General features: G+C 42.9%; 2 protein-coding genes across 2 annotated transcripts; both read left to right on the plus strand.

Annotated features, from left to right (window-relative positions):
• Positions 1–15,039: 15,039 nt before the first annotated feature.
• LOC137345818 (probable G-protein coupled receptor 139) lies at positions 15,040–22,909 on the plus strand. Its single transcript, XM_068009066.1, has 2 exons — positions 15,040–15,109; positions 22,005–22,909. Exons 1-2 carry the CDS (start codon positions 15,040–15,042, stop codon positions 22,907–22,909), a joined length of 975 nt encoding a protein of 324 aa, XP_067865167.1.
• Positions 22,910–23,287: 378 nt separating this feature from the next.
• On the plus strand, positions 23,288–48,397 carry LOC137345819 (probable G-protein coupled receptor 139). Its single transcript, XM_068009068.1, has 2 exons — positions 23,288–23,348; positions 47,514–48,397. Exons 1-2 carry the CDS (start codon positions 23,288–23,290, stop codon positions 48,395–48,397), a joined length of 945 nt encoding a protein of 314 aa, XP_067865169.1.
• The last annotated feature ends 23,692 nt before the right edge of the window (positions 48,398–72,089 follow it).

Genomic DNA, 72,089 nt, shown 5'->3' on the forward strand with positions numbered 1-72,089 from the left:
AGTTTCAATCAAATCTCCCCTCAGTCTTCTCTGTTCCAAGGAGAACAACCCCAGCCTGTCCAATCTTTCCTCATGCTTGGATTTCTCCAGGCCCGTAATATCTTCATGCAGCTCCTCTGCAACCTCTCTCGAGCAATTCCATCCTTTCTGTAACCAGCTGACCACAATTGCGCCCAGTACTCAGGTTATGCCCTAACCAGTGATTAATACAGTTCCAGCATAACCTTCCTGCTCTATATTCTATACCTTGACCAATAAAGGAAAATATACTACATGCCTTCTCTCAGGACTGGGAAGCCAATCATCCTTCCTTCAACTGCCTTAGTTACTGCCAAATGTGGCAACAATTAGTCAGGACAGGCTGACCTTGATTCGATATCTCAATCTCACATCTATCAGGCAAAGGACATATCAGTTTCAGCAAGCCATCACTTACCTGGCAAGATTGAGACCATGATCTTGATCCTTTTGATCCTGTTCCAGGTAGGTTTTGAGTAAAATGGCTTTCATCAATTCTGGAGCTTCAGGCCAGGGAGTGCGCAATACCATCTGGGTGGTGGTGATGGACAATGAAGAAAGTGCACCTGTGGATAGCACTTCATTCATTAATAAGATCCTTATTGATTGCTCTGGATTCCAAGCTACAGATATCTTCTGCCAGCAGGACTTTCCCAGCAGAGGATATTTCGATGTGACGTTCAAGAATGTAGCAGGATACATCAAGTTCCTGAAGGCGTTCAAGGAGAGAGGAAACCAGGCGCCACTGCCGATCCTCACAGGAGAGCCGCTCTTCACGCTGCCACCGCCACGTGACCGGGTGGTGACAATCGACTTATACAGCCCCCATGATCATGTTGTGGATGTATTTACTTTCTTTGCCAGGTACGTCTAGGTGGCCAACAGCAGCACTGCTGTCAAGGACCCATTTGGGATTTGGACCAGCAGGCGGCTGGTCAAGATGACCTTGAAGATCGATGCCAATAGAGCCATCATCCATTCCCACTCCAGCTTCACTATCAGGGGTAGTCAAGGCTTCTTGGTCTATGCGGGGCAGCCCAGAGTTTGTCATGCCTTTGGCAAATGTGGTCATGTAGTGGACAACTGCAGCACAGTCATCTGCAAGAACAGCAAGAAAGAAGGCCATCAGATCAAGGATGGCAAAGGGAGTAAGTGCTGCAACCTGCGGGTGGAGCAGACCACCTCTACAAAACCTGTCCCAAACGCTGCCTCAGTTATGCTCAGGTGGCAAGGTCCAAGGAAAGGCCGGGAGAAGGAATGATGAAAGCATCTGGTGCTGGGAAGGAGACAAGTAATCCTCTCCGTAGCGAGCAAAGTCTATCTCAGAATGAGAAGAAAGGGGAAGCAACTGCAACCAGTGACCAAGCACCTACTCTGTACAGGGAAACCCCTCCTCTACATACAGAATCAATGGAGGAGGAAGCAGCAGGTGGAAAAACTGGTCAGTGGCAAGTGGTAAAAAGGAAAACTACAATGAAGAAGCCTCCAAAAAAGGAACAGGTCACCACCAGTGGCAAGAGGCCTCTACTGTCTGAAACAGACCACTGTAGCTCCTCCTCATTGGACGAGGAAGGGCCTGAACGATGGCACCTGCAAAAGAAGCGGCAGAACGGAAAAGAAGCTGGAAGAGAAAACCCCCCAGCTCCGGGTCACTGGAGGCTGTGACAAGCCCAGCACGGCCCAACCCCAAAGCGCTGAACCCAGCGAGAAACCCAGTGCATTCCAGCTCCCGGAGCCCAAGAGCAACAAAGTGTCTGGTGCTCTCCAGCTCCAGGAAGTGATGTCTTCGAGGAGGAACATAGGGGAAAGGCACCACCAACAGAGGACAACCCAAGCCATTCTGCCTAGAAGACTGTCCTACGTGCCCCACCCCACCCCCAACCATGTCATTCCCGTGGAAGAAACCCCCTATGAGTAACCAGGAGGGGTTTTTGAGCCGAACAAATGCGGGCCAGTTTGTGGGGCAGCACAGTGGTAACGCAACCTCACAGCTCCAGTGACCTGGGTTCGATTCTGGGTACCGTCTGTGCAGATTTTACAAGTTCTCCCTGTGACCCTTTGGGTTTTTGCTGGGTGCTCTGGTTTCCTCCCACAGCCAAATACGTGCAGGCTGATAGCTAAATTGGCTATTGTAAATTGTGTCTAGGTACTACCTAGTGTAGGTAGGTGGTATGGGATTAGTGTAGGGTTAGTATAAATGCATGGTTGTTGGTCGTCACAGACTCGGTGGGCCGAAGGGCTTGTTTCAGCACTGTATCTCTAAATTAAAAAAAATAAACTATGGGTGTGCAGGGACTTATACTAGAAAGGGCACCTGGTGTGGGAAGCAACACTCAACTTCAAAGTGAATGTAAAGATAGCCTCGATTAATGTGCAGAATGATAAGTCCACTTTGCAATATGTTTCAACTTTGCACTATGTCGCCAATGTTAGTGCCAACTTGCTGTTTCTGCAAGAGTGCAGAATTCTGCAACTCAGCACCTTTTAGTGGTGGTCCCACGGGCCTTCACTCTGTTGAGGGGGAAACGATTCCCATTTCTCGGGCCGGGGTATTCTGCTGCCTTGAGGCAACTTCACCATCTCTGAAGTTATGGTGGGCAGTCACCTCCTCATAGCAGGTTTAATGTACATCAATGCTCTGCTCCGGTACATCAATATGCATGCCACAGTTCAATGCAGCGAGCAGCTGACTGCCTTCCAGTAGCTCCCACTGCTGCTGTCGATATCCAGGCCGGTCTTTCTAGGTGGTGACTTTAACTACATCATTACTGCAGCTGGGCGATCTGGCAGTGATGACAGGAAACTGGAAGAAGTAAAGCTGCGTGACGTCTTCAGCAAACCTGCAGACAGAGCTCAGCAAAGATACACCTAATCAAGAATGTACGGGTCTGCTTGTTCCAGGATTGACTTCCTGTTTGTGACCTGTGGTGTCACGCTCAGATCCACTGATGGAGAAGATCCATTGTTATTCTCTGACCACTGCCTATTACTGGCGGACTGTCACTTATAGGACGACCAGCGGGTTGGCAACGTGGCATGGAAGCTGCAAGTTACACTACTAACCCCAAAGAACGGTGAGGAGCGGAAAGGGGATTGCAAAGGTTGGAGAACTGTGAAACCCCTCTTTGCGTGTCTAGTGCACTGGTGGGAAGCGATCAAGGTGAATATCAAAAGGTTCTTATCTTCAAATGTGTTCAGAGGGCTAGAGAGAGACAGAGGGAAATGCCCCGAACTCCAGAAAAGAATGTAAAATCTGCTCTGGCTGTAGTTAATGGGGGTCGAAGTCAAGGAGGATCTCCAAGAGGTGAAGAGCCAGCAGGCCTCATTCTTTGCCACGGAGGCCTCCAGGATCATCTTCTGTTCCACAGCCTGCTCCGTTGAGCAGGATGATATGTGCTGTCGTTTCCTCTTCCAAAAAGGTACACATAGAGAGCTCTGTCAACAGCGCCTTCACAGTCTGACATACTAAAGATTAGCAAATCCTTTTATGCTCGGCTGTACGACATGAAGCCCATGGACAGCTCGGCTGCCCAGTCCTCCCTGTCATTTATCACGGAGTTCTTAGATGACAGCGTGCAGGAGAGTCTTGACAAACCGCTAACTGTGGATGAGCTGACAAAGGGCGTCAGGCCCTTCAAGACGAGTAAAGCTCCCAGAAGCGATGGATTACCGGTTGAGTTGTATTCGACTCTGCGGGACTGCAGTGGTCCAGACCAGCTGGAAGTGTACGGGAGTATGATTCTGGCCAGCAGCATTTAAGAATCCATGATGAAAGTCATCATCACCCTCAACTACAAGTGGAAGGGGGAGAGGGTGGAAATCAGAAATTGGTGGCTCATCTCACTGTTTAATGTGGTCTACAAAATTTTGTACAAAGTCATCACCAGTCAGGAAAAGTCTTCTCTGGAGTTGGTGATTAATCCTGAACAAACCTGTACTGTACCCGGCAGGAAGATCTCTGATAGTCTTGTGTTACTCAGGGATACGATCACCATATACATGATAGGAGGGAGAACACCTGCCTCATCAGCTAGGACCAGGTGAAGGCTTTTGACAGGATATTGCACACATACATGAAGGACGTGCTCTCCAAATTTGTGCTTGGGGAGGGAATCCGCAATTGGATCAAACTGCTCTGCATCAGTAGTGCAGTCTTAATCAACGGGTTGGAATCAGAAAGTTTCCCGATCAAACCTGGAACAGTTGGGCTGTCCTCTCTCCCCTGCCTTGTTTGTTTTCCGTGTTGAAACCTTTGCTCAGCCCATTAGGAAGGATGTGGACATAAGAGGAGTGACAATACCAGGCAGGGGAGGCACTCAGGTCAAAGCCTCCCTTTACATGGATGATGTCACTGTCTTCTGCTCGGAACCACTGTCTGTTCGCATACTGTTGAGCATCTGTGACCAGTTCCAACTGGCCTCGCGAGCCAAAGAAAACTGTGGCAATAGTGAGGTCATGTTCTTTGGGAACTATGCTGACCGATCCTTTTTCCCCTTCACCGCCAAGTCAGGCTACCTGAAGGTGCTAGAGATATGAATCGGAAGCACAGGGGCGTGCGGCAAAACATGGAAGGAGCGAGCAGCCCTAAAACATCATAAACTGAGCATGTGGGGGCAGCGTTGCCTCTCCACTGTGCATTAGAGCATGATCATCAGGTGTGAGGCACTCACATTTGGGAGGCACAGTGGCGCAGTGGTTCGCACCGCAGCCTCACAGCTCCAGTGACCCGGGTTCAATTCTGGGTACTGTCTGTGTGGAGTTTGCAAGTTCTCCCTGTGTTTGCGTGGGTTTCCTCCGGGTGCTCCGGTTTCCTCCCACATGCCAAAAACTTGCAAGTTGATAGGTAAATTGGCCATTAGCAATTGCCCCTAGTGTAGGTCGGTGGTAGGGAAATATAGGGACAAGTGGGGATGTGGTAGGAATATGGGATTAGTGTAGGATTAGTATAAATGGGTGGTTGATGGTCGGCACAGACTCGGTGGGCCGAAGGGCCTGTTTCAGTGCTGTATCTCTAAACTAAACATTGTTGCTGTATGGGGTGCAGAATGGGCCCATACCCCATTCCTGCACTGTGGCAGTCACCGAGCCATTTTCCACTTTATCTGAAGATGCAAAATTGACCATGTCCGGAGGGACACGATGTTCAAACCTTTGGATAAGGGCGGAAACTATGTACACAACGTTGCCCTCATCCTGATGACCCCATTCATGTGTGCCTGCATCAAGCTGTGCATAAAGCCCCAGTATGCAAACAACAAGTGCCACTAGGTGCAGAGGTTCCATCTGTCCCTGGTGTAGTGAAGCATGTGTCTGCTCACATTGCCGCAGAGCACTCCATCCAGTTGGACCGTGCCATACCACCTATCCTTTGAGGAAAATTTTGTGCAGGGAAACACATTTGACCTCCAGCCCATCAGGCAGTGGTCTGTACGGAATGTCCACAAGGTCCTATGGGAAAAGTAGATTGTAGATCCTGTTGTATGGTTCTCTAGTAGACTTGCAAAGTCATTTGGCAGAATGCCTCATCAACAGAACTTTCAAACAAGCACCACGACATAGCTTGGCTGGTAGTGAGAAGGGCCCTCCCTGTCAGATACCTCCAGCACGCCCGAGATCTCACGCCTCCACACAAAGCCCTCGATGTGGCTATGGTGGGAAGAGGCTGTTGCCCACCTTCTTCTGGAATGTGCCTTTGCAAAGCATTTGTGGGAAGAGATGCAGTGTTTTTTTGTCGAGGTTCATCTCAAGAAGCTCTGTAATACAGGAGTCTGTGCTCTACGGGTTGTTCCCAGGGAGGTACACTGAGATAATCATGAACTGCTGCTGGAGAATCATCAAATCGGTGGAAGACGCTCTTTGGTGAGCCGAAACTTGCCGGTCTTCTAGTGTAAAGAGTTGTCCATGACCGAGAGTTGCTGACTGGCACATTCCAAGGTCCAGGACTACGTGTTCAGGGACACACTGAAGCTCGGGGCAGCCGTTGCAAAGGCTCAATGGGGAAAGATAACCGTGTAAGGTCCTCGCGAGTGAACCAAGGGGCTGGAACCTAACTAAAACTCCTTGGGCTGCATACACCAAATATTGTTTTGCGGTGAAATATACATTGCATGTAAAATGGAATGGAATGGTTATGAGGCAACTCACCCCTGTATTGAAGAAAGCTGATTTCCTTTGCACTTTCTGGAGTGTCATCTGGGTGCTGTTTTGAACTATTTTGTAATTTTTTCTTACAGGTTTTTATGAATAAATTATATTTTGCAGGAGAAAAAAAATAGAAACCACCTCTGAACACACTTCCCTGACAGAAGGTTATAGCCAATAAGATGATAGTCATTAAGTGATGACCTGTGTAGTGTCAAAGCTGGGAAATGTGTAAGTAAGATAATCAAAAATGTTTAACCAATGTTGTATTGCCACTGAAATGATTTGTTCCGAATGAGTAGTCACATAATGAGCTGTTGTTGTCTCAGTGCATAAATAGTTTCACAGGCTTGTTGGCCAGGTTCCCAGTTGTATTGTGGCGCTCTCCCATCAGTCTACTGGTCCTGATTTTTGAGGCAATATTCATGAACTCTTCAGACTCCACGAGCATTCGGCAATGTATAGTAAATCTCTGGGCAGCAGGAGATCCTTGACAATTTGTACCGCGGGCTAACAGGAATCTGAAAATAGACTTATCTGTGAATCAGTGAGAATGCACTCTCCTCTAACTGGCACAAGTAAGCCTCGCATGGCCTGCATTGATCCGACTCCTTGGTTGGCCCCGGTCTGTTTCAATTCACTTCCCTTTTGCCAGGAACTTGTTCTTTGCAGTTCCCAGGTTGCACCCTCCTGCCACGAGATCTTAACGGCCAAGCAGCAGGTTACTGTCGGGTTTCCTGCCAGTTTCAGTAGGGAACTCAGCAGGCGGCAGGCTAATCTTACCCGGACGGAAAAATCAGTGCAGTCTGTCTGCTATCACTCCCAGAATGACACTTCATACATCGTCATGCCCTTGAATAAAAATAGAGACCTGAAGAGATGCTATTGCCCGTTTCTGCTCCGAACAACCTTTGCTGTTCTGTTGTCTGTGCCCAGCAGTTCAGATCTCCAATCAGATATAAAGATATGAAAACGCTGTGACGTAGTATGCGTACCGAAATGTCTCAAAGGAACAGTGAATCCATTGAAATGAAAATTGTTAGGCAGTGTTTTAACATCGATATATACTGACTCATTTCAATAAACGATTTTTAATTGTTCCCCAAACAGTGACATTATTTTACCGATTGTCAATCCATGATGATTAACATTCCAACTAGGCTGTCCTCTTCAACACACAGCTCACGACTATTCTCCTTCATTAATTTCTATGCAAAGGCACAGACAAAGGCAATGACAAAGGAAACCACATAAAGATTATATGATGTCTATTTTTATACAGATTGGCAGCTTCTCACAGTTAACGTTTTCACTACTACAGAATAAATATCCCTTAATGAAGTTCCATGATCATGTACTGAGAAGCATATTACAGGAATTATTTAAAACACAATCAAGTGGACAAACTTCCCATTTAGTTCATAAAACCTCTGTCCCTTCGTGAAAATTCTGTGTAACATTTATACATATCGAATGGAACGATCAATCAACTGACTATCATATTCTGTCTACAGCTGGATCTTCCTCGATCTTACAAACATCGTTGACTTATAGGAACATACGAATTAGGTTCGTATGATAAGGTTCCCCACGGTAGGCTATTGCAGAAAATACGCAAGTATGGGGTTGAAGGTGATTTAGAGCTTTGGATCAGAAATTGGCTAGCTGAAAGAAGACAGAGGGTGGTGGTTGATGGCAAATGTTCATCCTGGAGTTTAGTTACTAGTGGTGTACCGCAAGGATCTGTTTTGGGGCCACTGCTGTTTGTCATTTTTATAAATGACCTGGAAGAGGGTGTAGAAGGGTGGGTTAGTAAATTTGCAGATGACACTAAGGTCGGTGGAGTTGTGGATAGTGCCGAAGGATGTTGTCAGGTACAGAGAGACATAGATAGGCTGCAGAGCTGGGCTGAGAGATGGCAAATGGAGTTTAATGCGGAAAAGTGTGAGGTGATTCACTTTGGAAGGAGTAACAGGAATGCAGAGTACTGGGCTAATGGGAGGATTCTTGGTACTGTAGATGAACAGAGAGATCTTGGTGTCCAGGTGCATAAATCCCTGAAGGTTGCTAACCAGGTTAATAGGGCTGTTAAGAAGGCATATGGTGTGTTAGCTTTTATTAGTAGGGGGGTCGAGTTTCGGAGCCATGAGGTCATGCGGCAGCTGTACAAAACTCTGGTGAGACCGCACCTGGAGTATTGCATGCAGTTCTGGTCACCGCATTATAGGAAGGATGTGGAAGCTATGGAAAGGGTGCAGAGGAGATTTACTAGGATGTTGCCTGGTATGGAGGGAAGGTCTTACGAGGTAAGGCTGAGGGACTTGAGGTTGTTTTCGTTGGAGAGAAGGAGGAGGAGAGGTGACTTAATAGAGACATATAAGATAATCAGAGGGTTAGATAGGGTGGATAGTGAGCGTCTTTTTCCTCGGATGGTGATGGCAAACACGAGGGGACATAGCTTCAAGTTGAGGGGTGATAGATATCGGACAGATGTGAGAGGTAGTTTCTTTACTCAGAGAGTAGTAAGGGCGTGGAACGCCCTGCCTGCAGCAGTAGTAGATTCGCCAACTTTAAGGGCATTTAAGTGGACATTGGATAGACATATGGATGAAAATGGAATAGTGTAGGTCAGATGGTTTCACAGGTCGGCGCAACATCGAGGGCCGAAGGGCCTGTACTGCGCTGTAATGTTCTAAATTCTAAATTCTAAAGGAGCACTCGGCCCCTCGAGCCTATTCCGCCATTCTATAAGTTCATGGTCCAATAACGTTTCACCTCCTTCCTTATCAAGAGTACTACATCTACATCTGCCTTAAAAATATTCAAACGCTCTGCTTCCACTGCCTTTTGAGTAAGATAATTCCAAAGACTCATGACCCTCTGAGAGAAAATGCATTCTCCTCATCTCTGTTTGCACTGGAGTGCTGACTTGGGGCTGCATTAGAGTTCTAAAGTGGGAGTATTGCGACTGAGGGTAATTAAGGGTTAGTTTCATCTAAAGTCTAGTCTTTCTTTTATTTAGCAAATTAACTTAACAATTGCTGATTGGGTTGGTGAAGGTGAGTTTTAGACCAGCTTTAAACAGAGTTCACTCAGGCTCTGCTTGCAGCTGCACCTTGTTAACTAGATAACTGGCTTAAGCCAGTTTTCAGGGGCTAGAGTCAGATAGTGCAAAAGTGGGCCATCTTACCGTGCTGACTTGGGGCTGCATTGGAGAGCTAAAGTGGGAGTTTTGTGACTGAGGGAGTTCAGTGAGGAGGGAGCGAGGAGCTCCTTTCATTTCCTATCTGTCCTCAAAGAGTGTGAGGGGAGCCGAGAATTTCAAAAGAGCACAGCTGACTGGCGAGTAAGTCCTGGTGGGTATTTTCCGAAATGGATTGAATTGTAAGTCATTGTTTCAGCAAGACTTAGTTGATTCTTTTTTATATAATAGTCTTCTAAAGTTTTAAATTTAAAGGGTTTAGTCATGGCAGGAGAGCTTAAGGCTGTGGTTTGCTCCTCTTGCTGTATGTTGGAATCCGAGAACATTTCCAGTCCCCGGGACCAGCATGCGTGCAGGAAGTGTGTCCAGCTGCAGATCCTGGAAGCTCAGGTTTCAGAGCTGGAACAGCGGCTGGAAACACTGTGGAGCATCCGCGAGTCTGTGAGCATCGTGGATAGCATGTTTAGAGAGGTGGTCACACCGCAGCTGAAGGGACTTGTGGAAGGAAGGGAATGGGTGACCACCAGGCAGTCCAAGAGAAATAGACAGGCAGTTCAGGAGTCCCCTGGGGTCCCACTTGCCAATCGATATTCAGTCTGGAGGCTGATGAGGCTGATTCCTCCAGGGAGTGCTGACAGAGCCAAGCTTCTGGCACCACAAGCAGCCTGTCTGCACAGGAAGGGGGAACGAGAGGAAGAGCAATAGTAATAGGGGATTCTATAGTCAGGGTAACAGATAGGCGCCATTGTGGCTGTCAACGTGACTCCAGGATGGTGTGTTGCCTCCCTGGTGCCAGGGTCCTGGATGTCACTGAACGGATGCAGGACATCCTGAAGGGGGAAGGTGATAAGGCAGAGGTCATGCTGCATGTTGGTACAAATGACATAGGTAGAAAGAGGGATGAGGTCTTGCTAAAAGAATTCAGGGAGTTAGGCAGTGGGCTAAAAAAAAAGGGCCTCGCAGGTTGTAAACTCTGCATTACTCCCAGTGCCACATGCTAGCCATTATAGAAATAGGATATTAGTACAGATTAATGCGTAGCTTAAGAGTTGGTGCAGGAGGGAGGGTTTTAGATTCCTGGACCACTGGGACCGTTTCAGGGGAAGGTGGGACCTGTACAAGCCGGACGGTCTACATCTGAACCAAAGGACTAACATCCTTGCTGGCGGGTTTGCTAGTGCTGTTGGGAGGAGTTTAAGATAATTTGGCAGGGGGAGGCGACGCAGAATCCTCGCAGAAAAGGGACACAGCTAAACGCAGGAAAGCAAACATGTCAGAGGGAATACAGCAGAAGTAAATTTCAAGGGAATAAGACCAGGATGGATGGCCTCTACTTTAATGCCAGGAGTATTACAGGTAACACGAATGAGTTAACGGCAAGGATTGACACGTGCCATCACGGAGACATGGTTGAGGGAGGGGCAGGACTGGCAGCTCAATATCCCGGGATATAGAATCTTCAGGCAAGACACAGGAGGGGTCAAAGAGGAGGGAGCATTGCAAAATTAGTGAAGGAGTCAGTTACTGCAGTAAGGAGAGATGATATCTTGGAGGGGGCATCAAATTAAGCTTTATGGCTAGAGTTTAGGAATGAAAAAGGGACAGTCACATTGCTAGATGTTTATTATAGACCCCCAGGTAGTCAGCGGGAAATTGAGGAGCCAATATGTGCGCAATTCACAGAGGTGTGTAAAATAATAATAGGATACTTGTATTAGGTGATTTCAACTTTCCCAACATTAATTGGGATAGTCATCATGTTAAGGGCTTAGATGGAGTAGAGTTCTTAAAATGTATACAGGAGAGCTTTTTAGCTCAATATGTAGAGGATCCAACAAGGGAAGGTGTAGTGCTGGACCTAATTCTGGGGAATGAAGCCGGACAGGTGGGGGAGCATTTTGGTGCTAGAGACCACAACATGGTACAATTTCGGGTCAGTTCCGATGAAGGGTCACTGACCCGAAATGTTAACTCTACTTCACTTTCCACAGATACTGCCAGACCTGCTGAGTGGTTCCAGCATTTCCTGTTTTTATTTCAGATTTCCAGCATCCGCAGTATTTTGCTTTTATTATGGTACAATTTAAGCTTTTTATATAGAAGGAAATAGACAAGTTGCAAAAAAAGGCTTTGGATTGGGGGAGAGCGAATTTTAGTAAAATAAGGCAGGATCTGGCGAAGGTAGACTGGAAACATTTACTTGTCGGGAAAGCTACAGAAGAGCAGTGGGGGGTATTCAAAAAGGAAGTGGGGAGGGTACCGGCCCAACATGTTCCCTCTGGGGTAATAGGTAGGAGCAACAAGCCCAGAGAACCATGGATGACCAGAAACATTCAGGCTATGATGAGAAGGAAAAGAGAGGCTTTTAACAAATACAAGGACAGCAAATCAACGGAAGAATTAGTGGAGTGCAGAAAGTGTAGGATGGAGCTTAAGAAAGCTATTATGAGAGCAAAGAGGGGATATGAGAAAGCTCTGGCTGGTAAAAGTAGGGAAAATCCCAAGATATTCTCTAAGTATATCAATGGGAAGAGGATAACCAGGAAAAAATAAGACCCATTAGGGACCAAGGGGGAAATCTGTGGGTGGAGCCAGAGGACATTGGTAGGGTGTTGAACGAATACTTCACTTCTGTCTACACCCAAGAGAATAAGTATGTAGATATGGAACTCAGAGAGAGAGACTGTGAGGCTCTTGAGCAAATTGCCATAGGGAGTGACAAGGTATTGGAAGTTTTGGCAGGCTTAATAGTGGACACATCTCCAGATCCGGACGATTTGTGTCCCAGGATGCTGTGGGAGGCGAGGGTGGAGATTGCAGGGGCTCTGACCCTAATTTTTAATTCCTCTCTGGCCACGCGGGAGGTGCCAGAGGACTGGAGAACAGCTAATCAGGTCCCACTATTTAAGAAAGGTTGTCGAGATAAGCCAGGGAAATACAAACCAGTGAGTCTCATTTCAGTGGTAGGGAAACTATGGGAGAAAATTCTGAAGGAGAGAATATATCTCCACTTGGAGAGGCAAAATTTGATTAGGAATAGTCAGCATGGCTTTGTCAGAGGGAGGTCATGCCTAATAAATTTGACTGAATTTTTTGAGCATGTGACCAGGTGTGTAGATGAGGGTAGTGCAGTTGATGTAGATTACATGGCTTTCCGCAAAGCATTTGACAAGGTCCCACATGGGTGACTTATCAAGAAAGCAAACGCACATGGGATACAGGGTAACGTGATAAGGTGGATTCAAAATTGGCTTAGCTGTGGGAGACAGAGAGTGATGACAGTGTCCAGTGGTGCACCACAGGGATCTGTGCTAGGTCACCTATTGTTTGTCATTTATATAAATGACATAGATGACTATGTGAGGGGTAGGATCAGCAAGTTTGCGGATGACACAAAGATTGGCCGAGTGGTTAACAGTGAGGTTGAGTGTCTTGGGTTACAGGAAGATATAGACGGGATGGATAAATGGGCAGAAAAGTGGCAGATGGAATTTAACCCTGAAACGTGTGAGGTGATACACTTTGGAATGAGTAATGTGACACGGAAGCATTCAATGAATGGCCTGACACTGGGATGTTCCGAGGAACAAAGGGACTTTGGCGTGTTTGTCCATAGATCTCTGAAGGCAGAAGGGCAGGTTAATAGGGTGGTGAAAAAGGCATATGGGGAACTTGCCTTTATCAATCGAGGCATAGATTGCAAAAGCAGGGAGATCATGTTGGAGTTGTTTAGAACTTTGGTAAGGCCACAGCTGGAGTACTGTGTGCAATTCTGGTCGCCACATTATTCGAAGAATGGGATTGCACTGGAAGGGGTGCAGAGGCGAATCACCAGGATGTTGCCTGGGATGGAGCTTTTAAGCTATGAAGAGAGGTTGGATAGGCTTGGGTTGTTTTCGCTGGAGCAGAGAAGACTGAGAGGTGACCTGATCGAGGTATTATGAGGGGCATGGACAGGGTGGACAGGGAGCAGCTGTTCCCCTTATTTGAAGGGTCAGTTACGAGGGGACACAAGTTTAAGGTGAGGGGCAGAAGGTTTAAAGGGGATTTGAGGGAGAACATTTTTACCCAGAGGGTGGTGACGGTCTAGAATGCGCTGCCTGGGAGAGTGGTAGAGGTGGTGTGCCTCACATCCTTCATAAAGTACCTGGATGAGCACTGGGAACGTCATAACTTTCAAGGCTATGGGCCAAGTGCTGGCAAATGGGATTAGGTGGACAGGTCAGGTGTCTTTAATGCATCAGTGCAGACTCGATGGGCCGAAGGGCCTCTTCTGCACTGTATTATTCTGTGATTCTGTCTTAAATGGGGGCTCGTTATTTTTAAACAGCGACCCCGCGAGTCAGATTCTCCTACAAGGGGAAACATCCTTTCCACGTACACCCTGCCAAGACCCCTCAGGACCTTATATGTTTCAATCAAGTCACCTCTTACTCTTCTAAATTCCAGCGGATATTAGCCTAGCCTGTCCAATCTTTCCTCATAAGACCATCCGCCCATTCCAGGCATTAATCTAGTAAGCCTTCTCTGACTGCTTCTAACACATTTACGTCCTTCCGTAAAAAAAGGAGACCGCTACTGTACGCAGTACTCCAGATGTTTTCTCACCAATGCCCTATATAGTTGAAGCATAGCATCCCTACTTTTGTATTCAATTCAATTCATGATAAGCTATAACATTCTATTACCTTTCCTAAATACATGTTGTGCCTGCATCATAACTTTTTACAATTCTTGCCCTAGGGCATACAGATTCCACTGCATATCAGAGCTTTGCAATCTCTCACCATTTAGATAATAGGCTTCTTTTTTTATTATGATTATTTTTCCTGCCAAAATGGACAATTTCACATTTTCCACATTGTACTGCATTTGCCTGGCTTTTTTCCCACTCACCTAACCTATTCATATCCCTGTGTCGCCTCCTATGTCCTCTTCACAACTCACCTTCCTACCTTTCTTTGTGTCATGAGCAAATTTAGCAACCATACCATGAAGGTCCCTTCATCTAACTCATTTATATAAATTGTAAAAAGTTGAGGCCCCATCACAGATCATTGTGGCACACGACTCATTACATCTTGCCAAACAGAAAATGACCCACTTAGGGCTGCTATCTGTTTCCTGCTAGCTCGCCAATCCTTTATCCATGCCGATATGTTACCCCTTAAGCCATGAGCTTTGATTTTTTGCAGTAACTTTAACTCTTAACCTTAACCTTAACCCTTAATTCCTTATTCTGAATTGTGAATGGTAAATATTGAAGAAGATAGATGACATGCTTGATTAGCTACGAACAAGACAAGTCTAATCCATCACAAATATGCACATTTGTTTTGCTAAATGCCGTGCATGAACCTAGAAATATCCTCGGGTTCACGATACTTGCACCATTATTATAGGATTGGAGATGTAGAAATATATTGCTTGGAATATTTGATGGAAACAATATTCCTTACTCTTTCAGCATGTAAAATTATTACCTAATATGCCTGATGAGTTGGAGTAAATATGATGTGCCTCAATCGGTTTGTTCAACTGCCTGTAACTAATATGGATCATTATACAATTCTCAAGTGCCACTTGAGGTTTCACTCTGGTATAAATAAGATTTTACTTTGAAAGCATGATATCTATATGTTCATAACACAAAGAAAGGGCATCACTTGTCTCTGAATATGGGACAGCCAGTAATCGTACAGATAGAAAACATTTACTACCCACTCCTTGCAATAGTTGGTGTTCCAGGTGAGACTTGCATAATCAGTTCATGTATTATCGTGCTTCATTGTGTTACTTTTCCTGCTATCAGTGCAAAGATATTATCTTGTTATTTTGATGTATTTGATTTGCAGATAATATTTACATCAACAATTGCATCAAAGAAATAACTCAAATCTGTCCAAGTTTATTTTATATGGTTAACATACCATGAGAGGAAACACAATTTACTCTGACTATTTAATTTTAGCGATTTAATGGAGATACCTTGGATTGACGGGCAGTCTTGTAGTTTAGTGTTTGAATCAAGTATTGCAATTGGATCTGCAGTCAAACCAACATTTTTAAGGGATTTAAGGATGCTGCTCAAAACAGCAAATTAAATTTCATGTTATATTTTAAAGCCAGGAGAAACAGATGAGACCCTCCCGATATATCACTGCTGATATATTTCAGCCATCTAAACATTACAACTTCACGTTATTGCCTTATCAAATTGTGCTCTTTGCTGCTGGTTCTTTCTTCCTGCATGATAAACTATTTATCACTCTGGTAACTAACTATGGGATCGATTTCAGTCTTTATATCTGTACTCTTATGCATTGGCTAGGCCCAGCACAGAAAGACAAATCCTCTGTCCAATATATGCTTCTCTTAAAAAAAAGAGAAATAGCAGATTGCCTTCCGTTCTTATCAATGGGAGGAAAATCGTTGGCAACTGCTACCAACTGCGAGCAAAGCTGCTGCATATTCCTTTCTATGTATAGGGATAGAATGGAGCTATCATGTCTTTCCATCACTTCCTGTCCGACATTCAGTTGCGTTGACTTCAGTATAACTGAATGTTAAGCGAGAGTTATAACAGGAGTTCCATACAATACCATGTGTTCAGCACAACTGCACAAAACAAATTTAGACTCAAAGGTTTCCTTTCTATGACAGAAATGAAGCGACTGTAAAAGCATTTCCATGAGCTTTCAACTGGTGCCTCAACACAACTTGCATGAAAGATCTGGCAACTGGGAGAAATGGTGTAAAATGTTTAAGAAATCAGCGGATCCCTCCCCAGTAATTATATTCAACAGTGTTGTGGCTGAAATTTCAACCCTGATGTAGGGCCCATTTCTACCTTCAGCCATGAATGAACGCTGGTGAGTTTCACAATGGGGTACTCTTCACGTTATTGCCTTATCAAATTGTGTTCTTTGCTGCTGGTTCTTTCTTCCTGCATGATAAACCGAGTGATAAATAGTTCACATCAATAATATGTATATATATATATATATATATATATTCCAGTGGACCACAGTCATCTCTCTCCATTAGAGAGAGAGAGACTGTTGGTGATGTATAGCTTTAGGGGCACCACTCCTCAAGTGTGGAGATGCAGACCTCCATGTATTATCACAGCAGGTATGGGGAATAAACCTATTCTGTTGGTGGGTTTTTTTGCATCACACTTAATCTGTCCAGTCAACTGAGTTAACCCACTCCTCATAGTCCGCATACTCAGAGGCAGTTGCAATTCTGTTTGTACATACCATAGTTGCTGAAGCCTAAATTTCCATTCTTGATAAAATTTGGACCTCAGACAAGACTTATTTGGCTCAGTTTCGATGTCAAGGAGCCATTTTTATCTTACCAAGTGCTAGCAGAAAATGGCACTAGGATTAAAATGCATAGCTTGAACTACATCTATGATAATTGTTGAGAATGTATTTGCTAACGGCTTCTCATATAGCCGCAGCCGTCAGTGGGAAACAATTCTTTGGCGGGATGGCATTGGTTATTTGTTATACACGCCTCCTGCAATTTAGCTCCATTGGCCTAACAAGCTGGATATCGAACAGGCAGCTAATGGCCGTCGGTGCGGAACCTCCCACGATAATTCTGCGCTTGTTTCCAAAGCACAGGTCCTTTATGAAGGATAATACTTTGATAAAGCTTTGATTAGGCCCCAACTGCAGTGTTGCATCCAGTTCTGGACAACACACTTCAGGAAGGATGTGAGGGTCCTTGAAATGGTGCAGAGGAGACGTCCCAGAATGGATGGAGGATTTTCTTTACATGGTTAAGTTGGAAGATCAGGGTTTGTTCTCCTTGGAAAAAAAAGAGATTGTGCGGAGATTCAATAGAAATATATAAGATTATGGCAAACTTTAATAAACAAGAACAAACTGTTCCCATTAACAAATTGTGCAAGGAGTGGGGAACACAGATTGAAGGTTTTAGGCAAAAGATTCAGGGGGAATATGAGGAACCACTTTTTGTATTCAGCAACTGATGGTAATGATCTGGAACTCGCTATTCACAATGGTAGTGGAAGCGAAAGGATCAATGACTTAAGAGGATGTTGGATGACCACCTGACAGAAATAGACTTGTAGGGCTATGCAGATTGAGCCGATAAATTGGACTGACTGTAACGCTCTTTGGAGAGCCAGAATGGACTCGATTGGCAGAATGGACACCTTCTGTGCTGTGAATGTTGTAACTCTGAAAATCATACTTTCTCTAACCTCCGCTGATACTAATGAGGATTGCCCATTATTAAAAAAAACTAAATGTAAAGTGGCTTTTAAATGTTTGCATTCGAAGAATAGCAATTTCCACATTTCTAATAATAGCTCCAAAATTTGCGCTTCCCAATCTCATGCATCATCTAGATCCTCTTATTTAACCAGTAATTTTAATCAGTGTGATTCCAGCGGTGCATAGTTGGGGCATAATTATTATCATTATTTTGTGCACAGGAAACAGTGCATCACTGAGAAATTGTTCTCTACTAGCCATTTTCTAAGGTAAACTATGGAAAAGAGGATTGTGTGGAATTTTCCCTGGCTTAAAGCAGATGAAATGATATAATTTTGCAGATTGAATCGGGTCTTTACTATTGAAAACTATATTGCACCAAAATTGATGCTACCTGAAATGTGGAGATACTAGGGAACATCGTCAATCTGACGTTTGGTGTAAAGCTTGTGTTGGCATTCCATATGACATGAAAGAAAGTTGAAAAGTTACGCCATACTATATGGGCAGGGATAAGCAAATTGGCTGCCCCGCTTGCATTCAGCCTGAAATTCCTTTCGATTAAAGTGAATGGAAATGATTTTTAATCTCGTGGAAAGCTGGAAGTGCAACCATGTCATTCAGTTGTTTTTTTTTCTCTGTTTTGAAGTAACTCAAAATACATTAACAACGTACATAAGAGCATAACAGCATTTAGTAAATGTGAGCAGGAATACGCCATATGATCCGAATAGCCTGCTTCGCCATTAAATCAGACAATGGGTAATCTTCGACCACCATTCGATTTTCCTAGCCCGCTCCCCATATCCCTGGCTTCCCCTAGAGACCAAAAATGTATCGATGCCATCCTTGAATGCACTGTACGTTTCAATATCGACAGCTCCCTGGGGTAAAGAACTCGAAAAGTTCACAACTCTCTGAATGAAGAACACCTTCCTCATCTCACTTTGAAATGGCCATCCCTCATCCTAACACCATTCTCCCTTGCTTTAGATTCTTGAGCTAGTGGGAAAAATCTCATGGCATCTATCCTATCAAGCCTTCTCAGAATCTTTTTTTTAATGTTTCAGTGAAATCTCCTCTCATTCTTCTAAATTCCAGGATGTATAGTTCTACTTCATTCAAACTCTCAACATAGGACAACAGTCTCATCCCAGGAATCAGTATAATGAACTAAAATAAAAGCATAATACTGTGTATGCTGTAAATATGCAATAAAAATAAAAAAGTGCTGGAAATACTCGACAGGTCTGGCAGCATCTGTGGAGAGAAAATCAGAGTTAACGTTTCCGGTCAGTGATCTTTCAACAGAACTGCACCAGTTCTGATGAAAGGTCACTGACCTGCAACGTTAACTCTGCTTCTCTCCCAACAGATGTTGCCAGACCTGCTGACTATTTCCAGAAATTTCTGTTCTTATATCAGTCTAATAAACCTTCGTTTCTCCTGATCAAAGGCAAGTATTTCCTTCCTTAGCTACAGAGATCAGAATTGCACAGTGCAACCGTGTTTTTTTTTTAGCAGCCCTGTACAATTGAAGCACAACCTGTTACTGTTACGTTTCAACCCCCATCAAATAAAGACCATTGTGCAATTTGCCTTTCTATTTGCTTGCTGTACCTCCATGGTAATGTTCTGTGTTCCGCTGACAAAGTCACCTAAATTCATCTGAGCGCCAGCAATTAACAGTTACTTGTCATTTAAAAATATTTAGGTTTTCTCTATTCTTCCTATCAAAGTGAATAAACTCACATTTCCTCACCTGCCGCCTTCTTACCAGCTTACATTATTTTCCTTTGCAGTCTTATGGAAAGCATAAACAAGATTGGACAAAGTCATCATGGGTTTACGAAAGGGAAATCATGCTGAATAATTCTGCCGGAGTTTTTTTTTTTTGAGCATGTAATTAGTAAAATAGATAAGGGAGAACTAGTGGATGTCATGCATTTGGATTTTCAGAAGGCCTTTGATAAGGTTCCACGTAAGAGGTTAGTGTACAAAATTAAAGCACATGGGATTGGGGTAATATACTGGCATAGATTGAGAATTATTTGACAGACAGGAAACAGAGAGAAGGAATAAACATTTTTTCCAGATGTCAGGCAGTGACATGTGGGGTACCGCAGGGATCAGTTGGTTGAGGGAACTAAATGACTTGGTTGAGGGAACTAAATGTAGCATTTCTAAGTTTGCAGATGACTCAAAGCTGAGGGGCAGGGTGGAATGTGAGCTATGAGGAGGATGCCAAGAGGTTCCAATGTGATTTGGGTAAGTTGGGTGAGTGGGCCAATGCATGGCAGATGCAGTATAACGTGGATAAATGTGAGGTTATCCACTTTGGTTGTTAAAACGGAAAGGCAGGTTATTATCTGAATGGTGATAGGTTGGAAGAGGGGGAATTGCAATGATACCTGGGTGTCCTTGCACACCAGTCGCTGAAAGCAAGCATTCTGGTGCAATAAGCAGTTCAGAAGGTGAATAGTATATTGGCCTTCATTGCAAGAGGATGTGAGTACAGGAGCAAGGATTTCTTACTGCAGTTGCACAGGGCCTTGGTGAGACCACATCTGGAGTATTGTGTGCAGTTTTGGTCTCCCTTTCTGAGGAAGGATGCTCTTGCCATGGACGGAGTGCAAAGATGATTTACTACGCTGATTTCTTGGATGGCAGGATTGACGAATGAAGAGAGAGTGGGTCTATTCGGTGTATATTCACTGGAGTGTAGAAGAATGAGAGGGGATCGAATGTAAACGTATAAAATTCTAACAGGACTAGACAGGATAGATGCAGGGAGGATGCTCCCGGTGGCTGGGGAGTCCAGAACCAGGGGTTTAGGATCCGAGGTATGCCATTTAGAACCGACATGAGGAGAAATGTCTTCATTCAGAGGGTGATAAACCTTTGGAATTCTTTACCGCAGAAACATGGAAAAATGGGAGCATGAGCAGGCCATTGGACCCTTCGGGCATGATCCGCAATGACATTTTCTTCATGGCGGATCATGCCCAAAGGGCCCAATGGCCTGCTCACGCTCCCATTTTTCCATGTTTCTATGCATTGTGTCCTCTTCAGACCTCTATGTATTGCGTCCCCTACATTTCCACCGAGCGTTGTAGTGTCAGCAAATCTGGATACATTGCACTCGATTGCAAATACCTGAGACCCTCGTATTGACCATTGCATTGCCCAACTATTCAGAGCCTGCCAAATTGAAAATGATCAATTTAATCCTAACTGTTGTTTTCTGCCTGTAACCAGTCCTCTACCCATGCTCATATATTACCCCATAAAATTATCATCCCTTATCTTGCACAAAAAACATTCAGAATGAAATGTGCTTTTTTTTCGGAATTCCTAAGCCTATCTAATAGATTGAGAGAAAGAGAGACACATTTTAGTGACAAGAAGCAATTCCATGAACTGTCGACTGATCATCTCTCAAAGTAAAGAGATTTTGTGATTTATGCCATGCAGGCCCCCACCTGCCATGAATGAGGCACATTAATTTTGTCATGAACATCGATTTTAAACTGTTGCTGGAGCGAGGAAATAACTTGGTAAACAGATCAGCCATGTCTGGAAAATAATTTGCAAATTAACAGACAGTGCTTGGAAGGACAGAGGACCATTGTCTGACTCATTCAACCCGCAATGGATGTTAATCACCGGACAGTGAGGGGATGGGGAAGTGTATGCCAGCACCTCCTGAGATTATATAATCCACAGGGGCCAGGACTGGTTGGACAATCTGGTCACATGACTAACTGGCTATTCCAGAGTCTTTTGAACTTGCCACAGAAAGTCTGAACTGAGAAAAAGTCTGTTTGTTCCTGGACTGAGAAGATCTCCCCTGTTTGCTCCCATCTCTTTCTCAGAAGCATCTGAATCCACTGAAAATACATGAACACCAAGACAGAAAATTCTCTTACAGCGAACAAGGTTTAAGAAAAATACTGGGCACCAACGAAAAGCAAGCAGCACCTAAAATCAAGGACTTTACAGTGATCTCGAAGAACCATAACACAATCTCTTCGGATATTGCCTCAAACTTTTCACTTTTTTTTTCTTCTGCTCTCTTCTTTCTCTACTTGCATGTGTGTATTGGATATGCATGCTAGCGGGGGTGCATCATTTATCCGTAGGTGACAACCGAATTTGAGTTTAAGTTTAATAAATTTCAATCTTGCCTCTTTAATCCTAAGAAAACCTGTTTGTGCTGGTTTATTTGCCTTATAATTGGAAAGCGGTGAACAAAGATTCACCAAGGGGGATCTAAAAATGCGGTGTGTTTCAAATTAAACCCTGTTACGGTAAGGCCAAGTGAAGACTGAAAGGTAACCCTAGACCTCTTTCTCACCTGATCGTAACATTTAGTTTCATCTTCTTTGCAGCTAATTTGATGACAATCGTCGTTCTCTCCCGTGGAAAGTGTGGACTCTCCAAATGCATCACTCGTTACTTGGTGGCCATGGCGGTGGCTGATCTAATGGTCCTCTTATTTGAAGTAATTCTTTATGAGATTAAAGATGCTTATTTCCCATATTCATTCCTCAACTATACTCCCATTTGTAGTCTCAATCTGGCCTTGCTCTTTCTTTCGATTGATTGGTCTGTCTGGCTCACTGTAGCTTTCACCTTTGATCGATTTGTCGCTATTTGTTACCAAACTTTACGAACTAAATATTGCACCGAGGAAACTGCACGTGTGGTGATAGCAGTGGTGTGCTTCACATGCATTTTACAAGATGTTCCAATCTACTTTATTTATGAACCTCGGGAAAGAATTGACAATGTACCATGGTCCTGCTATGTAAAATCAAACTTCTACACCTTACCCACATGGGTAGCATTTTTGTGGTTGGACACCATTTTAACCCCATTTGCACCATTTGTCTTGATCGTCCTGCTCAATGTCCTGACCATCAGACACATTGTTCTGGCCAATAGAGTGAGGAGCGGACTCCACAGAAACAAGATGTTTGACAATCACGCTGATCCAGAGATGGACAACCGAAGGAAATCCATAATTTTACTGCTCGTTATATCTGGTAGTTTTATACTGTTATGGACTGTAATTTTCATATGTTTCATATGTGTTCATTTTACAGATGTACAATTTTTAGAAGCAAATTACAACGACTCTTTCACGATTGCAGAACAATCTGGGTATATGCTTAGGTGTTTGAGTTCTTGCACAAACACATTTATTTATGCAGTGTCCCAGGGCAAATTCAGAGAGGAATTGAAAAATGTGATTAAGCATCCCCTAGTTTTCATTCGTAGTTTTATAGGATAGTTTAAATAGCTTCATGCAAAGAAAATTCAATTGGATCCAATCGAATCGCACAAAAGTGCTTCAAACTTCAACTGCCATTAACACAACGTGGATGGCCATTTTCATTTTTCCCCCATTTACATAGAATTGTGTAGGATATACAGCACAGAAGCAGGCCTTTTTTTCCCAAAACCAATACATGACAGTTTTTTCTATTCCATTGGAGATTTTGATGTCATATTGTATCAGGTCAAAGATGCTTGGTGTATTATTAACTTTTCCTAATATAGCAATACAGATACAACACAAACAACTTGCATTTAACGTAGAAAATCGTGCATAGGAGCGTTATCAAACAAAATCTGACACAACATAATAACTCAAGAATTATTAGGGTAGATGACCAAAAACCTGGTCAAAGAAGTCGGCTTTAAAGAACAGTTTAAAATAAGAAAGAAAGGTAGAAAGGCGAGAGGTTTAGCAACTGAACTCCAGGGCTTAGGCCTTGGCAAATGAAGTCATGGCTCCTATTAATGATATAAATCTGGCATCCTCAGGACGCCAGAATTGGATGAGCGCAGATATCGGAGATGGGTTAGGGCTGGAGGATAATGCAGAGACAGAAAGGATGAGAACATGGGGAGGTTTGAAGGCAAGGATCAGAATTTATAAAATGAGGCATTGCTTAACCGGAAAGCCCGTAATATCGGACCAGAACAAACATATAACGATTTTAAGATCCAATACAACAATAATTAGATAGGCATATGTGGTGAACTTAACTGATCTGTTGAAACTTCTATCATTCCCTTCAACCAGTTAATCATGTATACTATCCCATGGGCGTTTATTTCAGTGAGAAAATCTGCCTGCCCTGTCCTGGTGTTACCAAGTTAGGGGTTTGCAAACTACAACATTAAATTTGAAATCCTCACTGCATAGATTTTTTTTTCTGAATAAACTTTCTCAACATCAGCACAATTTCCACCAATCTAATTAGATCATTCCATGTCTGCACTTTTCCTAGGATAAGACAGCTTAATTGAAGATCTCTCGATGAGTAAATTTGGGGCATATCTATTGCAGGACTAAAGCTGTAAACGTGCTATAGCAGGAATATCTGATTTTTCTTTATCCACCTTTTCAATTCAATCTAGAATGTTAACACGTTTTCTATCTGTACCATTAAACTTGTAAGTGAATTCCACAGCCTCCCGACCTATTTTGTGAACATATGATTCTTTTGTTCCAAATATCTTATATGTAGTATTGTATCTACAATTGTTAATCCAAGGTATAATCCAAGGTAATCAACCATGTCTTGCCCCATGGGACCATGGCAGGCTAAGCTGGAAGTTAGCCCATGTCTCTACATTGGTTTTAGGCTCAGAAGCCGCCGCTTTGTGACCTGTCTGTGGCACTTATAAGATCGAGTGACGATAGAGTTGTTGGTTTGCTGAGTTGCACCATATAAACCTCACTGGTTGTCAGCAGTTCAACTGGTTTGGGTGCAATTACAATTGGTCGACTATAATCAATTATGGTCGATTATCGCATCCTTCTTTAACCCTGGGTATTGATTAAATCATCAACTTATCAGCTTCCATGGCGATATGAATAATGAGATGCTTGTTGCCGCTTCCATTTTCGCTCAGTAATTACATGCTGTCATGTGTATGTGCACAGAATTAACATTTACACACGAATTTTGAGTTCGAACATTGAGACTACTTGGGGTACCCGTGCCATTCAGCTGGTTATATCTATTATATGAAGAGAGGCAAAAAGAAACATCGACAGCTACCTGCACAGGCTAGATCTAATGGTAATACTTTACCCACAGGTTAAATGACACATCGAAGCAATAAGGCACAATGTGATGACGTAAAATTACCTTCACTGAAGACAGTTAATTATGCCAGTGGGATAAATCTACCCCCTCTCCACCTAGCCCCCAGAAGGAGAATTTCTCAGCCAGTTCTTAAAGGCGTAAATATTTTGGAAGAAAATAACATTTCATTGACTTTTTGGTAGGGAGCATGAGGCCAGTTTTCGATTTCCAGTTAGATTTAAAGACAAGGCAAAACTGAGATGCAAATTTGTAGGGGAGATTAATGCGGCTACAGACGTTATTTGTAATTTTTTTTTAAATGGAAAGTAGACTCACTCTATAGTTTCTGGGGCAATGTTTTATTTTCGACATACATTCGCTCTTTCCACTAAACCTTGCCTTAATTTATCCATATTGCAGAAATTAAAATCTCCAACTGCATCGACTCTATGTTCATTTTCATTCTATTTACAAGTACTCCGTTCTCTTCACTAAATGTATCTTTATATGTAATCTATTTGCAAACAAAGGCATAAGCAAAAGCAAAGAAACTCAATCAGATTCGATATTTAAATACACAGACTGACAGGTTTGGGCAGTTATTGTCATCACTGAAATGATAACAAAGAACTCTTGCAATGAACAATCTAATTCGAAGTCATCTTTCTCCTTCTCATTTGAAAGTACTCAATATTTAAACACAAAAGATCATATTTTGCTCCAAAATCAAAGCAAACAAATCCCATCAATGTTTCCTAACATGCATAGTTTCAAAGCAGCCGCTAATAAAATTTCAATGAGCAAAGCGGGGATACTTCCTGCACCATAATGCAAGGGAGTTGAAGCAAATTGCAGTGTCCAAAAACGCAGCCCTGACTGGAGATACAACTTTCGGGGTTAAGCTCGAATTGGTCATGAAAATACAATTCCAGTAGCACCAAATGTACAATCGAATTTACATATGCTTTAAATCATCCCGGTGCCCGACGCTTCTGTCAATGGAGCAACACCCACTCTCACCGCTCGTTCTTCCCCCAACACTTCCACCCATGCCAAGAGTGAATAATTTGACACTACATCATAATTTCAATTTCCTGTTGTTATAACCAAGGCTGGAGTAATGCACTGTTTGTTCAGTACCACTCCATAGGTCACAGAATATTTGCAAAGCTTCACTCCTACCGGAAATGAGCCAAATTAAATACTTTATATATCTCCCAGAATACAGCAAACCAAACCAGGTTTCGTTAAACAACAACAAAATTAACTATTTTTAAAAAACTAAATCTTAAGCAATAATGAGACAAATCTATATATATGAAAAGATTTATAACGTATTTTTCTTCCTAACCCTCATGCACATACACATGCATTGAAAAACTGGTTAACTAGGCCAAAAGGTACTCTGGTGTTCAACTGTTTATTAGGAATAACAAAATATCTGGTGGTCATAGTCGGGTAGGATATTTCCAGATTAGTGAGGTGTCCCAGAGTCGAATAGCCATTCGAGGTCTCTCCAGGCACGTTTAATGAACAGCCTGTGATGGGTAGGCGTTGAAGGCAATTCATCTGCAGCAGGCATCATATAGATCTTTCAGCAAATGGTGCAGCAATATGTTTACTTAAATTTTAATGTAGCAGTCTGGCAATAGAAGCTTTCTTGAGATTTCAGAATCTCCCAAAAACTCAAGTAACGGGAATCACTCTTGAGACAGAGATTTTCCAGAGATTGGAGGTAATAGTATTTTGCTGCATTTAACAATACATGCTTCCTCTATGCAAAGGTGCCTTTCTCCACAGAGCGCAGCAACTCCTCTTTCTCCGAGTCTTTTCCTCTCCAGGGGTCTTTTCTCTCTCCAGGCAGAACACAGCCACAACACAAATGTAGGACTCTTTTTTTCATACAAGAGCAAAAAGCCTTCCTTTCAAAGAGATGTCTTTTCTGCTCTGCAAACACAAGTCCCAGACTGTTTGTTCTGTCTCCTGCCTGTCCAGCACTGGTCTTTCACAAAGCCAAAATAAAAGTGAAACTCTCCAACAATAAGTCATTTAACTTGCCATTCCACTTCCTGGTGTTTGGAAACAGGTTGCCTTGCAGTCTATGCCCCAACCAGTTCAGCATTCTATGTTCTGGGGGAATAATACCTTTTCTTTCTCAGTCTTTCAAAACACAGAACTCCAAGTTTTCTTTTTAAAAACCAAAACACTTGTAACACGGTGCACAAAAATTTATCATTGGCCAAATGGTGTTAGATCCAAAATAGTGACGTGCAATATGAGAATGGTCCATATTTCTAAAAGAATTTGGCTTCAGACGAAACTAACTATCATTCTTTCGAAGGGCATAAATAGGTCCAACTTTATGTCTAGGCTGCAGGGCCTACATGAAGTCTCCTTTTCGTCAACTCTTTACCATTAGATGGTATTTACCTTCCAAACCATCTATTGAGATGGCTATCCACATTCATCTTCCCCACACTCTGCACGTATCCGAGTAAACACTGCCCCACCCCATCCTCCAACGGTTGTCAATGCTGAAATCCAAACTCTCAGCCTATCCCTTAGGCTGCTCAAAGGTATACAGCTGACTATATCACTTTCTGTGTACGCTGTGAATGTCCTTCCATCTCAGGTGCACCATGGCGTCACATTGTATCGACATGACATGGAATTTTAAAAAATGTAATACACCTAATGCAGATTGTGCAAATCTACCTTTATAATGCAGAGATTTATATTTTTATTCTTTCATTGGGATTTGTTGTCCATCCTTAATTGCCCTTGACCACTAAATGGCTTGCCAGACCTTTTCAGAGAGCAGGAAAGAGTCAACCACATTGCTGTGGGTCTGAAGTCACACATAACAACAGAAAATTTCCTTCACTCAAGGACATTAGTGAACCGAATGGGTTTTACGACAATCGATGATTGTTTCATGGCACCATTACTGAGATTAGCTTTCAGTTGCAGATTGTTAAAAATAATTGGAGTTGTTAATTAATTGAACTTAAATCCCACCAGTTGCCACAGTCGGATTTGAACCAATGCCCCCTGGGAATTAGGGACGGCACTGTGGGCTACTAGTTCAGCAACATTAACATCACCGTCGCACTACTCGATCAAAGCAAACTAAATACCGTTTGACTTTATCTGTTTGTTCAAATTACTTCAATACCAATTATGCAATGCTCTTTTGACACTTGAGATTGCTCTCAAGATTTAACACGACCTCGTTTGAAAAGCAGAAGCTTTGTGTTTCCAAAACAATCGACAGCGTTGACTTACTCCAAAAATAGGACAGGCAGTAATAATCGTACAGATAGAACGTGTATACTACCTGCTTCTCACAGTGTTAAGGGGAAGCGGCTTATGATCAGCTAAAATTTATGGTTAGCAGTGTTTCACTGCATCACTGCTCCAGCTATGCTCTAATACTATTCTTTATTTGTTTTGATGCGCTTTATGTGCAGATTTTATTTATTGCCATTAAATAAACGGCAACCGGAAAACGCAAGTCTTCCGACATATTCACAATCTAACAACCGGGCGGGGCAATATAATTTTTTCTGAAGTTTCAAATTGCACTATTTTGTGGTATATTTGCAAATAGACCTGTAATTTTAATTTCGAGCCAAATAATAGCACCGCAACTTGATTCTTGGTGAGTTAATATCGTTGAAAATGTGTCTAGATATGCGGAAACCCTGGGAGAGACGCGGTAAAATTACGACGCTGACTGGAAGAATAATACATAGTGGCAAAATCTTTGTTGCTTCCGCTTTCTTCGGGTTTAGTAAGACAAAGAATAAATGACATAAAGTATTAATAGCCCTCATTCAAGCTGAGAGTAGATTTAATATTTTAATTATAGTTATTCTGGAAAATCGAATGCAGGAACCATATAGCATTACACATCAAACGGTGAACATGCAAATAATGAATTGGAAAACGTTTCTTAAATGGTTTTAAAGGCAGGTTGACATTAGCAGTTAGTTAGGAACATAGGAACGGGAGTAGGTTATTCAGCCTATCGAGCCTGCTCCGCCATTCAATATGATCATGGTTGATCATCCACTTCAATGCCTCTTTCCCACACTATCCCCACTCCTTTATATTATTGTTGTTCAGAAATCTATCAATCTACAGATTAAACAGACTCAATGACTGAGCTTCCACAGCCCTCTGGGGTAGAGAATTCCAAAGATTCACAACCCTCTGAGTAAAGAAATATATCCTCACATCTGTCCTAAGTACCTTCCCCCTCATTTTGATATGGTTTCCCCTGGTACTCCACAACTAGGGGAAACATCTTACCTGCATCTATCCTGTATCCCTGTCAGTATTTTGTAGGTTTCAATGAGATCACCCCTCATTCTTTGGAACTCTAGAGAATACAGGTCTGGTTCCCCAAATCGCTCTACATCGGACAGTCCTGCCGTACTGGGAAAAAGTCTGGTGAACCTTCGTTGCACTCCCTCTATAACAATAATATCCTTCCTTAGGTAAGGGAACTAAAACTGCACACAGTACTCCAGATGCGGTCTAACCAAGATTCTCTACAATTGAAGCAAGACTTCGCTACTCCTGTACTCACATCCTCTTGTGATAAAGGCTAACATGCCATTAGGCTTCCTAATTGCTTGCTGCACCTGCATGTTAGCTTTCAGTGACTTCTGGACGAGGACACCCATGTCCCTTTGTACATCTACATTTTCTAATCTCTTATCAAATAAGAAATACTCTGCAGCTCTGTTTCTCCTACCAGAATGGATAATGCTAACATTTTTCCACATTATATTCCATCTGCCACGTTCTTGCCCATTCACTAAGTCTGTCCAAATCCCCTTGAAGCCGCTTTGCATCTTTCTTACAACACACCTTCCCACCTAGTTTTGCGAACCTGAAAATATTAAATTTGGTCCCCACATGCAAATCATTCATATATAAGGTGAACAGTTGAGGCCCAAGTATTGATCCTTGAGGTACCCCATAGTCACAGCCTGCCAATTTCGAATGACTTGTTTATTCCCACTCTCTGTTTTCTGCCTGTTAACCTATCCTTAATCCATGCCAGTACATTACCTCCTATTCCATGTGCTTTTGTTTGCTAACTAACCTCCTGTGGGGAATTTTATCAAAAGCGTTCTGAAAATCCAAGTGTACTGCGTCCACTGACTCCCCTTTATCAATCCAATTAGTAACATCCTCAAAGAAAGACCAACAGGTTCGTAAAACATGACTTAGCATTCATAAATCCTTGTTGACTACGTCCAATCAGATCATTATTATCCATTTAGAATAGATTCTATCGTTTCCCTTGTACTGATGTAAGGATAACAGCTCTGCAGTTCCCTGTTTTCTCTGTCCCTCTCTTCATAAATAGTTGGGTGACCTTTGCTACCTTCCAATCTGCAGGAAACATTCCAGAATCTAGCATTTTGGAAGATGATCACCAGTGCATCCACTATCTCCATAGCTACCTCCTTCAACACTCTGGGATGTCGAATATCAGGTCCCAGGGACTTATCAACCTTCAGCCCAATTAATTTTTCTAATGCAACCGTCTGCCTATTATTAATTTCCTTCAATTTCTCATTCTCCGTAGTCCCTTGGATCTCTAGTTCTGGGAGATTTCTTGATTTCTTGTAGCTTCCTCAGTGAAGAGTCACAAAGTAATCATTTAGCTTCTCTGCCATTTCTCTATTCCCATTATAAATTCTCCTGACTCTGCCTGTATTGGACCCACATTTGTTATCGCCAAACGTTTCCTTTTTACGTACCGAAAGAAGCTTTTACAGTTCTTTATTATGTGTTTTCTTTTTGTGCTAGTTTACATTCATATTCAATTCACCCTTCCTTTATCAGTTTCTGTTCACAATACATTGTTCAAAGTCGTTGTAAACAGAATGTCGGCAAGTTGTAAAACTAGTGTTCCAGCGATTCTCTGGGATTTCAACTAACATAGCCCATAGACTTCTAATTGACAAGATGAAAAGTGATCGAATTTTCAAAAAAATAACTGTCGACTTATCATCCTCCCAAGATATCCATTGTTTTTCTGCTGCCCATCTCTTATTGCGTGCAATACTATTGAGAATGGCATGTTTCCTATATGACATATTTGTGCACTCAACATTTCGAGACAAATTATTCTGATCCTTTCATCATCATTGGAGAAATGAGATATATGACTGGAGCTTTCAGTTGCTGCACAAGTGGATTTAGTTATGCAGTATCATAGAGGAAATTCAGAGATATGTTGAAAAATATGATTATGCATTCACTGGCTATGAGTACTAAGTGGAAGAAAAATTAACAACTTCATCGAGTTAAAACTATTTTATTTATCTGACCTTAATATAGGTAGTGCAATGGAAATAATGTGCACACGTACAAAAGTTACTTGCCATGTTCCAATATTAATTTATAGACAGCGTTCTGGAGGAACCAACTAGACAAGACTCATTTTAAAAACTGATTGCAGCATGTGATTAAGTGCTTGTCCTTCAAGTATATTTTTACTCTTCTTTAGTGTTTGAATAGCAACTCGCATCAAAAGGAAAAGACGATGTCGCGCTTAGTGATTCGGCAACCGAAACAGAAGCACTCTTCCGGGATAAATCCATGACTCGCCCCTTTATAACTCTTTGTCAGTCGAGAAAGGTCATTTAATTGGGTTAAAATAGCGTTTTAGAGATGTTAATTCTTACTCTTCTTTCTCACCATACCATGAAATCTGATTAACGTCTTCAGAGGTCTGTTGGAATAAAATGTATCATGAGCATAAGCAAAACCTGAGGCAGGCGGCAAGAATAAATATTTTGAGCCTTTACATTCAACATAGAAACGTACCAAAAGTTTATAAATAAATATTCAAACTTAACTATTTGAGAGGACAGGAGTCGGGAATTAATTACTTACTGACTGCAAACTTTGAGAAGAAACCGTAAGGGTGGAGTCAGACATCAGAAGAGAACCATCAAGTCAGTTGAAAAAAAAACTAAAGAGGTGGCGATTTGAAAGATTTTGAATTAATTTAAAGTAAGACATGGCGCAATAAGTACAGCATACATTACGATGTTGCTAACAACATTCGACTTTGTTTCATATGCAAATTGGACAGCAATCTCAGAGAGCCCAGATGTGCAGTTAAATTGCAAAATTCGAAAGTTGCTGTTCAGGATGTGGGTCTTTGATATAAGGTGCATGAAAACGGCATCTCACCAAGTGGTTCCCCACTGAAGTTAACTAAACGGTGAAATTTACCGTACTTGTGTCATCGGTACGGAGGAAACTTGCCACAGAAATGTAGACTTTTTCATATTAGTTTACTTTCCCTTTTTAACTGCGAAATTAGTCTCAATATTTGCCATTTAAGTCCTCTGAAACTGAAAATTAACTTTGGTTCGAGTAGATTCTCAATCATTCAGATATTAATTGTTGTTAGAAATTTATATTTAAAATATTGAATTTTTTACCTTCGCTTTTTTCCCTTCTGATCCAATCATTGGTTCCCTCTCATTTTTTAGTTCTCTGTACCTGATTTGACACTGAATTCACTATTGCAACTTACACTTCCTGGTTCAGCCTCTGCACTGTTCATCAACAATGCTTCAATCTGATTAATTAATTAGGAACACTGTTAAGTTCAAAACGGTCCCCGATGCCGGGTGGACAGCATCGCGCAATTTCAATGTCCCACTTGCAACAAGTTGCTACTCAAAGGCTCATGGAAATTAAACGAGCAAGATCAAGTCTAACGAATGGCAGGGGCTTTTGTTTCGCCAGTTGAAGAAAATACCGCCCAATTTTCTTGTAACTGTAATTTTCTAAATCTCTAAAACTCTTTATTATGTTTATTTAGCTCAGTGTACTTTTATTCGTGGTGTATCAAACCTGCGGATAATTAAAATGTGCTGCAATTAATTTAATATAAATAAACTTGCATAGACAACATGATACAGTTAACGACATAAGTCTGATTGCTCCAATTGATGTAACTAGTAAGATGGATAAGGGGGAGGGGTGGTGGGAACGACTGGAAGTAATGTATTTGGATTTCAAAAATCTATGAACTCTTCTTATTTCTGAGTACTTACGCATAGTGTGATTGCAATGTCTTGTCCTAATCTCATTTCTCCAAACTATTATGACATATGTTGCATCTCTCTGCTGTGGGCTCTGAACTGGTGGCAGTTTGATGCAGTGTATATATTACACTTGGATCAGAGGTGCTCAACTTAACCAAATACAGCAACAGAATGTTATGTTGTACATGAAGTTCAAAAATCCCTTCTGGAAGACCTACAGGAATCTGATGACAATGCCTATTCCACAGTCTTAAGCATCATAAGGAGCTGAAGGAGGGATATTTTCTTTCAACCCACTGCTCTCTCCAGCTCAGAGTGAGCTTTCTTCAGCAGCTTCATTCTTTCCGAACACTATGGGGTAGAAATTTGTCTCGGGGGGTAGCGGAAAATGAACCATATCACATCGGCGTCTGTTACACACCCTGCCTAATCTCAAATCATTTTCCTGCAATGAACACGAAATGGACAGATGCAGACGTCTCATGCGATACCACTAGCTTTCTTCCCGTGCATAACATGAAATGCTGCCCCTATTATTTTAGGTCATTTTCAGGGATCAAATGGGTTTCGTTTTGTTTAGATATACAGCACTGAAACAGGCCCTTCGGCCCACCGAGTCTGTGCCGACCATCAACCACCCATTTATACTAATCCTACACTAATCCCATATCCCTATCACATCCCCACCTGTCCCTATATATTTCCCTACCACCTACCTATACTAGGGGCAATTTATAATGGCCAATTAACCTATCAACCTGCAAGTCTTTGGCATGTGGTAGGAAACCGGAGCACCCGGAGGAAACCCACGCAGACACAGGGAGAACTTGCAAACTCCGCACAGGCAGTACCCAGAATCGAACCCGGGTCCCTGGAGCTGTGAGGCTGCGGTGCTAACCACTGCGCCACTGTGGATTTTTTGGCAGTGCCTCATCTGTACCCTATCATTCGCCCTATCAATATTCTGTATGATTGCAGTCAATGCAATTGTGTATTAGGTGGGGTGAGTAAAGGACAGCCAATGTGACGCCCCCAGATTTGGGTTTTACCCCCAAAGCAAATTCCCATCCCAGAAAATAATCCCTGCGCCGAAAGAAGGAAGTCCAATGATCTATAGAATTGACTGTGCTGCTTTCTGGGACATGTGTCTCCATATGCCACTTCCAGGACTGAAGAAGCGAATTTCTGTTCACCGGCCTTACTAATAATGACGGTTCACTAAGTCATCCAAATGAAGGAAGGATGACCAATGAACTGGGCCCGATCACGACCAGCAGCATTCATAAGAAGTGCTATAGAGCCCAGGGGAGGCACTCCAGCCTTTCCTGGTTCGACATCAATTAAAAAAGATAAACCTTATGTTCCCAATGTGTGCTTCAGGTAGGCAGTAAGCAGATGTAGAAAACTAGCAGAACAGAGCCAACACCCATTTAGCCCAGATTCGCATAATTGTCCTAAAACAGGCGTTAGCTCCCACATTAGCAGAAAAAAGGAGTCTGTTTTATCAAACAGGAAGCCTTAATGACGATGGACCCATTTTCAGATCTAACATCTCTCTGGCGCAAGATGTCACTTCCTGAAACTAAAGTAGGTTACGTCTGATTTTCGCCCATAAAGTGTGGAACAAAAGGTTGAATTTTGACACCTGGATCTATTACACAGTTGCACCCATTGCAACTAAATGAATAACCATACAAATATCGTCAATGAAAATGCGGAATGATTCAGAGGCATTCCGATTTTCTTTTATCATGACTGTCACTGCTCCAAATGTCATGCGAGTTCAGAAGGTCAGGTGAAGACTCTCACTGAGCATATAATAACTCACTTGGATTGCTTCTTTAGGGAAGGGAAGACTATAAGACATTAATGCATGCAATATCCTGACAGGGTCAACTGGTTCAATACTCTCTCGTATCTGGCCACCGACAGATGGAGAATACATATCTTCAGTGCAGCCACACCTACTTTCTCTCCCCCAATAATCTTGATCTTCACCACATTGTCACCAGTACAGGTAGATGCTTGCGGAGCATAAATCACCAGTGGGAGCTGGAATGGTAGAAACCTTCGCCATCAAACTCATACTCCACACTAAAAGCTCCAAAGTAGCTGAAAAGCACTGTACTATCACTTGTAGGAATGCAAATAGCAGGCAGATAAAAATAAGGATTTGAGATTATCCATAATCACCTACACTGGGGGTGCCTCTGTCCGGTGGTTCACATTTATTATGATTATTTCCAATATCAGGCATTGATTCCTGCACAATTGTGAAAATAATCTAATTTTGAGACGAAGACCGAATTTAATCCCCTCGGCGATGTTGGGAGTAACTCGTTGGATTTGGCTCCGAGGAATGTGGGTTGGCTGGAGCACAAGCAGCAGCTGGAAGTAGGCTCTGAGAAGAGGAGGGAGGCCAAGTCAAAGGGGAGATTACAGGCCAGCAGCATATTTCTTGGACGCAGAGCAGCAATGTTGATCAACAATCTGAAATAGACCTATCCAGGATCTGATCAGTTCCACCACTGTTAGAAGTTCTTGTTGAAGGTTTTTCGTTTTGTTTTCTCCACAAATGGCAGTTGCATCTTATATACATCATAGAACACAATGCTCATTCCAAATACACCTACTGCCTAACTCAATTAAGCACATTGGTCGCCAAATCCAGGCTCGGGGCAACAGCGCCGTGCCCACAGTGATGGCAGAAAAGGGCCGGCAAGTCTTTTTCCTTGCATTTTAAGTGTTCTTACTGCCTTGTTTCCACGGCGTTGGAGCTCTGAATAATCAGCCCTATGGAGTCAATCGGGCATATTTCAAGAAACAAATAGTTACAAAACGCCTATTACCCCACCAGTATTGATACATTGTTTTTACTTTTTTTTTTCACAGAGCCCAATAGCATAATCATTTTTAGCAATCTATTTCGTATATTCACCGCTCTCTGTTAAATAGGTAAATCTCAAATTTCAGTGCAACTTTCCTCCTCTACCCTGACACTGAAGTCAAAGAAAAGGGAACTTTGGTGTTACGTACAATGATCGGCAATTCTGGCAGCGCCCGTTTTAATACACCACTGATATTGCAAGTGCGTGGGTCTAAAATTCGGCCTTATGGAGTCCTGAACAGACAGTATGATATCGATCACCTATTATAAATCACGTTTGATATTCAATGTTGTTGCAGTCAGTGATATTGATTATGGGTGGGGAGCATAATTGGAAGATTATTTGCTGCTCCATGTTCTGTGCTGCAACCCAAGACAAATTTCTTCGCCCAAATCTGTCACTCTCATACCTATCTGTTTCTAAACGTTCTGGTTCGTGAAAAATAAAGTTTCATTTGGCACGAATGCTATGTACATCACCTCTATATGATGTTCCTTTAAAATTAGTTGTAATTGAAACACTGGTTATTGCTGTCTGAGATGATATGGAGCACTTGTTGCCAGTGTTATAACCGCTCAGGACAAAGCTCGCAATCAAAATATATGATTCTGATCGCGGTGGGAGCAACGCACTGTCAATTCAGTCCCATTGTTGCACAGATCATATTATATTTATTTAAGCTTTCCAAATCGAAGAAAAAAGCATCCAAACTAAACAATCTAGTAACCCTCTAATGAAGCGAACCAAACCAGTTAGTTTTAGATATCAACAAATCAGCTATTTATTTAACAAAACAAAGATCATAAACACTACTAAGATAAACCAATATCTAAAGTTCTCATAACGTCCTATGTAAAAATCTAACGCCCACATTTGCATACATATACTCAAACAAACAATAGTTTTGTTTTTAATGTGCTGACTGGAAAAAAATAAAGTCTTTGCAAGTTACTTTCCTGATGAATGGCGTTTTCCAATACAGCACAGTCAAAGTTCACTTGTAGTCTTCCAAGGTAGGATGGAACAGAAGGTCCTTCCAAAATGGGGTTCAACAGTTCGGCTGTTGTAGTACTAAACTCGTTTTTTTTTAAATTTCTTTATGGAATTAATTTGTCTTGTAATAGACAGAGCTAAGTGAGCCCATAGCCAACGGATCAGATCTAAGTTTTGTAGTCCTGCTCCAGCCCATTGTCAATTTTGGAGAACAATTCAACAACTACCAGGTGGAGGTGGCTCCACAAATATCCGCATCCTCAATGATGAGACAGCCCAGCACATCAATGCAAAAAGATAAGGCTGATGCATTTGCAACAACCTTCAACCAGAGGTGCCAAGTGGATGATCCATCTTAGCCTCTTCCTGAAGTCCCCAGCATCGCAGATGCCAGCCTTCAGCCAGTTCGATTCATTCTGGCCAATTACTGCCCCATCAGCTTACTCTTGATCATCAGTAAAGTGATGGAAAGTGTTGTAGAGATTGCTATCAAGTGGCACATGCTTAGCAATAACCTGCTCAGTGACGCTCAGTTTGTGTTCCGCCAAGGCCAGTCTCCTCCAGACCTCATTACAGGTTCAGTTTATTCATGGAGAAAAGAGATGAACTCAAGTGGTGAGGTGGGAGTGACGGCCCTTGACAGCAAGGCAACATCTGTCCGAGTATGGCATCAAGGAGCCCTAGCAAAACTGGAGTCAACGGGAATCATGGGAAAAACACTCCACTGGCTTGAGTCGGCACCTAGTGCAGAGGAGGATGGTTGTGGTTGTTGGACGTCAATCATCTCAGCTCCAGGGGTTTCTAAAGGTATTATCCTCGGTCCAACTATCTTCAGTTGCTTCATAAATGACCTTCCTTTAATCAAAAAGTCAGAAGTGAGGATGTTTGCTGACGATTACACAATGTTCAGCATCATTTGTGACTCCTCAGATACTAGAGCAGTCCGTGTAGAAATGCAGCAAGACCTGGACAATATCCAGGCTTGGGTTAATAAGTGTCAAGTAACATTCGCACCACACAAATGCCAGGCACTGACTGCCTCAAACAAGAGATAATCTCACCATCTACCTTTGACATTCAAACACATTACAATCGCTGACAACATCCCGGGGGTTATCATTGAGCAGTAACTGAACTGGAGTAACCATATAAATACCGTGGCTACACCAGCAGGTCAGAGGCTAGGAATTCTGGGGCAAATAGCTCACCTCCTGACACCCCAAAGCCAGCAATGTGATGGAATACGCTCCATTTGCCTGGATGAGAGCAGCTCCAATAGCACTCACGAAGCTCGGCACCATCCACGACAAAGCAGACCGCTTGATTGGCACACCATCCACTATAAATTTCCTCCCTCCACCATCAACACACACTGGCAGCAGTGTGTACCATCTACAAGATGACACTGCAGCCACGTGCCACAGTTCCTTAGATAGCACCTTACAAACCCATGACCTCTACCACCTAGAAAGATAAGGGTCGCAGTTGTATGGGAACACCACTACCTGCAAGTTCCCCTCCAAGTCACATACCATACTATTTTGGAACTATATCGCTGCTCCTTCACTGTCACTGGGTCAAAATCCTGTAACTCCCTTCCTAATAGCACTGTGGGTGTACCTACCCCACATGGACTGCAGTGGTTCAAGAAGGCGGCTCACCACCACCTTCTCGAGGGCAATTAGGGATGAGCACAAATTTCTGTCCAGGCCAGCAATACCCAAATGCCATGAATGAATAATAAACAAAAATAATCTGGGTTAAACTCAGCCCAGTCTAATGAGTTGAAATATATGTTGGCTTTACGCGCTCTTTGTTCATTAAGTCAATCAAGCTCCTCCTGTGGTTGAAAATACAACACAAAATGAATGCTCTTCATCGGCAATTGCATAAGAACAACTGGCATGATGGATGCTTTAGGAAATGGGAAAATATCGTTGGTGCTGCCAGGGTACATTCATGTATGTGGAGCTGTATATAACGAGGCGCTTTCCTCTGCAAAAACCTGACCAGAGAGTGCTTCGAGAGATGCATAGGTACTTGAAATGAGAAGGGATCAACTACCGACCACCATTATCCCTCACCTTGATGATGAACAAGAAGAAGCGAACATGAAAACTATCACACACAGTGCTCTCTGCAACTTTTATTTATCCTGGTTGGGCTACAAAAAAAAAACTTTACATACTACATTTCGTCTATGGACAAATTACACTTTAAAATTTACTGAATTTTCCGAAAGTTGTGAGCTGCCTGTTTACTTCAACACACAATGCATTCCACATTGCCGCATGAATATGCACGCATGTTCCTTAGAGAGAACATTTCTCCCTTCCCACTGGTCCCATTCCCCCTCTCCTTCCCTTCCCAGTGGTCCAATTCCTCTTCTCCTGGAAGGACCTATGCTACCTCCATTTCTCACTGGTCCCAATTCACCTCTCCTCCAAATGTCATATTATACTTCCACACTCACACGTTACAATGTATCTCCCTTCTCTCCTCACAAGTCCCATGTTCCCTCTCCTCTCACGTATGAGGTTCTTGTTCTTTTCACTCTGGTCCTATCTGGTACTATCCTACCTCTTCTCTTATACGTCCCGATGTACTTCCTCTCCGACTGATCCCATACTCCCTTTCCTTTCACAGGCACCACTCCACCTTTCCTCTCTCACGTCCCATTCTCACTCTGCTCTCACCAGTCCTTTTCAATCTCTGGTCATACATGTCCCATTCTATCTCTCCTCACACATTTTATTCAACCCCTCCTCACATCCGAGTCATTCTACCTCTCCTCACATATCCAACACCTGGAAGGTTAACTCCTTTTGCCCGACACAACCGCTGACATTTTCAGATGTAGATCACATTGCAAAAGGATAGTGGAGGATGCATATAGCTTGAAAGCCGGAGTGTGGATTACAAACAACCATAAATATCTATCCATTCTGCCAAACAGTGAAATGAAACTCAAATAATCTGGTCCCTCATCCACTATCCATGAACAACGATTCAATTAACCTGGGGTTTCCAAGTTTGTGTCGCTCACCCATTGCTAAATGTAAGTCTTCATTTGTCATGCTCCATATATATGATCAATAACCCAATCTACATCATGGACTGGCCGTCAAAAAGCATTTGGTGCTCATGGAAATTATATCCATTGATAAACGTCACTCCAGACTGTCTATGCTGACCTGGCCATGACAGGCCGTGCCCACTGGATTTATGAAATTTCAATGCTGCGGGAATTTGTGGACTCTCAGGTGGAGCTGACGTTGTGGGCAATTGAGAAACGCTGAATGGGGAGTCTGCCTGACTGTTTTACTAAACTAGAGTTAGCAACCAGATGCTCTGCGGGTCCATCGGTATTGCACAGCTCAGCCTTTCTCCTCATAGACTGAAAAGTCTCGGAGAAATTTCCGCAAACCTCTCTCCCTTCCACACCCACTGACTGATGAACCCAAAGCGCTCTCACGTTCTGAAGCTCAATCTCTGCTGAAGCTCCTCGCCTTCAGCCTTCTCGCCGAGCTGCTCACTCTGGAGCAATCTCCTCCTTCCCACTCCCACCTGCCTGCTCGAGGTAGCTGTTCTTCCATTACCAGATTCCTTCTCTCACGAACTCACTATTACTTCAATCATATTTACACCTTTCCCCACATAATCTCTTCAGGTGTTCACATTTTTGAAGTTTGTGTTTGATGCTCCATCAGCTCTGGTGTGGGCACCCAGCTGTTAGTGGCCGGCTTATTTCAATGCACAGTACAATACAGATTGTTGGGGAGTTGCAGAAGCATGCAACTTCGAAGATTGGTAACGCACATGGGTAGCTCAAAAAGTGCAGGGCTGACTATAAATATCCCTGAATACAAAGTGTTCAGACAAGATAGGGAAGGAAATAAAGGAGGAGGGGTAACAGTATCGATTAAGGGGTGCATTACAGTGCTGGAGAGGATGTGTTAGAGGGGTCAAGGATGGAATCTATTTGATTAGTACTAAAAAATAATAGAGGTATTTATTAATGTATTGCTGGGTGTATTCCAGAAGCAACCAACTAATGGGAAAGATATAGAGGAACAAATTTGCAAGGAAGTTGTAGAGAAGTGAAAGAATTAAGGAGTTGTTATAATGGGGGACTTTACGAATATAGACTGGGATAGTACTAGTGTAAATTCCAGAGAAAGGCAAGAGTTTACAGAGTGTGTTGCGAATTTATGCATCACTATGTTTCCGATCCAATTAGAAAAGAGGCATTGCTGAACGTAGTGCTGGGGAATGAAGTGGGTCAAGTAAATCAAAGTGACAGTAGGGGAAGATATATGATGGAGTGACAATGTCATCGTTAGGTTTAGTTTAGCTATGGAAACTGACAAAGAGCAGTCAAGTGCAAAAATAATTTATTGTGCGAGGGCAACTTTCAAGGGGCTGAGAATGGATCTGGCTCAAGTAAGCAGGAATCAAAGATTTGAAGGCAAAACTGTACGAGAACAATGGGCTGCCTTTAAAGACGAGATCATTCAAGTATAATGAAGGTATATGCCCACGAAGGGGAAAGGTAAGGCAAACAAATCCAGACTTCCCTGTATGAAGAAAAAGATAGAGAGAAGGTGAAGTAGAAAATTGTGCATATGACAGTTTTCAGCTGGATAATATAATTCCAGGCTGAGTATAGAAGTTTCAGAGGAAAAGTGAAAAAAGAACTAAATAAGAGAAGCAAAGACAGAGTATGAGAAGAAACTGACAGCTAATATAAAAGAGCATCCAAAACTGTCCTATGGGCATATAAATGGAAAACAGTTGCTCGAGGGAAGAGTGAGGTTGATAAAAGACCTAAGACCGGATTTACTTATAGAAGCAGTGGTCATGCAAGACGTGCTAAATGAATACTTTGCACCTGTCCTTAGCAAGAAAGAAGATGTTGCCCATTTTATATTGAATGAATAAGTAGTTACGATACTGGAGGGGCTAAAAATCGATGGAGGAAGTATTGACCTAACGTTGAAATGTCACCAGGACCGGATGAGATACATCCAAGGATACTGATGGAAGTAAGGGAGGCATTTGTGGAGGCACTGGCTATAAACTTCCAATACAACCTTATATACAAGGGTGGTGCCAGGAGACAGGATAATTGTAAATCGTACACCCTTGTTCAAAAAGGGTGCAAGAACAAGCTCAGCAAGTACAGGCCAGCCAGTTTAACCTCTGTGGTGGAAGAGTTTTAAGAACCGATATTTCGGGGCAACATTAGCAGTCACTTGGACAAATGTGGTTCAATTAAGGAAAGCCAGTAGGGATTCATTAGCGGAAGATCATATTTTATTAACTTGATTATGAGTTAACAGAGAGGGGTGAGAAGAATAATGTGATTGATGTGGTGTAAGTGGACTTCTAAAAGGCTTTTGATAAAGTGCCACAAAGCAGACTTGTTAGCAAAGTTAGAGCCCATGGAATGAAAAGGACAGTAGCTCCATGGATACGAAATTGTCTGAGTGACTGGAAATAAAGCGCATTGTGACCAGTTGTTCTTTGGACTGGAGGAAGGTGTACAGTGGGGTTCCCTAAGTATCGGCTGTAGGATCACTGTTTGTCTTGCTATATATTAATAGCGTAGACTTGGTTGTACAGGGCACCATTTCAAAATTTGTAGACGATCAAAACTTGGAAATATTGAGAACAGTGAGGAGGATTGTGATGAACTTCAAGAGGTCATAGGGAGACTGGCAAGTGGCAGATGAAACTTAATGTTGAGAAATGTGAAGTGATTCATTTTGTAGGAAGAAGGAGGATGGACAACACAAAATACAGGGTGCTGTTCGAAAGCGGTGCAGGAGTAGAGGGGCTGGGCGGTGTGTGTGTGTGTGTGTGTGCATAAATCATTGAAGCTGACAGAGGAGGGTGAAAAAGCAACCAATAAAACATAAGGGATACTATGCTTCATAAATAGGGGCGTAGAGGACAAAAACAACGAAGTTAAGATGAACCTGCATAAATCACTGGTCCGGCCTCAACTGCAGTATTGTGTCCCGTTCACGGGCACCACCGTTTATCTAAGATGTGAAGTCATCAAGGAGGGTGCAGAAAGATTAAAGAGAATAACTCTAGGGATAAGGAACCTCAGTTATGTGAATAGGTTAGTGAAGCTGGGTCTGTACTCCTTGGAGAAGACGAGATTAAGAGGAGATTTGATAGACTTGTTCAACATCTTGAGGGTATGGACAGAGTGCAGAGGGAGAGGTTGTTTCCATTGGTACAAGGATCCAGAAAGAGAGGATATTGATGTCAGGTGATTCGCAAAAGAAACAAAGGCAAGGTGAGGAAAACCTTTTTTTTTATGCAGCTTGTGGTTGGGCTGTGGAAAGCACTGCGTGAGAGCGTGGTGGAGGCAGATTCAATTGAGGCTCTCAAAAGACAATTGAATAATTATCTGAAGGGAAGAAATGTGTATGGCTGTGGTGAAAAGGCAGGAAAGTGTAACTCAGAAAGTAGATCTTGCAGAGAGCTACTATGGACGCCATGGGCCGATGGCTTCCTTCTATGCTTTAACAATTCTAAGGTCCGATGATACTTTGATTTCCCCATGTGTTGACATTACCGTCCAAATGCAAAGCTTGTATTTAAATCTATCAAAAACGTAGATTCTAAAAAAATTGCGATTCTATCCGTTTTTGTGGTGATGCTTACATTAGTATTTGGATTTGAATTATTTCCCAATCACTGTTGTCCCAAGAGAAAGTGCTTAATATGCTTACTCAGATAGCTGCAATTAACATCAGTTACTATGCAGATCTCACGAGAGCTCTCTCCAGCATATATGAAGGCTTGATCTGAAGATTTCTCGTCTGTGTGCGGTTAACTCCAACAAACTTCGTTGCTTCTCAGAAAATGGAACGCCCAATACTTAGATGGATAGAAAAAATTTACTACCCGATTCTTGCACTGCTTGGTGTTCCTGGTAAGGCAATATTGTCTTTTATTTTTTTTTTAATCTTTGAATATGTTTAACCGTACTATTGTTATTTCTGCCTATGTGATAATTGTATCTTTTCATTCTGGTTTATTTGCTGTATGAGTTGGATGGAAATCCAATTTCCAAACATTATTTTAAATGAATGATATCGTTGAAAGTAGTTTCTTTATGAAATTTGTAAACCAAAATCTCCTACAATAGTGTGCTTTGTACTCCTCTTGTTGATAGGTTAGAGAGGAGAAAAGACTATTGTCTGCCCACTGAACGGTTAACATTAACAATTGAAACTTCCTCCTGAAGTCCTCATTAACGATAAAATCCTTAGGAGCGGTAACGCAGCTGCTTACTGGGTTGTCACTATGAGCAAGTATCTTTTAAAATGTTGGAGCTAAATAAAGAGTGGCATCAATCTTGGAGCTGCAGAAAGCACTGAATCATTTCAAGGGACAGGGGACACTAAACCTGGTTTGTCCAACAGATGGCCTGTGGTCCAGGATTTGGACCGCAAAAGGTTTCCATCCAGCCCGTTGATGTAAACAGTACCCGGGCTGTTCCTCATCCTCACCAGGAGTCTGTGACTGGAGAGGAGAAATTTCCCATTGCCAGACCAAGATGGCAAAAAAAAACCGACCAACCGTCTGCTGAGTATTCCCACTACCTGCAACTGTCAGGAGAAGAGGGAGGGACGGGAGGGGGGAGTAACACAGAGATAGAGAGCAAGAGGGAAAACAGAGAGAGGGCAGAGAGAGAGAGAGAGGCGGAACAGAAAGCGAAGCGGGCATAGAGAGAAGGGGACAGAAAGAAAAAGGGGGCAGAAAGACAGAAGGGGGACAGAGAGAGAATGGGAACAGAGACGGGGGAATGAGAGAGAGGGAGGAAGGGAGTAAGAGGGGACGGGGGACACAGAGAGCGAGGATGACACAGCGGGAACAACACCAACAGGGGACAACAGGGGACAAGGGGGTGGGGGGAGAGTGAGAGACAGAGTGCTTAAACTGTCTCCTGACAGAATGATACTTATCCAGAATACTCCGCATTGTTACATAAATTGTGTGCGGGAACAGACTGACTACTTGTGCAAGAAAAAGAAATGTCAGGTATCTCACTAAATTAGTGTCCAAAATAGTGAAGAGAAAGTAAAGCGTATACGTTATTCTTCTCATTGAAAGCTTCTTCACAAAACTGTGCATTTGTTGTTGTTTTGAGTTATAGTAAGATTTTTAAATGCCTTTATCTTTCCGAAATTGTCTCACCGGCCCCCTATGTAAGACAAAAATTGTAATGTCGCTGCCCCAAGCGAAATGCACAACCCTGCTGTCAACTATGACTCAAGAGCAGGACGGCGTTCAGATAATCAGATGTATCTGAAAAGGGGGTACTGACTGAAGTCAGTATGAGAAGAGATTTGGCGAGGTTTCTGCTCCCACTGGCGAGTTTGACATATGCTAGTCCTAGCTACTGGTGGTTCATTTACTTTTTGTAAATAGAATAAAATGAGTGATTTGGTATGGGCCGTCCTATTTAGTCCACTTCAGATTTTTCTTTGCATTATTGTAGAAACAATAAACCTACTGAAGGTAGCCACGGACCCATTACGCTATTTAAATAAAACCAGACTTTGTAGAAGGGGTAAAGGAAGCGGAGACCATCACTACTCCATTTTACTCCATTTCTCGCCTAAAACGGACCTTAATTCAATATTTATTTTAAAAAATCCTATGGGTTGGCTTCAATGAAATTAAGCGTTGGGGAAAAGCGCTTAACAGACAGCCCATACACCAGCGGTGAAATTCCAAATCGGCTCCTTGTGTCCAGTGTGTTTGAATCCTGACGTGTACTAATAATGTAGAAATCTCAATTTTTGTTCTGTTCAGGATAGATGAAAAATAACAGTTTTCCGAGAACTCCCCAGTTCTAACCAATGTGGATCAATACATTGTTTGGACCACACTGGGAATGTGTTTGTCTGTGTTAAGTGTTTCATGTCACCGCCAATGCAGCACCAGCAATCAGTGTCCCATCAGTGTTATTCTGGCAACACCTCCAACCTTTTTTTTCTTTAATTTGCCCGCTGCATTGCAAATGAGCTAACGAATGCAAAGTGATTAAAGTGTTTAAACTGTCCATATGCGAATGCATACCTTTCTACTAATTGCAACGTACTACATTTTGAGGAATACAAATCTGGGACATCACATGGATGCCACTGCCACGGTTTGAAGCGGATTAACTATCGGGTTGTGTGTAGCTGCCTTACAATCGAGTTTGAAATATTTTGATATTACCTTAGACTGAGAAACGGAACTCCCATTGGTCACTATAAGGATCACGTGCCTAGATACCACTCGAGCCATTTGATGAAAAGACAGTATTAAATATTAAAGCAAAATACAGCGGATGCTGGAAATCTGAAATAAAAACAAGAAACGCTGGAAGTAGTCAGCAGGTCTGGCAGCATCTGTGCAGAAAGAAGCAGAATTAACTGTTCAGGTCAGTGACCATTCTTCAGAACTGGTAGATATAAGAAATGTAAAAGATTTTAAGCAAGTAAAGTGGGGGTGGGGCAAGAGAAAACAGAAGAGGTGTTGATAGGACAAAGTTACAGAATAGCTGACCAGAAGGGCATGGGGAAAAGACAAACAATATGTTAATGGTGTGCTGAAAGACAAAGCATTTGTACAGATAGAGTGCTAATCGACTGAAAACTGAACAGCCACAAGCACAAATATGACAAAAAAAAAACAAAGTGGGTAGGCACAGTAGAAGCAAGCTGAACAAACTAAAATAAAATGAACACAAAAAAAAGATAAAAGAAAAAATAACTAAAAATAAAAGTAAAATGAGGGGCCCGTCATGCTTTGAAATTATTGAACTTAATATTCAGTCCGGCATGCTGCTGGGTCCCTAATCAATAAATGAGATGCTGTTCCTCCAGCTTGTGTTGATGTTCACTGGAACACTACAGCAATTCCAGGACAGAGATGTGACCATTTTATTTTTATTTTTTTTATTTTTTTCATTTTTATTTTTTTTCTTTTGCGTTTATTTTATTTTAGTTTGTTCAGCTTGTTTCTACGGTGCCTACGCATTGTGGGTTTTTTCATGTTTGTGCCTGTGGCTGTTCATTTACGGTCCATTAACACCCTATCTGTACTAATGCTTTCTCTTTCAGCATATCATTAATATATTGTTTGCTTTTGGTCCATGACCTTCTGGTCAGCTATTTTATGACCTTGTTCTCTCAACACCTTCTCTTTTGTTATCTCTTGCCCGCTTTACTTGTTTTTTTTTACGTCTGCCAATTCTGAAGAAGTGTCACTGACCTGAAACGTTAACTCTGCTTTTCTCTCCACAGATGCTGCCAGACCTACTAAGTATTTCAAACGTTTATGTTGTTATATTAAATGTTGATTATATTATAACACTATTACACACTACAATGTTCAATCTCAGAATTGCTTGTGAAAAAGAACAAAAGCCATACAAAAATAGTTCCGACTTATATTAGCATTGATGCATTTGTAAGCAAGGCACTGAAACCGTAGGAGTGGTGCTATAAAATTTATGCGTCGTGATTTGTGTCCAGGTGTCTGTACCACTAAATAGCAAAGGTTCACTTAATTTCTAGAAGTTACCCAATTTCATTGCAAGTTATTATTTCCCTTTGGTGTAACTCAGGCAATTAATGATGTCACTTGTATGGATAAATGGTAATGTGCCCTCACGATTTCCAGGTCTACGTGTTACAGAAAAGAGAATGACCAGATTGAAGTGAAAATCAGCTTAAATATCACGTTTTTGTTCGAATTCTTTTCATGTCCATCAGCCTGATTTATCCATTACTCTCCCATTGCAGCCAACCTGATGACCATTGTGATTCTCTCCCGGGGGAAATGCGGCCTGTCCAAATGCATCACTATTTACCTGCTGTCCATGGCAGCCGCCGATCTATTGGTCCTGATATTTGATGTAGTCCTGTATCAGCTGAATGAATCTTATTTCCTAAATTCATTCCTGGACTACACTCCCGTCTGCAGTCTGAAATTCTTCCTACTTTTTGCTTCAATTGAATGTTCTGTCTGGTTAACTGTCGCTTTCACCATTGATCGATTTGTCGCCATTTGTTGCCAAAAAATAAGAATGCGATATTGCACAGAAAAAACTGCAGCAGTGGTTGTAGCAATAATAGGGGGACTGAGCATTTTTGAAAATTTACCAATTTACTTCACGTTTGAACCTCACATAATAATTGACCATGTATCGTGGTTCTGCGCTCTGAAATCAAATCTCTACACTGTGTGGATTGCATTTTTATGGCTTGATACAGCTTTAATGCCTTTCATTCCATTTTTCTTAATTCTGGTATTCAATGGTCTGACCATCAAGCACATTCTACTCACAAACAGGATCCGGAAGTGTCTCCGGAGCAGCAACAGTGACCCAGAAATGGAAAACCGAAAGAAATCCATCGTTTTGCTGCTGGTGATATCTGGCAGTTTTATACTGTTATGGATGGTAACTTTCATTCATTATGTATGTGTACAAATTACAGATGTTCAATACTTGCTCACAGACTACAGTGATCCTTTCACCATTATGGAACGAACAGGATATATGTTGCAGGATTTGAGTTCCTGCACAAATACTATTATTTACGCAGCATCCCAGCATAAATTCAGAGAGCAGTTGAAGAATATGTTTAAGTTTCCCTTGGTTCTAATTATTAAGTTACGGCAATAATTGTAAGGTCTGACCGTAACCAAACCCGACGGCAGAGAATTTAGAGTCGCTTTATGTTAGTTTAGTTTAGAGATACAGCACTGAAACAGGCCCTTCGGCCCACCGAGTCTGTGCCAACCATCAACCACCCATTTATACTAATCCTACACTAATCCCATATTCCTACCACATCCCCACCTATCCCTATATTTCCCTACCACCTACCTATACTAGGGACAATTTATAATGGCCAATTTACCTACCAACCTGCAAGTCTTTTGGCTTGTGGGAGGAAACCGGAGCACCCGGAGAAAACCCACGCAGACACAGGGAGAACTTGCAAACTACACACAGGCAGTACCCAGAATTGAACCCGGGTCGCTGGAGCTGTGAGGCTGCATGCTAACCACTGCGCCACTGTGCCGCCCTAATTATGAAAAATGGGCAGCAGCCGAACAGCCGTCTGTTATACTCCCAATGCCATTTTCTTTTCCTTCAAGATTAATGGAGAAGAAGATGGGCGGGGTTTATAAGAGCGGCGGAATTTCTCCCGCCTGATTTGCACCGCACCTGAATTTGAATTTTACCCCAGGTTGGGTGCAATTTTCAACTCTGGCGCAAGTGGTGTCATGGGCTGAATTTTACTTATAAGCCCCAAGTCCCAACATTGGGACCGGAAGCGGGTGGGGCTTTGGTGGGCGCAATAAGCTAACGGTCTAACGTCATTACATTGCAATCGGCCAATTAAGAGTCGGGAGGTGCGGCGACCGTCCAGTTAGAGGACGGAGGCGGCAGCGGAAAACGTGAGGGCGGTATCAGGTGATGCCACGGAAGCTTATGCCGCCATATTTAAAGGACTGACAGCCCTGCAGTCAGTACTGACTGCTGTTGCAGTGCCCATGCCTGACTGCAACCGGCTGTTCCAGATTCAAGACTGCAACTCTGATGTACCACAGGCACTGCATGACTGCAGACTGCTGTTCCAGAGCCCCTGCATGATTGCTGCCTGCTTTTCCAGAAACTCTGCCTAACTGCAGCCTGCTGTTACAGGACCTGTGCATTCAGCACTTCCAAGGATCGGATCAGAAGCCTGCAGGCAGAACGGCAGATGGAAGACCCCAAGTGGCCAACAGTTCAGCAATGTTTCCCTCCAGACTTTCCTCCCGGCGGCAAGAAAAAGGTGGGAGCTTTTCTTCCCCAGGGATGGGAGGAGGAGACCTGCCTGCCTGACCAAACAAGCCATGACGGAGATAACAGAGGGTATTAGCGGCCTCGGGATAACCCCTATAATGTGGATGCAGTGACAGAAAAGGGTCAACCACCTGATCAGGTCTGGCAAGATGTGTGCTCCATATGCTTCCTCCTTTTAGGCTTAGATTGTGACAGAGCGAGAGGGTGTGTTTGGTGGAGAGGGCGACCATTTAGCTGTGGGTAATGGGTTAGGGTTAGGCACTGCTGCATCTCAGTGTGGGGAGCTCGTCTGTCAGTACATGCCCCTATGTAGTACCTCGAAAGTTTTCGCATTCAGGAGGCATTCACATGCCCCCATCGTAGGCCGCTGAACTGCCAGCAACATAGATGTTGTGCGTGAGACTCTGGTGCAGTAACATTGCATCTCTTTGCATTTACAGAGGGAAACAGTACACAACAGGAAAGACCGGGCCAAGAAAAGTGGTGGTGTGCCCTAACAGCATGTTCTGAGTACATTGGAAGAGTAGGTGGTGGAACTAGCAGGGCAGTAAGGTATCAAGACAGGGGCACCCACTCAAGAAATTGAGTGTGGCTATCAAGGGCACGAGGGCGTATATAGCACAAACCAGCCATGGTGCTCATTTGTCCATCTTTGGATACATGGAGCTCCACAGTACTGGTGGTTGGAATGTCATAATGGGAAACCCATAATGCCTCTGTGTACCTGTTCTTTCATGCAGGCCATGCCCACGGACAGCAACAAAGAGCTTGCGAGCCTGGAGGACAACTAACCTCCTCTATGGAGGAAGAAGAAGCCTCAAAGGCTGCACCATCACATTAGTCCCCCCACACCTTCCACCAGCACAGATTCTATCATGTAGGTGGGTATCCAATCGTGGCAAGATTCGGCCACACAAACTGATGAGAACATCACAGATATGCACAAGCAGCTGACGGAGGCTTTGATGGCTGAAGCCACTGGCAGTCAGAGGACTGTGGGAGACCAGGCCCATACTGAGGCCTACATGGATGATGTGACTCTGGGGCCATTGGCAACTCAGAGGGCACTGCAGCTGCAACAAAAGCTAAGGCAATGTTGGGCAAAGATGCCTGAGGCTATGCGTGTCCAGGCAAGGATGATGGAAGCATCCATTCAAGGCCTTGAGTGCTGCCATGACTCTGATTGGTGCATGTGTGGCTTCCTCCATAGATAAATTGGCAACTCACATGGAGAGCCTCCTCCAACAGACCATTCAGTGGTTGCTGGAGATGCATGCCGACATGCATATCGTCGCCTAGTATATGAACTCATTGCAGCATTGGCATGGCGAGAGGACAACGAGGCACCTTGACGCCCCCTAAGCTCTTTACCCCCCTCAGTTTATCGCAGGGGTCCAAGTGTGCCTTCCAAGGTAGGAGCAGAGACGGTCTCCAGCATCTGGGGGCTCCACTCAGGGTGTTCGAGGCGTGGCCAGCAGCTCCCCACCCCCTCTGCCAGCGAAGCCAGATCCACCATCTTCTCTAACGAAATAAGACGGCATCCTCAGTACGCTGGGGCCGTCCAGGCCTCTGGCAACTGGAGGAGGGCCAACAAGGTCATCCCAAGTCACAGAATAGCACCATTCAGTCTCCACATCAGTCGAAAGCACAGGTGGAGCACCACGTACGAGCACCAGAGAAAAAATGATCTTTAAAGAGCACTTCGATGCACTTAGGTGTTCATACGTGAAGGTACATTCCTGAAGACAGGGGTTGCATTTGGTGTCACGCAAAATAAAGATATGCATTTTCCCGCTACATCTTCTTTCTATTATTAATGTTAATTGCGACTTCATGTTAGGCTTAGGGTTAGAGTAAATGCCCAAGACACGAGTGCTCCACATTTCGGTTTTTCAATTGTACAATGTGCACATGGGCCTTGGGTGCTGGTGTGCAAAAGGAAGGATGCACCGACAGGGCTCCTTAATGGTAGGGCTTTATTGGTTCGGTTCCAGAAGACGGCAAGGGTAATAGAAAACATGAATGTGCAAGAGCATCTTGCATTTGTCTCATGGTGTCTTTCCTGATTTTATTGGGGTCTTCCATCTTGTAATACGTGGACAGCACACTCCTCTGCATCCTCGCCATCAGAGGAGGCATCATGCACCACGGTATCCTCAGTGGACACGTATCCCCATTCTGTAGCACCAGGCTGTGCAGTGCACAGCAGACCACCACTCTACAAGAGACTATCGCTGGAGCATAGGGAAGGTCTCTGCCTGATTGATACAGGCAACCGAATTTCATCTTGATCAGACATATGGCCTGCTTAGCATTTGCTCGGGTTGACCCGTGGCAGGTGTTGTCCTTCTCATCTGCTTTTGTGCGTGGGTTCATCACAGGCGTCAGTAGCCACATCCTCAGTGGGTTGCCCTTATCTCTTACTACCCAACTCTGAAGGTGCGCAGTGGGACAGAAAAGATCTGGCACCTGAGATGATGAAGTGTGTAGGCATCATGGCTGCATCCCAGGAACCTTGCAGACTTGAAAAACTCTTCTCCAGTGATTTCAGATCTTTAATGCAGCGTTGTCCTGCAGACTGCACAATTTCACAGATATCTCCAGTGGATTCATGGAATGATCCAGTGGCATAGAAGTTCAGTGTGACGCTAACCTTCTGCGACACTGGCATTAGATGTCCAGCAGATTACATGGGGCTAAGCTGATCCTCCATCATGGAAAAGAGTGACGGCTTCCCTGGAGAGCCAAAGTCGTTGGAAAAACTACTGCTCAGCCATCTGCAGGTAGTTGTGCCTCAGCTGGTAGAGACTCCCTGAATGGTAGTTTCTACTGAACGCAGGAGATTGTTGGCCTGCCTCTCTGCAACATTCTCCAGCCTCCTGTTCCAGAGGTTGGCCATGCTGTGGGCCTCCAAGTTGCTGGTGTAGTTGAACCTCCCCCCTCTATGCTGCCCCAACTCGTTAACGTGGGCCCTGAATCCAGGGTGAATGAGATCCATACAGGTTGGCGAGTGGAAGGCCGGCACGGCACAATTTCTCCACTTTACCCCTGACTTGTTACATTTGCTGAAGTTACACTGCCCCGATGGCACGTTCGTATGGCTCCCCGCGGAGCTGGCACCTTTCCTCCAACTCTTGGCATCGATTCCCGACGCGCTCTCTTCTCGACCTTCCCTGCCAGTGGTGCTGCCGCTCCTGATGGCCCCCCAGTGAAGCCAACATAATCTCCTACCTCCGAGTCTCTTCCTTTAACCCACCGAGATTCTGAAGCCCCGTGGTTACCGTTCGCCATCAGCCTCATCGGACCCAGTGAGTACAATCTCGGTTAATTGGGCTCTTAAATACCTTAAATGCCTTTCAGGTGCATGGGTGTGCAAAGTTTGCCCTGCGTGTGGGCCGCCGGTATTAAAATGTAGAGGAGCATAAGGAAATCAGATAGAGTTCCTGTCTGACGTCCTCTGTCCGATTTAATGCAACCCCCTCCGTTTCAGTTTCCATCGGTCCCTTAAAATTCAGCCCAATGCAAATAAAAATACGGCGGCTTAGATAAATGGCAGCCAATCTAATTCTCCCCATTTTACGCCCTGCCGAAGTACAATGCTCCGTCGAAAGAGCTCTTTAGTCCCCGTGTAGTCGTGTGCCTTTTTAATTTTTAACTTGTCTCTCCAGAGAGGATGCTGAACTTGGCGCAGGGACCTTGCAGTTCGGTCACTGATTATAGAAAGTGCCTCATGCTCATTCAAATTTCAATTACAGGGTTAACAGCTTTGATGCTATATTGACCTCACTCTCTTCACTTAGATAGACCGAAGTGGCCTCGGAGTTTGTTCTAACCCACTGCATCGGGTATGCTGCCTGTGAAATGTGAGTGTCTGGTGATGATTGGGGTCGTCTCTGTTTCTAATCATTGTGTAGTTCCAATATTTACTGTTGTGGCTCACAAATGGAAACTGTTTGCCTGAGGCCAATGTCAGAGTCAGGTTTTCTGGAGCTCAGGATGGAAAATGGAAAATGAAATGACGTTTATGCTAATTGGAAATGTATCAATATTAACAAAAGATATTGTAATGTGTTTGGAGTGCCTTTATTCTGCATGACATTTATGTAATACACAACGCCTGTTTGCGTAAATGTAGATGAGATTTGACAATATTCCTTCAATGTTATTCAAACTAGGAATATTTTAATAAGGTGACTGAAACAAAAGGCATGGTTGATTGTTATACAAATAGAATTGGTTCAGTAATAAATCAATTGATTCACAATGACTATTTGAGCGTATTCCCTCCCTTAACTTTCAAATAACCCCATGACAGGCAGGTCAATCGAGATGGTCATTCATATCAGATTTCTTCTGATATTTTATAGGAGGCAGTGAGCCAGTTATTGTTAAGCATTTAAGGGCTCCAATAAATACCAAGGGCTATGTTTTATAAAAAAAATTAATTTTCCACAACGGCACCTAAGGGTTTACTCCAGATATCAATTAAAAGAGGGACCAGAATTATTTCGCCTTCGCTATTATTACACGTTTGATCATTTTAAACTGGGTACAGGAACAGAGCAGTCTCATGTGTATATACTCAAATTCCTGAAAGTGGCAGGAGAAATTGATAAGGCATCCGAGATCCTGGGCGTTCATAATAGAGGCATGGAGTGCAAGGTAGGGAAGTTATGATGAACCATTATGAAACACTGGTTAGGCCTGAGCTGGAGTATTGTGTTCAGTTCTGGTAACCCATGTTAGGATGGTTGCCAAGGTATTGTAGAGGGGGCAGGAAATATTTACTATAATGATAGCAGGATAAAGGCCTTCACTTATGTGGAGAGTCTGGAGAAGCTGGAATTGATCTGCTTAGAGAATTGAAGTTTAAAGGCAGATTCAATGCAGGTGTTGAAAATTAAAAGGGAAATTTAATGGAGGTGATGAGGATAAATTTCCCAATTACAGCAGTCTAACCAGAGTACACAGATTTAAGGCAGTGGCAAAACATTTAGAGGCAAAACATATCTATTCCCCTGTCTATTTCATCCTTTGTCTTCTTCTCTGTTTCTGCAAGTCGTGTTTCTTTCTCTATCTCTGTCCTTATCTCTTTCTCTCTGTCCTGATCTTGCACTCGATCTAGTTCTATCTCTGTCCTTTACTGTCTCTTTTCCCTTATTTGTTTTCCTTCGCTCTCTCTTCCCATCCTTTCAATTCCTTTCTCTCTCGTTGTGCTTACCTCCCTTTCTCTCTCGAATTCTCTGGTCTCTTCACTCTCCCTTTCCATACCTCCTTCTACCTCTCTGCCTGTCTCTTTCATTGTCTCTCACTCTGATTCTATCTCTTTAACTTCCTCCTTCTCTCTCAGTCCCTTTCTCTCTGTTAATATGTTCCCGAGTTACCAATTTCACCACACCCACCGCACCCGCATCAACTGCCCCCTCCCCACCCCCACACACGTCTCCTGGCCCCTGTTTGAGAATGAATCAGACGATCTGAAACCCCAATGTGCTATTTGACTCTACGCTGAGGTTCCAACTCAATATCAGCACCATCACCAAGTTACTTCCACATCTCTTACGCTATCCAGAATTATGTTGCAGCCATTCTAACTCGCACCAATTCCTGCACATCCATTTCTCCAGAGCTCGCTATTTTTCTTTCTAAATTGGCTCCCTTTTAGTCAATGCACTGATTTTAAAATTCTCATGTAAGTGTTCAAAACCCTCTCGGGCCCTTGTCGTCCCTATCTCTGCCAATTATTCCAGCCCACAATCCTCTGAAATCCTTAGCTCCTCAATTTCCAGCATCTTGTGCATCCTAATTACCTTCACTCCCTCAATGGCGTCTATGCCTTTAGCTGTGTAGGCCCTAAGCTCTTGAATTCAGTCCGTACAACTCTCTGTTTCTGTCTACCTCTCAGTTTCTCTAACACTCACTCATCATTTAAGTCACTCCTTAAAATATATCTCTTTGACCAAGTTATTTGTCAGCTGTCCTAATGTCTCTTATATGGTGGATAAAACTGACAATGATAAAAGCAGACACCAAAAAAGGGAGATGGATAAACTTGAGACTGAATACAGTGAGTGATACAAAGAGACAGAACTAGGAGCTAAGTTTAGGGAAGGAAACTAACGTGCACGGAGAAATAGGAGAGACAGATAGCACTGGAGTAGGATATTGTAATGCATCAGGCTGGGTCAGTGTAAGAGGGAATGTAATTAGGTCTAAATTAGCTTTTCTGTGCATGTACATGAATGTGCGGAGTGTGGTCAATCAGTTTTGTGAGCTAAAGGCGAAGATAGCCACGGGGATATATGACATTGTGGTGAAAATGGAGGCCTGACTCAGAAAAGGGAAAGACTGGATACTAATATTCCTGGATAGGGAAGGAAAGGAGGAACGGTGGTTCTATTGATTAAGGGGAACTAGAGAGATTGCTGGAGAGAGGGAGAAAGAATCATAGAATTATGAGAAATCAACGGTACAGAAAGAGGCCTCTTGGCCCATCGTGTCTGCGCTGGCCGGAAAAACCTTCCTACCTTCAACTATTTGGTCTGTAGCTGCAAGTCACAGCACTTGATGTGTGTATTCAGACACATTTTAAATGTGTTGAGAGTTTCTACCTCTACCACCCTTTCAGGCAGTGTGTTCCAGACCACCATCAGCCTCTGGGTGAAAACATTCTTTCTCATCTCCTCTCTAATCTTTCTACCAATCACTTTAAATCTATGCCCCCTAGTCACTGACCCCTCTTAAGGTAAATAAGCCCTTCATATCCACTCTACCCAGGCCCCTAACAATTTTGTACATTTCAGACAAATCTTACCTCAGCATTCTCTGTTCCAAGGAGAATAACCACAGCCTATCCAATTTTTCCTCATAGCCACATTTTTCTAGTCCTGGCAACATCCTCGTAAATCTCCTCTGTACCCTTTCTAGTGCAATTACATCCTTTTTGTAATGAAGTGACCAGAACAGCACACTGTACTCAAGTTATGGCCTAATTAATGATTTATACAGTCCCAGCAAAACCTCGCTGCTCTTAAATTCTACACCTTGGTTAATAAAGGAAAATATTCCATATGCCTTCATAATCACCTAACTCCCTGCTATCTCCAGGGATCTGTATACATTCAGTCAAAGGTTCTTCTCTTTCTCTACATGTCTCAGTATTCTCCCATTAATCGTGTTTTCCTTTGCCTTGTTTGATTTCCCCAAACTCATCACCTCACTCTTCTGTGGGTTGAATTCCATTTGCCACTTTTCTGCCCACCTGACCAGTCCATCAATATCGTCGTGCAGTCTACAGCTATCAGCCTCGGTATCAACCACATTGCCAATCTCTGTGACGTCTTCAAACCTCTTGATCAGGTCCCCTACATTTACGTCCAAATCGTTAATGTATACCACAGAAAGCCTTGTGGAACGCCACTGGAAACAACATTCAGTCACAGAAACACCCACCAACAATAACGTTTTGTTTCCTGACACTGTGTCAATTTTGTATCCAGCTTGCTATATGTCCATGGATCCCATGGGCCTTTATTTATTTAACCAGTCTGCCATGTGTGACCTTGTCAAAAGCCTTGCTAAAATCCATATAGAGCGCAACAACCGCATTTCCCCTATCATTCCTCCTTGTTACATCTTCAAAAAATTCAATCAAGTTCGTCAGACAAGATCTTCCCTTAATAAATCCATGCTGACTATCCTTGGTTAATCCGTGCCATTCTAACTGAACATTTATCTTGTCTCTCAGAATTAATTCCAGTAATGTAATCACTACTGAAGTTAGACTGACTGGCCTATAACCATTCGGTCTATCCCTTGCTCCCTTTTTAAAACAAAGGTACAACTTTAGCAATCCTCCAATCATCTGGCAGCACACCTGTATCCATTGAGGAAAGGGAAATGATGGACTATCCCTCCGTTATTTCACCTGGCTTCTTTTAATAGCCTGGCGTACATTTCATCCGACTGTGGTGATTTATCAATTTTCAAGGATGTTAATCCCATTAATACTTCCCCTTTCCTATATTTAACACATCCAATACTTCACACCCCTCTTCCTTAACTGCAATATCTGCACCGCCCTCTCTTTTGTAAAGACAGAAGCAAAGTATTCATAAAGTATTCATTAGGAACCATACCAATATCTTCGGCTACTACAAATAAACAGGTTTTTTTTCTTCTTTTATTGTCTTTACGCTTTCCTTAGTTATCCGCTAACTCTTGCTGTATTGATAAAACATCTTTGGGTTAACTTTGATTTTCCTTGCTAATATTCTTTCATACCCTCTCTTTGCTTTCCCAATTTATTTATTTTTTATTATTATTTCACCTCTCCTCTTTCTATACCTCTCTCGGTTTACTGCAGTATTGAGTTCTCAGTATCGGACATATGCTTTCTTTTTCTGCCTTATCTTACCCTTTTTCTTTGTGGGAGCAAGTTTACTCCGAACCCCTTGAATCATCCCTTTGAATGTCTCCCACTGATTTTACACTGATGCATCTTCAAGTAGTTGCTTCCAGTCCACATTCACTAAATCGCTCCTCACCTTAATAAAATAGGCCTTGCCCATAATGAGAACTCTAACTCCTGTTTTAACCTTGTATTTTTCCATTAATATATTAAAATGACTGAATTATGATCACTGCCACTAAATTGAGTTCACACTGCCACTCCTTTCACCTGCGCAGCTTCATTTCCGATAACTAAGACCAAAACTGTGTCCTTTCTTGATGGACTTGCTACATACTGGCCACAAACGTGCACCTAAATGCACCTCAAGAATGTTGCTTCCTCAATTCCTTTCACACTAAAACTATCCCAGTTAAGATCAGGGTTGTTAAAATCCCCTGCTATTATTGCTCGATTGTTTTCGCACTTCTCACAGTTAACCTCCATATCTGCTCTTCTATCTCTCTCTGATTGTTTGGGGGTCTATTGTGCACTCCCAGCGGTGTTATTGTGCCTTTTTTGTTCCTTAGCTCAACCAATATAGCCGCATTTGATTAATCTTCCAGCATATCATCCTTACAGCTGTAATTGTTTCTTTGACCAATATTTCTACCCTTGTCTTTTCTTATCTCCTTCTCCATCGCATCTGAACACCCTGTAACCAGGACCATCGAGCTGCTATTCGTGTCCCTCCTTAAGACATGTTTCTGTAATAGCTATGATATCATAGAACCACGTGTCTATTTGTACCCTCAGCGCATCTGCTTTGTTTACGATGCTCTTTGCATTGAAGTAATGTCTTTAGAAATGCCAAACTATTTTTCCTAACCTTTGCTTCCTCTGCCTTTCAGATTCATCAACTAATTTTCTGCCTGGCATATTCATTTCTGATTTCGTCCCTGGTGTGTGTACCCTCAAGTCCCCATCCCCCTGCCAAACTAGTTTAAACCCTCACCAACAGGACGAGCAAAACAATCCGCAAGGTTCTGATGAAGGATCACTGACCTGAAACGCTAACTCTGCTTCTCTCACCACAGATGTTCCAGACCTGCTGAGTATTTCCAGCATTTCTTGATTTTATTTCAGATTTCCAGCATCTGCAGTATTTTGCTTGTATATTATTATGCAAGGAAATCAGTCCGTCTCTATTCAGAAGCAACCCGTTTGGTGTGGACAGGTCCTGTCTCCCCAAGGGTCGGTCACAATGTCCCAAGAATCTAAAGCCCTCCCTCCTTCACCAAATTTCCAACCATGCATTTATATCTCTTATCCTTCTATTCCTGTACTCGCTTGCATGTCGGACTGGGAGTAATTCGGAGGTTGGTACTTTTGAGGTCCTGCTTGCTAATGTCTTACCTAGCTCCCGAAAGTCTGACTGCAGGATCACATTTCTCTTTCTACCTACGTCATTAGTAGCAATATCGACCACGACTGCTGGATGTTCACCCTGCACACTCATGATTTTCTGCAGCCGCTCAGTGACATGCTTGACCCTGGCACCAGGGAAGCAACACGCCATCCTGGATTCACGTCGGCGGCCCCAGAAATGCCTGCCTAACTATTGAATCTCCCATCACAACCACTCTTCCAGTCTTCCTTGTGCAACCCTCTGCAGCTGAGCCATCTGTTGCATTCCTCAGGCTGCACCCCCCAGATGAACAATCACTTCCCTCCTTATTCAGAACCGAATACCAGTTGGAGACTGAGATGCACACAGGGTTCTCCTGCACAAACTGCCTGTTTATTTATGACTGTCGGGCATTGTCTTCTTGACTATCTGGCGGAGAATAGCCAATAGGAGTCAAGGACAGAATATATTTGGTGAGAGGTAAGAAACGACAGATGCACCATTATATTCCTCAGGGACATTTGCAAGGAAACTGCAGAGAAGTGCAAGAATTATCGAGTAGCTATAATGGGGGACTTTAATTATCCTAACATAGACTGGGATACCAATCGTGTAAGCCAACGGAGAGGGGCAAGAGTTTCTAGAGTGTGTTCAGGAAAATTTTCAACATCAATATGTTTCCAGTCCAACGAGGATGGGGACATTGCTGATTGTGGCTCTCGGGAATGACGTGGGTCAAGGGAATCAAGTCACAGTCGGGAAATATTTAGGGCACAGTGACAGCAGCATCATTAGGTTTACATTAGGTGTGCAAAAGGACAAGGAGTAATCCGGATTAAAGGTAATTAATTCGGGGAGGGATAACTTCAATGAGCTAGAACTGATCAAGCACAAATAAATAGGAATCAAAGATTGGAAGGCAAAATTGTAACTGAGCAATGGAATGTCTTTAAAGAGGAGATAGCTCGGGTACAGTCGACGTAAATTCCCACGAGGGTAAAGGTAGGGCAAATAGATCAATGAGTTTCCTGGATGATGAAAAAGATAGAGATTAAGATGCAGCAGAAAAAGGTTGCAAATGAGAGATGTCAGGTGAATAATAAAGTTAAGAACCAGGCTGAATATAGAAGATTCAGAGGGGAATTGAAAGAACACAAAACAAAAGTAAAGAGAGAGTATGAGAAGTGGCCCATGGTTAACCTAAAAGGGATTATAAAAGCCTTCTATGGACACATAAATAAAAAATGGATGTTAAAGGAAGGAGTGGTGCCGATTATGAACCTAAAAGAGTATGCATGGTGGCTGAGGGCATGGCTGAGATATTAAATGAGATATTTACATCTGTCTTCACCAAAGAAGAAGATGCTACAGAAGTCATGGTGAAAGATGAGATCGGTGAGACACTGGATGGGCCAAGAAATGATAAAGAAGTGGGATTAGATAGGGTGGCTGTGTTTAAGCTTAATAAGTCAACAGGACCACTGGATGAGTCACCACGACCAGATCAGATGCATCCAAAGATACTTAGGCAAGTAATGGTGCGAATTGCAGAGGCACTGGCCATAACTTCCAATCCTACATAGATATGTGTGTGGCACCAGAGGACTGAACAATTTCAAATGTTACACCCGTGTTCCGAAAAGGCTAAAAGGTCAGGCCCAACAACTAGAGGCCAGTCGTTTAAACCACGGTAGTGGAAAACTTTTAGAAACTATAATTCGGGAAGAAATTAGTAGACACGTGGAAAATGTGGTTAATTAAGAACAGCCAGCAAGAGTTTGTTAAGGAAATGTCATGTTAAACTCACTTGTTTGGGCTTTATGATGAAGTAACAGAGACAGTTGATGAGGGTAATGTGGTTGATGTGCAAAACATGGACTTCCAGAGGCACTTGATAAAGAGCCACGTAACAGGCTTGTCAGCAATGTTAGAGCTCATTGAATAACAGGGACATTAACAGCATGGAAACGAAATTAGCTGAGTGAAGGGAAACAGAGAGATAGTTGTGAATGGTTGGTTTTTTTTCAGAAATGAGGATGGTATATACTAGATACCCCAGGGATTGGTGTTGGGTTCCCTGCTGCGCGTACATGGTACATTTTCAAAATTTGTGGATGACACTCAACTTGGAAATATAGTGAACTCTGAGGAGGATAGTGACAAACTTCAGGAGGACATACACAGGCTGCTTGAATGTTCAGACAAGTGACATATGTAATTTAATGCAGAAAACGTAGTGGGAAGTTGTGTGTGGAATCAGAGGAGATAGGGGAAGCATCAAATGAATATTTTTCGTCAGTATTTACAGTAGAGAAAGAAAATGTTGTCGTGCCTCACAAACCTTATTGAGTTTTTCGAGAAGGTGACCAAACAGGTGGATGAGGGTAAAGCAGTGGATCTGGTGTATATGGATTTCAGTAAGGCGTTTGATAAGGTTCCCCACGGTAGGCTATTGCAGAAAATACGGAAGTATGGGGTTGAAGGTGATTTGGAGCTTTGGATCAGAAATTGGCTAGCTGAAAGAAGACAGAGGGTGGTGGTTGATGGCAAATGTTCATCCTGGAGTTTAGTTACTAGTGGTGTACCGCAAGGATCTGTTTTGGGGCCACTGCTGTTTGTCATTTTTATAAATGACCTGGATGAGGGTGTAGAAGGGTGGGTTAGTAAATTTGCGGAAGACACGAAGGTCGGTGGAGTTGTGGATAGTGCTGAAGGATGATGTAGGGTACAGAGGGACATAGATAGGCTGCAGAGCTGGGCTGAGAGATGGCAAATGGAGTTTAATGCGGAAAAGTGTGAGGTGATTCACTTTGGAAGGAGTAACAGGAATGCAGAGTACTGGGCTAATGGGAAGATTCTTGGTAGTGTAGATGAACAGAGAGATCTTGGTGTCCAGGTACATAAATCCCTGAAAGTTGCTACCCAGGTTAATAGGGCTGTTAAGAAGGCATATGGTGTGTTAGCTTTTATTAGTAGGGGGATCGAGTTTCGGAGCCACGAGGTCATGCTGCAGCTGTACAAAACTCTGGTGAGGCCGCACCTGGAGTATTGCGTGCAGTTCTGGTCACCGCATTATAGGAAGGATGTGGAAGCTTTGGAAAAGGTGCAGAGGAGATTTACTAGGATGTTGCCTGATATGGAGGGAAGGTCTTACGAGGAAAGGCTGAGGGACCTGAGGTTGTTTTTGTTGGAGAGAAGGAGGAGGAGAGGTGACTTAATAGAGACATATAAGATAATCAGAGGGTTAGATAGGGTGGATAGTGAGAGACTTTTTCCTCGGATGGTGATGGCAAACAAGAGGGGACATAGCTTTAAGTTGAGGAGTGATAGATATAGGACAGATGTTAGAGGTAGTTTCTTTACTCAGAGAGTAGTAGGGGCGTGGAACGCCCTACCTGCAAGAGTAGCAGACTCGCCAACTTTAAGGGCATTTAAGTGGTCATTGGATAGAGATATGGATGAAAATGGAATAGTGTAGGTCAGATGGTTTCACAGGTCGGCGCAACATCGAGGGCCGAAGGGCCTGTACTGCGCTGTAATGTTCTAATTCTAATTCTAAAAACTGTGGAGATTAATGTTGGTAGGAAGAATGAGGAGAGGCAAAATAATTTAGAGCGTCCAATTCTAAAGGTGATGCAGAGGCACAGGGATCTGGGGTATATTGACATAAATCATTAAAGGTGGCAGGACTGTTTGAGAAAGTAGTTAATAAAAAGGCAGGTTTGAATTCTGGAGCATCAAGCACTGACAGTTGACAGTGCGAGGATTTGAGACAGTCAATAATCACGGATTTTATTTCATTCTCCTAGCAGGCATAGCCGAGAGCAAAGGATTGCACGCAGCTACTGCCGTGACCGGAATTCGAGCGGAGGTTGCTGCGGCCACAACGCAGGGTAATAACCATGAAACGATCACAGCAACACAGAGCAACTGCGGGCTCGATTCGGTGCAGCTGCAGCAATGTCACAAACGACACTGCCTCGAAAAGATGCATTTTGGCAAGACCAACATCAGATCTCTAAAAAATTCGAGAAGTAATGCAATTCGACACACACCCCAGGAGCGACTACAGTTTTAATCTACTGCCTTAGACCGTTCGCCCAGGCTGTCCTAAACAGCACATTTCAATTTCGAAACTAACTGAAAGCAGCCTTTCCTGATAACTGCCCGCCCAGTACAAGGTTTTGCATTGGACGTAGTGAAGAAAATCAAATGCTGTGGGTCCGAAACGGAGTCGAGTTTTCTCCACAAAAAGAGTCATATATTCCCCAGCATCAGACAATTTGGAAATGCTGCAGATGCTGGAAGCCTGAAATACAAAAAGCGACTGTTTGAGCTACTCAGCAGGTTTGAATTTGTAATGAGAAACAGAAGATAATATTCCAGGTAGATGACATTGAGGAAATTAAACAAGGACGAAAAGGTTTGATTGTTAAAATCGTCTTGTTGCTATCAGCAATTTCAACTCCGGTGTCCCATTTGATAGGCGAGGATGCTCAGCATTATACGAATGAGGAACACATCCACATCCTATAGATGGTGGGGTTCATTGTTCCTGTTCCACTGAATCTTACGAAAAATGTATTTTATGACACTTGTTTCACCTTCCATCGCCCACTGTTGAAAGAAAACTTACAATTCAAATTTCCATCTCTTTGTAAATTAAGGTCCAGCGTAATCATACGTAGGGATCGAGGAGTCTGAGAAGCAAGCACACAAGCAGAAAAGTGATGTAAATGTGAGGCCCAGAAACATAAACACAGACAGACATATGCACACAGGCAGACATTTACAGTCGCGCCATACAAGTGCCAGGCAATGACCAACTGCAACAAGTGAGTATCAAACCATCTCCCCTTGACAGTCAATGGCTTTACCATCGCTGAATCCCCAACTATCTACATCCTGGGGGTGGGGGGTTACCATTAACCAGAAATTGAACTGGATCAGCTGTATAAGAACTGTGGCTACAGGAGCAGGTCAGAAGCTGCGAATTCATCTCCTGAATCCCCAAAGTCTGTCCACCATCTACAAGGCAGGAAGGCAGGCACCAGTCAGGAGAGTGATGGAATACCTTCCATTTCTTGGATGAGTGCAGCTCCAACAACACTCAAGAGGCTCGACACCATCCAGGACTGGCACCCCATGAACCAACTTCAATATTCGCTCCTTCCACCATGGACTCACAGTGGCAGCAGTGCAGTTTGAAATCCTGATTGCTTTGAGAGACTCTGCTGAGTCACTCGCTCGCTAGCTTAGATTCCTGCAGCAGTAATTTAAAGCTGATGAACCGACTACTTTCAGCTGATGGACAGGTAAATGCCACTGCCAGGCAGCTTTCTGTTTAACAAGGCAATTTAACACACTTGAAGTTTGAGCGTTCTATGTCAAAGCCTGACTCTTAATTTGAATTTAACTTGCGGAAAGCTTACCGGAATTTACCATGTGCACCAAATTCCCACAGTCACACTCAGACTGGGTCTCGACTCCGGGGAAGACCTCACTCTGTGCGCCTCTCACTTGCAGCATGATCACTTGAATAGACGGTTAAAAGCTCCTTCTTGAATTAATTCATTTTACCAAATGCAGCACCATTGTGAGCGGGCTCGACGTTGCATGGGGGAATACGAGTGAATTGCAACATCAACGCATTAAGGACTCGGCCATCACAACTGTGACTACTTATTCTTCAACAAATTAAACTCTGCTATGACAGCAAAACACTGTGGTTACTGGCAGTCTAACGTTTGGACAGAAGTGTTGGAAATACTCAGCAAATGAAGCAGCATTTGTGGAGAGAGGAGGGAAGACAACATTGCAGATCAACGACCGTTCACTTTAAAATTAATCCTCATCTCGCTGACTCTGCACTGTGTGTTGCATCTCGGTAACGACTGTTTCGTTGGTTATCTGATATTCAATTTGCTGCAAATTCCTGAACTCGAAAAGAACTGCAGCGATCCTTGCAATAATCTGAACCCTCTTGTATTTAATGACAATATAACATCAGTATTCTGCAGGATAGTGAATGTAACCAGCAGAAATGTTGTGGCCTGCTCCCACACCGCACTGACCAGCCTCAGTCTCTGTTCCTGCCCGTCGGCTGCTAAGCAATATCTCTGATTATAAACTGCAACCAGATTCAAGCTAAAAGTGCAGGAAAGACATTAATCACCGAGGCTAAGATCAATAGATCAGTTACACTAGAGAAATAATCACACAATATCTATTGGCCATTAAAATGCTGCATTATATGAAGAAGACAGTAGAGAATTTCAGTACTTTTGACGATCTGTGATAGATGTTTAGAGTGGTTTTAAACGACATTTTGGGCCAGTGGTCCCCATGTTCATCCAGGCTGTGTTTGTCTGTGAATGTTCTGCCTCCATCCTACAAGCTGCAGATTTTGCCTTGCCCCTTGCCAGGGTGCACGACAGTCTGAAGACCCGTTTTCCAAATACCGTTTGACCTCTTCACTCAAATTGGATAAGTTCCGAGTCCTGAGGAGAATTGGGGGATGAACTGATCCAGGTGTTAAAGGAATTCGATAGCGTAGACACAGAGATATAATTTCTTCTGCCAAGTGAATCAGCAGCTGGTGATTGGTCTGCAGAGTGTTTCCACCAGTTTCTGTTTTTAATGTTGTGCTTTCAACTGGAGCAGTTTTCCTGGATACACCGAACTTGTCTCAAGGGCGTTTTTGCTTTTTTCAGCTCTTTTCACACGCAAGAGCATTGTTTACATTTCCAGACGCTCGCTTCAAAGTCTGCCGTTTCTGAACGCAGGCTCCTACACCACGGAAATGCAAACCATTTTTCTCTCAGGGCCAACCTGCTCCAATGGCTCCTTGTTCGCGACTCGCATTCTTTTCATTATCTTCCATTCGATTTAATCACACATTGCGTAAGATAAGTTGAATTCGGAGCAATGTCCAACTTTATGCGCCGCCCCAGCTTGCCAGCCTTACTTCAATTGCTCAGAGAAAAACGTCAGCTACGATGCAAACAAAGTCCAGGGCATTGGTACGCATTGAAATTATTAATAGATTCCCAAGATAATGTTGTGAACAGTCGCGTCGCTGCCATTCGGAAGGCCAGAACTGCTTTTGCAGCGCCTGTCTATCCAGCTGTCCCACAGATCTAAATCCATCGACTGGTTTCAAGGTTCAGATGGACATTAGTGCAAATGGGGGATGTACCTCGAGGAAGAGCGGTGTCAGCAGAGCAGCGTAAAGGCATAAGTATTGATGGTGAGTGTTATATGAGTTAATGCGGCAGTAAAGTGACAAAGAAATGGAAGGACTAAAGTAAAGTAGGGTTAGTGATTGTGGAAGGGAGAAAAATCGTGTTTGAACTCTGGAGTATTAAGCACAGATGGTTGACAGTGCGAGGATTTGATGGAGTAAATGGCTATTTGTCAGCAAACAAGCATGCCATAAACACGGATTTTATTTCATTCTCCTAGCAGGCGTAGCCTGGAGAAAAGAAGTGCGCTCAGTTGCAGCCGTAATTCGGACTCGAAACGTGGCTGCTGCGGCTAAAACGCAGAAAGCTCACCACTATACGACCAAGGAGCCACACATCAGCTAAAGGTGTGGTTTGGTGCAGCTGCAGCAATGTCACAAACAACACTGCCTCGAAATGATGCATTTTGGCGACAAGACCAACATCAGATCTCTACAAAATTCTAGCAGCAATGTAATTCGACACACAGCCCAGGAGCGACTACAGTTTTAATCTACTGCCTTAGACCGTTCGCCCAGGCTGTCCTAAACAGCACATTTCAATTTCGAAACTAACTGAAAGCTGCCTTTCCTGATTACTGCCCGCCCAGTCCAAGATTTTGCATTGGACGTTGGGAAGAAAATCAAATGCTGTGGGTTCGAAACGGAGTCGAGTTTTCTCCGCAAAAAGAGTCATATATTCCCCATCGTCAGACAACAGCGAAATGCTGCAGATGCTGGAAACGTGAAATACAAAAGTGACTGCTTGAGCTACTCAGCAGCTTTGACTTTGTAATGAGAAACAGAAGTTAATGTTCTAGGTATATGACATTGAGGAATTTACACAATGACGAAAAGGTTTGACTTGTTAAAATCGTCTTGTTGCTGTCAGCAATTTCAACTCCGGTCTGCCATTTGATTGGTGAAGATACTCAGCATTATACGAATGAGGATCACATCCACAGCCTATAGATGGTGCTGTTCATCGTTCCTGTTCCACTGCATCTTTCGAAAAATGTATTTGATGACACTTATTTCACCTTCCATCAGCCACTGTTGAAAGAAAACTTACAATTCACATTTCCATCTCTTTGTAAATTAAGGTCCAATCAGATGTAGGGATCGAGGAGAACGAGAGGCAAACACACACGCAGAAAAGTGTCGAAAATGTGAGGCGCAGAAACATACACATAGACAGATATTAGCACTCAGACAGACCCTTACATTCGCGCCACAGAAGTGCCAGACAATGACCAACTGCAACAAGTGGGAATCCAATCATCTCCCCTTGACTTTCAAAGGTATGACCATCGCTGAATCCCCAACTATCAACATCTGCGGGGAACTACTGACCAGAAACTGAACTGGATCAGCCATATAAGTACTGTGGCTACGGGAGCAGGTCAGAAGCTGCGAATTCATCTCCTGAATCCCCAAAGCCTGTCCACCATCTCCAAGGCAGGCACCAGTCAGGAGTGTGATGGAATACCTTCCATTAGTTGGATGAGTGCAGCTGCCGCAACACTCAAGAAGCTCGACCCCATCCAGGACAAACAACACGCTTGATTGACACCCCATGAACCAACTTCAACATTCGCTCCTTATAGCACGGACTTACAGTAGCAGCAGTGCAGTTTAAAATCCTGATTGCTTTGAAAGAGCCTCTGTTGAGTCACTAGCTCGCTTGCTTAGCTTCCTGCTGCAGTAATTTAAAGCTATTGAACCAACTACTTTCAGCTGATGGACAGGTAAATGCCACTGCCAGACAGCTTTCTGTTTAACAAGGTAATTTAACACACTTGAAGTTTGAAAGTTTTAGGTCAAAGTCTGATTCTTATTTTGAATTTAACTTGCAGAAAGTTTACCGGATTTTACCATGTGGACCAAATTCCCACGGTCACATTCAGACTTGGTCTCCACTCCGGCGAAGACTTCACTGCGTGTGCCTTTCACTTGCAGCATGATTATTTGAATAGACGGTTAAAAGCTCCCTATTGAATTAATTCATTTAACCAAATGCAATTCTTGTGTCAGGAAATTAATCCAGATGATGAGGCAATCCTCCCGTTTCCTTGAGATTGGTATCAATATATTCAAAATCCTTCTGGAGGGAGCGGAGTAAATAAAATGAGCCGTGTGAAGCATTAAATATTAAGGGGACCGTTGTGAAGGGGCTCGACGCTGCGCGGGTTAATACGAGCGAATTGCAACATCAACGCATTAAGGACTCGGCCATCACAACTGTGACTACTTATTCTTCAACAATTTAAATTCTGCTATGACAGCAAAACACTGTGGTTACTGGCATTCTCACTTGTGGATGGAAATGTTGGAAATACTCAGCAAATGAAGCAGCATTTGGTGGAGAGAGGAGCGAAGATAACATTTCAGATCAATGACCGTTCACTTTAAAATTAATCCTCATCTCGCTGACTCTGCAATGTGTGTTGAATCTCGGTAACGACTGTTTCGTTGGTTATCTGATATTCAATTTGCTGCAAATTCCTCAACTCGAAAAGAACTGCAGCGATCCGTGCAATAATCTAAATCCTCTGATATTTAATGGCAATATAACATCAGTATTCTGCAGGATACTGAATGCAAACAACAGACAAACTTCATGATCCTCTGAGGCCAGATCCCTTCTGATCAATGACCTTATGTCATCCTTTACTGTCAGGGCTACGCCTCCTCATTTGTCAATGTGTCTGTCTCACCGAAATTTTGTGTACCCTGGTATATTCATTTCCCAACCTTGATATCGTTGCAAACATGTCTTGGTCAAGGTAATCAGATCTAGATTATTTACCTCTATTCATGCCACTTATTCATCAGATGCTTCGTGCATTCAGATAAAGAATTTCATGTTTTCCTCCATTCCGTTCAGAGGGAATTAAGGATCAGGAAAGTCCGGCAGGACTAGTCTCACCTTTTGGACAGAAAGTATCAGAGTGGCAGTTACCTCGGTGAGAAAGTGTCAGTGCGGCAGTTTCTTAGGACAAAAATTATCAAATCGTAACTTTATTAGCACAGAAAATGTGAGAGTGGCAGTTTCCTCGGACAAGTGGTGTAGGCGATGGGCCCGCCCCAGCAAAAGCTACACTGCAGGTCAGAGTATAAATCAATAAATAACAACGAGTCGTCAGAAAGGCACTGCAATATTCGTGGACGACTTTAACCTACACATAGATTGGACATATTAAAATGGCAAAAGTAGCCTTGGGGACGAGTACATAGAGTGTATTCTGGACAATTTCTTGGAACGTTGTGGCTGCCACCAGGAAACAGGCTGTATTAGACCTGGCAATGTGTCATGAGACTGAATTAATTCATGAGCCCATAGTAAAAGATCGTCGAAGGAAGGGTGGTCATTGCTTGATAGAATTTCACATTCAGTTCGAGGGTGAGAAGCTTGGCTCTGGAAGCTGTGTCTTCACTTAAAATTAAGGCAATTACAAAAGTATGAAGATGGAGTCGACTGAAATGGACTGGGATAATAGATTAAAAGTTATGACGGTAAATTAACAGAGGCAGACATTTAAGGAGATATTTCATCACTCACAACATTGAGAAAAGTAGAATCTACAAAGAAGAATGAACCATTCATCGTGAACTAAGGAAGTTAATGGTGGTATCAATTCGAAAGAATTTGCATACAATGTCGCGAAGATTAGTGGCAGGCCAGAGATTGGATGGAATTGTGAAACCAGCAAAGGAGAACTAAAGAACATGAGCCAATTGATTCTGCGAGTAAAGTAGCAATAAAAATAAAATCAGACAGTAAGTGCTTCCAAAAGTATAAAAATAATGGGAGTAGCTAAAGTAAAGGTTGGTCCTTTAGAGGATAAGACTGGTTAATTAATAATAGGAAACAAGACAATGCCAGAGAGTTTGAACAAATAATCTGTATCTGACTTCACACCAGAAGAGACTAAAAGCTTCCCAATAATATAAATTCATGGGCAAATGTGAGAGAGAAGCTTAAAACAATCATTATAACTAGAGAAAAAAATACTGGACAAACGAATTGGACTAAAGGCTAACAGGTCCACTCGATCTCGTGGCTTGCATCCACAGTTCTTCAGAAGATGTGTCTTCAGTGATAGTGCATGCACTAGTTTTTATCTTCAAAAATACTGGCAGTCTGGAAAGATCCCAGCAGACTGGAAAGATACACTTATAACGCCCTATTCAAGAAATGTGGAAGACAGAAAGTAGGAAACAGAAGCCTATTCAGCCCAATCTCTGGCATTGGGAAAATGCTGGAATCCATTCTTAAGGAAGCAGTAGCAGACATTCAGAAAATATAAAATATAATGCAATCAAGCCGAGTCAACATGGTTTTATGAAAGCGAAATTCTGTTTGACAATTTCGTTAGAGATCTTTGAGAACGTAAAGAGCAGGATGAGTAAATGTGAACTAGCACATGCAGTATATTTAGATTTCCCAAAGGCATTCGATAAGATGCAACGTAACACCTAAAGGCAGAATATCAGAACTCATGATATTGGGGGTAATATATCAGCACGGATAGAAGATTTGCAACGTATCAGGAAACACAGAGTCGGGATACATGCGTTAGTTTTAAGTTGGCAAACTGGAACTAATGTGCAGACAGAGGAATCAGTGCTGGGGCCTCATCTATTGGTAATCTATATTAATGACCTGGATGAAGAGACGAGTGTATTGTAGCTGAGTCATTGTATATATACCAAGCTGAGACAGACAGATTTTTGAACTATAGAGAGACAAGGAATATGGCAACAAGACAGGAAAGCGGAGTTGTGGCCAGGATCAGATCAGCCATGATTTAATTCAATACCAAAGAAGCCTCGTGGAGCCATATGGACTACTCCTTCTCCTTTTTTTATGTTAGCTATTTGTTACACAATTATGAACTTGAGATAATTGCATTGCAATGCAGAAGGACTGCATTGCCGCCACTGGGAACATAGGTATTGCAGGCATTACACTTTTTTTGATTGACACCCAGCTGCCTCTTCACAGCATCCAAATAATCTTGCCAGATTTGAGAACCTGTGTGGGAACCTCTGCTGTGCCAAAAATCAGCCAACTTAGTGACAATATTTCTCACAGCCTGTTTCTCTCTTTGTCTAAGTCACTTTATTCATACATGGAAGTGAGTTTGTGCTTCACTCTATGTGGGTCAACGTGGGTGTACGTGTGTATGTATATGCTCAGACGTCAGTGTGTGTTTATGTGTCTGGTGGTGTCATGGTTTGTGCCTGCTCCTGTGTCTTTGTGCTTATATTTTTGCTTTCATTCTTCTGCCCATCTGTGTATCTGTGTGTCTATGTGTATGTGAGTCTGTCTGTGTATGTGTATGCGTATCTATATCGGCACTGGGTCTTTTAAGTCTTGTATTTCAATGGAATCAGGAAATTTATGTTTGTGCCATCATAAAGGAGCTGCAGAATGGGTACAACTGAAATGTTGGCTTCCCACAGTTGAACAAGTTTGAAAATAATCTTCAAACCATCC

The sequence above is a fragment of the Heterodontus francisci genome, chromosome 29 (assembly GCF_036365525.1).
Source record: "Heterodontus francisci isolate sHetFra1 chromosome 29, sHetFra1.hap1, whole genome shotgun sequence".
In the NCBI taxonomy this organism is placed as follows: domain Eukaryota; kingdom Metazoa; phylum Chordata; class Chondrichthyes; order Heterodontiformes; family Heterodontidae; genus Heterodontus; species Heterodontus francisci.

Bases quoted from the DNA above. Each gene is read 5' to 3' on its own strand.
- LOC137345818 (XM_068009066.1), top strand. From the start codon at position 15,040: ATGGGACAGCCAGTAATCGTACAGATAGAAAACATTTACTACCCACTC. The intron at 15,110-22,004 runs GTGAGACTTGCA...TCTTCTTTGCAG, and splicing joins TGCAATAGTTGGTGTTCCAG to CTAATTTGATGACAATCGTC.
- LOC137345819 (XM_068009068.1), top strand. From the start codon at position 23,288: ATGACCAAAAACCTGGTCAAAGAAGTCGGCTTTAAAGAACAGTTTAAA. The intron at 23,349-47,513 runs GTAGAAAGGCGA...CTCCCATTGCAG, and splicing joins GTTTAAAATAAGAAAGAAAG to CCAACCTGATGACCATTGTG.